Genomic DNA, 69,610 nt, shown 5'->3' on the forward strand with positions numbered 1-69,610 from the left:
CCCTAGGACCATATCAGCCTAAGTAATGAACAATACCCAATTCCCTTCTTATTATTCGTTTTCTATGGATTATGTAATATGTAATAATTTAGCTTGTTAACAGAATCACATTCCACTTTGCTTAAAAACAGATGTTTTTTTCCCAGTTTAAAGGTTTGTATTTTAGTTTTTTATGTGACTCATGTTCTGGATTTTTTTTTAACCTGTAGTGCCAAATTGAACATAATTGGCATTCAGAAATAGGAGATGCTACAGGTAGTAGGGAATGTGTTCTGCTCTCTTAATCTCCCTCTTGTGCTTCTTTTATAAGATCCTAGCTGTAACCGTCAGATTTTTGCCCTAGTCTTTGGGAAACTTTGGAAGATTTTATTTTTTATGCTGCTGAATATCATGTCTCTTAATGGACCCACTCTTGCATTTTCTCTCTCCCCTCCTCATTTTTTGGTCCATGTTGACATATGTCATTACAATATTTTAACAGTTCTTTTCATTTAAGAGAGCTCTCTTTGCTCACAAGTGTGAATCTCCAGACAGCTGTTCCCATGATAACATTACTGGCATCTCATTCTTTTGTGGTGTTCTGTGCCATTGAGATTCTGTGCAGTGCTATCCATGTTCCAAGTTCTGATTTTTAAACATTTTTTTAGAAGGATCTGTCATTCCCTTAAAAAATCTGTTATTTTTTCCCTTTTGGGGAAAAATGAGTAGTTTCCCTTTCTACAAAACCTAAAAATATTTAAAGCCTTATCAGGTCTTAAGTTGTATATTTTTGTTTATTGGTATTATTTTTACAGATGGTTTATTCCAATAGAAATTGACCTTTACAAAACAAGAAGCAAGTGTAGTTTGCTTTGTAGAGAATCTTTCCTTCCTTGCTTCATATTCTAAGAAGAGAATTAGGTTGGTGTAAATCGTAGGGTTCCTTATGAATGTATTAACACATTTATCCCTCCTCCCAAGATCTTTTCATAAGTGGGCTTGATATATTTTTCAGTTTGCCTGAGAAAGAAGGAAAGGCTTTTAAAGGGAGAGGAGGGGTGGGGGGAGGGAAAATATAGCTAAGAGTTCACTGTATACCTATGGGAAATATACAAACTGGAATTATAAAAAAAAAAAAAAGAACAAAACTTTAAACTGGACTAGGTGTTTATTGCAGTAACAGTTACAGTCTGACTTATTCTATGCTGCAGTGATTGAGATTACTAGTATCCAATATCTAACCAGGAGGACGTTCATATATGGTCTGAGCTTTGCTTTTAAATAAAGCAAGTGGCTGGTTTGGGTGTGAGCATTAGTGTAACCCACTATTGTTCAGTAGGGAAAGAAAGGTTTTGGGCAGTTGTTTTTTCCTCCAAACCTCCTGTGACTTTAAGAGTCTCTGTTGAAGGTTTTAATGCTTTTTACAACGTTTTTAGTGGTATACATAATTTTCTCATTGCATCATGCATTTCCTCACAGAAAACATACATGCTGCTCATATAGAGCTTGTCTGCTACATTAAAATTTCCCTTTAATTTTGCTCATGTCCTAAGGTAATTCAAAAGAGGCCTTGCTTTAGTTGAGGCATAGTTTAGGGGTTTAGGGTTTGACTAGAAGCTACCCAAGGCTGTGTCTTGCTACCATCTGATTAAGAAGACATCTTACTATCCCTTATCTCTTTTTAGGATGTCACCTGGTGGCAGTACAATCCCAGTTAACTAAATTACGCCTTATAGCATGTGCACTAGCTTCTTCCCCAAGGGGTCACTTCATTTCTTAACACTGTACATTTCCTTTTCCTTCTGTGTATGCTCTCTCTGATATTAATACATTTAAAAAATCACCAGAGCTACTGGTAATCATGGCAGTAATATACAGTCTTATTGCCTTTTAAGTAGAAAAGGAGAATTATTTTGTTCCTTTGCTAACATCCAGCTATTAAGTCCATTTTCTTTTCTTGCCAAGTCTTGTTTTGTTGACCGAAAATCTTGTCTTCTGTTCTTTTAGCAATGCCCTAATATCTTGCAATGATAGAACTTGATGCTTACACCCTGAAATCTGCCCCCTCTTCTCTGGTTTTTATAAAAACCTCTAATTTATTGTTTGAGTAAAATGTGCACTGCTAATTGTGATAGATTGACCCATTCTTCAGGCAGCCGAGCAAAGGTAGTCCTTAACCTCTCTCCCTGCCAGTTTTCACTCAGAATTCTCCAACTGTCACTCTTGCTATCGTGTGTGCTGCCCAACTTCGCCAGGTGTTCTCTTCTGTATTGAGCCAACCAGTCCAGACATATCTATCTGAACATATGAAGTCCTTATTCAGTCTTGCTTATTGAGGTTCAGTGCTGCCCTGCCAAGGATGACCTGGGACATGGGTTATTTATCTAACAGCCATAAGCAGTGCTTAGGCCACCTTCTTACATCTTACATCTTATTCATTAGGTTATCTGCCTAGACATGGTTTTGCAAAAGTTCCTCAAACCATTGAAACAAAAGACAACTAGAGGTGGCCTCTGTCCTCCATCATGTCCTTTCATTTAAAAAAAAATCTTAACTGGCTGTGAAAACCCCCAACCTTTTTTTTTTTTTTCAACCTAGTCGCTGTTTACAGCTGTATGCTGAAGCCTGAAATATTGTCTGTACTGTGGTGTGTGAGCATTGCCAATTTTATATTTATTGCAATGAAGAAATTGAAATGGTGTGGAAATGAGGAGCATGTCCGAGCTCTTAAATCTGTATGGATGCATGTGGGAGAACTGAGGTGGGGCCACCAGGGAAGAAGGCTTTTTTTTTTTAAAAAAAATTTTTTTAGAGAGAGAAGGAGAGAGAGTTTTTCCTAGCTTCTCCCTGATGTTCCTGCTTAGGAAACACCGCTGCTAGCTGACCGGACCTCCCCAAGGGAAGTTTGTGATTCTGCTTTGGCAAAGTTGCATTGACTGGTAGAAATCACTCTGTTTTAGTGCAGATTTCAATATAAATGTAAACATTTCATCCAACCTGGTGGTGTCTTTTCTGACTTCTTTCCCACAGATTGGCTTCCATAGGCTTCTGCAGCCAAATTCATAAGAAAATGAGCAATCTTAATATATATACTACACTTTTTCTGTCTCGAGCTGGTCAGACAGACCATCTAGACTTTTTTCCTTCACCATATGAGAGGCCTAAAGTAATGGGGAAAATGGAAACCTATTCATATAGATAGGAAAATTGAGGTTAGGAAAACTGCCCAGATTTGTACAAACCAATATTAGTTGTAATTAGAATCCAAGATTCTTAGATCTTAAACAAATGCTTTGGTTTTTCACATTCTTACTCTTTGACAGTCTGGTTAGTGATTTCCTATTTTCTGTTACCAGGATTTATTTCATTTCAAAATTTTTGCAACTTCCCCTTCCCATTATCTGATCTTATCCTTTTTTAAATATCATTGTCATAAACTTTGTCCCCAGCCTTTGTAGGGCCCTGAGAAAACTAACTTGGTAAACCAGATCTAAGTTGTAGAAAATACTGAGTCCCCAGTTTCCTCATCTGTAAAAAGCTATTGTACTAATTACCTTTTATGTTTTCTTCAACTTTGAAATCCCATGTTCTTAAGAGAAGCTGCGACGTGTACATTCTAGAGGGGAAATCCGTCAAGGAAACTCAGAATCAAGAGAATAGTTAGAAAGTTAAAGTATGTACCTTCACTCTCCCTCACAAGTCATTTGGTGGATAGACTTGGAGGTCATCAGAGGTTAGGGTCCTAAAGATACTTTAGATTTATGTAGGAGTCATCTACATAAGTATAATTGAACCCCATGAAAGTGTTCTATAGAGTGAAAAAAGGACCCATGACAGGTGCCAGAGGCACAACTATATGAAGGGGGCATTATATGGATAATGATCCAGTGAAGGAGGTTACCAACAAGTAATCAAACTGGAGAATAATGAATATCACACCAACCCAGAGAAGAGAAAGGATCCAGGAGAGAAGGGGTGATCAACAGGACAAAAAGCTGAGGAGAGGCCAGGAATGATGACTCAGAAAAAGCTTATGAGTTTGGTAGTTTAAGATATCCAGTTGGTAACTGGAGAGATCAGTTTTAGTTTGTGATAAAAAAAATGGATTAGAAAGGGTTGAGGTGGGGAAAGAGGAACTAGAGGCAATTATGGAAAATGCCCTTTCTAGGTGTTTGGCTATGAAATCAAGGAATGCTAAAGGGTTATATGTAACTTCTGGGCTTGGTAGGGTTATGTCAGTGTTTGTTTTTAAGGATAAAGAAGATGTGGGTATGCTTGAAGGTGGTAGAAAAGGGGCCCATAGACTGGGTAGTATTAAACTTTTAGAGAGGGGTGATTGTGGAAGCAGTCTGATGAAGGACTACCCTTGAAAAGAAATAACATTAGACATCCAAAGATGAGAGGTTGTCCTTGTTGAGGAAATGGCTAACCTCTTTATCTGAGATGGGATTAAAGGAAAAAGGGGATTATGTCCAAGGATTTTGAGTAAGTCTAGCTGAAGAGGGAGCTCATGGGAATGGCCCCTATTTTCTCTGTAAAAGTATGAGGCAAGGCCTTTATTGGAGAATGAGGATAAATAAAAAAACATTATTCAAACACTTATGTGCAAGGCACTCTATCTAGTTGGTGCTGTGCATATAACTTTAAAAGTGAAACCTGGGCTCAAGCAGTTTATATGCTAAAGGAAGTAACACATGCTATTGTAGTATGTTGACTGGAAAAGCAAGTTTTGGCCAGTGGAGTCACTAGAATGGCGAGTAAAGTCCTAGGATAGTTGTCAAGCTCTTGACAGAGGAAGGGGAGGGGGCTGCTCAGGAATGTAGTATAGGGTTACCACAGAGTTTCCATTCACCATTCAAAACAGGACCCATGGCAGAATTCCAAAACTTCCTCAGAATAGAGTTAGGGTTAGGGCAGGAATGGTTTCTGGACAAACTTCCCAGGAAACTGAGCAGATGTTAAAGACACGTGCTAGCTGGCTTGGGGCAGGCTTTGGAGAAGCCCAGTCGTGCCTAGGAAAAAAGAGGTTTGGAACAGCTGCTGTGGGGAATATAATAAGAGAATCAATTGGAGAAATAGAAAGGATTGCCTTGCTGTAGGGAGAGTCCAGTAACAAATCTGGCAGTCACTTCCTATAATACAGAAAGTGAGGAGAAGGGGAGGAGGCAGATAAAAGTACTCCAGAGTTAGAGGCGTGATAGATGAGCTGTAGAGTAAGGGGAAAATGGATTTGAAAGTCAAGACAGTATAACACTTAACTGGTTAACTATTGATTCAAGATTGGAAAGGGAGAAGAGGGTTGGATAGCCTTGAGTTCTAAGGGGAGAGAGGAAAAAATGGTAAAGATCAAGACAAGGTTTAATGGTGAGGTGAGGTGTGAGAGATGGAGTGATAGATGAGGGTCAAAATAAAGGAAGTTTCAGAATTCTTGATCATTAAGTGGGAATATTAGGGATGGTGAGATCAAGGGTGTGAACATCCTATTGTGTGGTTAATTGGGAACTGGATGATCTTGGCCTGTTAGCTGCAAGGCTTAGTTTTAATCCTATGGTCAGGTTGGTAGAAATAGAATGGGATGGGTGAACCTCTGAGGTGGTTTGTTCTGCACACCTTGAACACTTAAAATGAAGCTTAGGATGCTGCTGCTTGCAGATAACCAGAGCATGGGAGCTGCCTGGTGTCGATGTGTTTAGCTATAAAAACTACCTCGATTTTAGTCCCTGAGCTGGCATGCTGCAACACTTGGTTAGGAGGATTATCAGCAAAGCTAGCCCCCCAAATCCATTAACCATGAAAGCCCATCAAGCATGATGCTGAAGGAATATTTGTTTACCTAGTGCCTGGGAAGATATCGTCCCCTAAGCTAGACGGATGCTCAGGGAAAGACAACTTTGTGCAGGGATCCTGCAAGAAGAAAGATCTCCCTCGGAGAGTTTAGTGGAAATGTAACATTTAAGATCCTGGATACAATTGTCAGCCACAGAGCTTCTTGTAGCCGGGTGAGAGCCAGATCATTTTCGCTTCCAGGAGAGTATTGTCTACTTCAGCCTTTCTCATGGCTACTATTTTTAGGAGGTCCAATCCCCAACAGCCTACCCCTCCTCAGTCTACACTGTCTTGCAGTAGGCAGAGGCTGTGTGACAGGATGCAGTCCTCCGGTGTTCCCACATCAAGGCCTTCATCTTGGCTGCTGCTGTTTCTTTTTAAAAAACCTTTACTTTCTGTTTTAGCATTGATATTAAGTATCAATTCCTAGGCAGAAGAATGATAAAGGCTATGCAATGGAGATTGTGACTTTCCCAGGGTCATGCAGCTAGAAAATGTTGGAGGCTAAATTTGAACCTAAGACTGCCCTTCTCTAGAAGAGCTCTCAATCCACTGAGCCACGGCGATGCCCCAACTTGTTCCGTTTTGAAACTGACCTCCGGGGAACTCCCCCAAAGCAAGCCTGTCTATTTTCCACCCCTGGCAGATCAGGCTATACTAGTTGTTAAATGCAAGAAACAAAAAACAGCTCCCAAACTAAAAGTTTAAAATATAAGAGATGACAAGACAAAAAAGTAGGAAACAATAATAAGCCAGTTCTGTGCCTACCTTGTAGGAGCTACAGAGTAACTCCATGGAATGGTATTATATAGATATGATCTGGGAAGTTAATAACTAGAACGACTAGAAATGAATAGTCAGTCTTAAGAAAGCTTCCTGGATGAATTTTAAATGGGGGAAGGGTATTCTGCAAGAGAACAAACTATGAAGACGGAGGCAGCCACTCAATAGATTCAATCAGTCTGGCTTGACTAGATGGAAGATATCTGAGCCAAGATGTAACAGGAGACCAGGCATGCTACCTCATTAGAAGGCAGATGACAGCATGCTATGTTCAGCTATAATAGCCAGAACTAAATAAATAGTTCTTCACACCCATAGGATCCATCTTCTACTCTCAAAAACTACCTCTTCTTTTTTCTAACTCCCTTAGCTAGAGACCCAGGGTTTCTGGAAAGGGAAGGATGGCTGGCCCTGTTTTTATCAGTGATACTTAAGAGGCAGAGATTTGTGCCAGTCAATTATTCATCTACTTGTTTCCAGCAACTTAATGACCCACAACTTTTCCTGGAAAGCTCTTGAGCTAGTACAATACATTGGCCCAGAGAAATGAATAGCAGGGTCTGAGCGCCCTATCAGCATTTCACAATCAGAGTGACAAAAGGCCAGTTTTTAGGACTCGAGGCCTTAATAGTCTTTCTGTATGAACCATATGGTACTTGGCACTAATTATTTGGTAAATGTTCATTTTCTTTCTTTTCTTTTTCTGAATCCTGGGTGCTCCCAAGGCTAAAGTAACATGGTGGATACTAGCTTCTCAGCTGCATAGTGAGGAGGCATGGGCGGTGAGGGGATGCCTATATGGGCTTTTAACCAACTACCACAAGGAACCACAGCAGCAAAAAAGAACCCAGAAAAACATAGGCTTGGCCCTTGGGTATTTGAATAATTCCTTAAAGGTTTCTCCTACCTACTTCCAAATAGTGACTTTATCTCTGCTGCCCTATCCTGGAATCCTCCTATTGGTCATAACTCCTTTGGAATAGAGATGGCCATAGGAACACAGGAAACAATTTCAAAAGCCATATAGCAGGTTTATGACTAGCTGAGTTCCAAACTGGTGTTTATAAAAAGTCCCAGTTGGAAGCAGCTGGCTCCAATATGTAAGATTACCTAATTTACAAAAAATTTACAAAGAAGAGGGGAGAGGTAAAGGTGGGTTTTGTATGATTTAGTTAGTCCAGGTCACTAATATGTCATGCATGACCCAGGTAGAAGGAAGAATGTCTGGTGGTTATTCTCCTTGTCTTTAACTGAAGATGGTTCTAATTGGAACTGAATGGATGGTATTGGGCAGGGAGGCAGCTATTTGCCTTATGTGTTAACAACTCGTACTTTTTAGCCTCTTAAGCTTCAATCAATCAACATTTAAGTACCTGCTATGTGCCAAGCACTATGCTAAGCACTGGAGAAGCAAAAAGGGGTAAAAGACACACCCTGCTCTCAAGAAACTTCCAGTCTAATGGCAAGCAAATTTATACAAAGCAAACTATATACAGGATAAATAAATAAAATAATCAAGAGAGGAAGGCACTGGAATGAATATGGATTGGGGAAAGTTTCCTGTAGAAGGCAGCATTTTAGTTGGGAGTTAAAGGAAGCCAGAGAAGACAATAATTGGAAAGGAGGAAGGAAAGTCTTCCAGGCATGGGGATACAGCCAGAGAAAATGTTAAGAACAAAGAGATGGGGTTTATGCAACATCCAGGAAGCCTATGTCATTGCATCCAAGACTACACGTCAGAGAATAAGGTGTGAAAAGAATGGAAAAGTAGGAGGGAGGGGCAGCTAGGTTGCACAGAAGATAGAGCACCAAGCCTGGAATTGTGGGGACTAATTTCAAATCTGACCTCATACTTCCTAGCTATGTAACCCTGGGTAAGCCACTTACCCCCAATTTCCTAGCCCTTGCTGCTCTTCTGTCTTAGAACTGATACAAAGACAGAAGGTATAAGTTTTTTTTAGAAGGGTGGGGTAAGGAGAAGCATTTGGGGAGCTAGGTGGCTCAGGGGATTGAGAGCCAGGCCTATAGACAGAAGGTTCTAGGTTCAAATTTGGCCTCAGACACTTCCTAGCTGTGTGGCCTTGGGCAAGTCACTTAACTCCAATTGCCTAGCCCTTTCCCCTCTTCTGGCTTAGAAGGCTGGTACTCAGTATTGATTCCAAGACAGAAGGCAAGTAATTAAAAAGAAAAGTAGGAGAATGCTATGTTATGAAGGGCTTTGAATGCCAAACAGAATATTTTGGGTTTGCTCCTGGAGACAACAGGAAGCCATTGGAATTTAGGGGAAGGAAGGGAGAAGGTTTATGAGACATGATCAGACCTACGTTTTAGAAAAATCACTTTAGTAGTTGAATGGAGGATGGATTGGAGTGAGGAGAGATTGAAAGCAAGACAAACTACCAGTAGACTACTGCAATAGTCCAAGTGATGAGGACCTGTGCTAGAGTAGCGACAGTGTTAGAGGAGAAAAGAGGTATTTGAGAGATGTTGCAGAAGTGAATGAAATCGATGGGTCTTGGCATCAGCTTGGAAATGGGAGTTGAAAGACAGTGAGGAATCAAGTATGCCTTCTTGGTTGTGAATCTGAGGGACTGGGAGGATGATGTCCTCTACAGTAATAGAGAAGTTAAGAAGTGGGAGGGTTTAGGGGGAAAGATGATGAATTCCATTTTGGACATGCTGAGTTTAAAATATCTCAACATCCAGTTCAAAATGTCTGAAAAGTAGTTGGAGATTGGAAGTCAGCTGAGACATTGGGGGCAGGATAGATAGATTTGAGAGTCATCAACATAGAGATGGCAGTTAAGCTGATGAGATCACCCAGTGCAGGAATGTAGAGGGAGAAGAGAAGAGGACCCAGGACAGAACCCTGAGGGATAGCTATGCTCTGAGGGTGTGATCTGGAAGAAGATCCAGTAAAGGAGACAGAGAAGGAGCAGCCAAATAAGTAAGAAGAAAACCAGGAGAAAGTTGTGTCCTAAAAACCTGGAGAGAAGAGTATCTAGGAGAAGAGCGTGATTAGCAAGTGCCAAAGGCTACAAAGAAGTCAAGGAGAATGAGGACTGAGAAAAGGCAACTGGATCTAGCAATTTAGAGATTCTTATTAATGTTGGAGAGAGCAGTTCCAATGGAATAGGGTCAGAAGCCAGATTATAAGGGAATAAGAAGAAACTGGAAGCACCTAGTGTAGATAATCTTTACACGGAGTTTAATTAGCTATGAAGGACATAAGAGATACGGGACTATAGTCAAAAGGGATGGAAGGTGAGGGTATTTTTCAGGATGGGGGCGACATGGGCACATTTGTAGGCAGGAGGAAATGAGTCAGAAGAGAAAAATTGAAAATAAGTAATAAGAGTTAGGGATGACAGAAGTGATGATAATCTGTTAGGAGAGTCAGTGGAATGGGATCTCATAAACAAATAGAGGGATTAGCCTTATTAAAGAGTAAGACCACTTCATGTGAGGCAGGAGTGAAGGAGGAAAAAGTAGGATAAGAGATGAAGAAGTAGGAACTCACAGTGAATGACCTCATTTTTTTTCCTGTAAAAGATGAAGCAAGAATCTCAGCTGAGAGAGTGAAAGAGGGGGAAGTCATGAGAAGCTTGAGATGGGATGAAAAGATTTGGAAGAACTCCTGGAGATAGTGAACTGATAAAGGATGTATAGTAGTTTGCTTTGTGGTAGTGAATATCTAGTTGAAGTTATGTAACAAATTTGTAATGGAGCTGGTCATAATAGTTGTGTGTTTCTCCACCGTCATTCAACTGCATGTGAATGTGCATGAATCTATTCAGAGTCAACAAATGGAGGGAGTGATCCAAGGTTTAGGCTTGACTGGGCTTAATTGGCAATATGATAAGGAGGCTAGGGATTCAAGAGAGGAAGATGATATAGATTTGAATTGGTTCACCAAGGAGTCAAGATGGGGAGAAGAGGATAACTGGTGCAAAGGGAATGAGGATTAGCAGTCATGGTGCAGATGAAGAGTAGGGTTTCATAAGAGAAGGCAAGGAATAGGTGAAAAGTCAATATATTATGGTTAGATAAGATGAATTTCAGAATTCTTGAACATAGAGGTAGTACATTTGTGAGTGACAGCAATAACAAGGGCTTGACCACCTCCCTGTGTGGCTGAGGACAGGTAGAGTAGTAGCTCATAGGAGGTGAATAGGTTGAGGAACAGAGTATTTAGGGTTTTGAAAAAGATTTAATCTGTATGCTGAAGCCCCCTAATATGAGGGCATGAGTTAGGGAGGAGAGAAAATTGGCAAGCCAGGTATCAAACTCACAGAGGAAGAAAGGGGAGTGACCTGGGGGGGTGGGTAGTGGGGAGTATGCTCTGTGGAATCACAGCTACCACAATTTTGATTGGCTGGTAGATATGAATAGCATGATCCTAAAAGGAAGGGAAGGTACTAGATGTTGGAGGAAGGAAGAGAACTTAGAAGTGGCAAAGGAGAGTAAGGACCATAAGAACTCCCCCACATAGAGGAGAATAAGTTTCAGGGAAGCTGTCCTATCAGAAGAAAACCACATTTCAGCAACAGCCACTAGGTAGAAAGAGTGGGAGAATAAAAGATTGACTATGGGAAATTTGTTGCTTAAGCAAGCAGTAGATAAGAAACCTACAGTCAAAGAAAAAGTATTTCAGAGGAAGAGTGTGGTGGAATTAGGTTGAAACTTTGCAATGAAAGAGATGAGGATGAGAAATAAGGTGATAGGGACTGTGGATTGGAATTTGGATAATGATTTACATAAGTTCAGAGTCACTGGGATGTGAAGGGTATGATCAGGTGTGAGATACTCATTGAATGGAGGATGCCACTCCTCTTTCCTCAAAGGAAAGGCAATAGTAATAAATGGAAGACTTAATGTCAAAGAAAAGGTTGCTCTTCTTTGCACCAGAAGTTCTCCACACTCCCTCTGGGAGATTGAGCTGGCAGCCGGAGAAAATTGCCTTGTGCTGGCACAGATAGAAGTGGTTGCTTTGGGGACAGAACAGAAATGCCCACTCTGGCCCCTAAGTAGCCATTCCCCAGGAGACATGCTTCACCTAACCATCAAAGAAAGAACATTAAGGAAAAACACCCCTGAAAGGCAAGGATCATCGTCCAGAGTTTGTGCCCCTTGACAACTCTTCTCAGGTAGAGAAGCAAAAATGTCTTAATATAAGATCTGCATAACAGGATTGACAAGAAAGAAATCACCCTGGTATAATTTATAGAGGAACTGAAAAAACTTTAAGTGATTTTATTGGCTACTCCCCAAGCATGGACTAAATGTGGGATTTTTACCAGGATTGGGCCAAGCTGCCTCCTCCCTTTTCCTTCCTTTCTCTCTTTTGCCCACCTCAGCTCCTACCTCCCTGGCCAGTCTCAACCCCCTGTCCCTCCAACACAGCATCTAGCCCCTAGTCCCTCTTTTTCACTCTCAGGGCTGAATGCTGCCACAGACAAAGGGATCTTTTCTATCACTTCTAGCAGCATGACCCTAGAAAGCTCTAATTTAGAACAGGGGCCTGTCATTCCCTTCACGGAGCAGGGAGGAAGCTCTTCAGAGTAAGAACAGCAGCTGCCAAAGGAAATTATATGAAAACAACAGAATTCCCTGTCTGAGGAAGCTGTCCTTTGGCCTAAACCATCAGGGTATTCATGACCAAGTTTCTAAGCCCTTAAAATGCCAATTTCAGAAAATATGGCAGAAGTTTGATCCTGTGATTATACATATGTTTGGCTTTTTCTCCTAATTCTGCCAGGAGAGACAATGTAGTATACCAGAACATTCAAGTGCTCAGTCTGGAGACCTAACTTTCCCAAGATCTATCTGTATTGCCTCCAGGAAGTCCCTTTATCTCTCTGGGCATCAGTTTGCTTATATGTAAAATGGAGGGGGAGGGAGTAGTTGGAAATAAGGGCTTGGTTTAGACTTAGAAAACTGGATTCAAATTTCAGCTTTAAGTGTTACCTGTGTGGCCTTGGCATTTTATCTTCTTCAGTTTCCTCATAGGAAAAATGCCTGGGATTGGGTCTAAATGATCCAGTTGGTCCCTTCCTGCTCTAAAATGCTATTCTGGATATTTACTACCAATGAGATTTTGGGCTACATTTCTTTCAGGCTCTGTTTTCTCATTCTGTAAAATGTAAAGAATAATAGCACCTACCTCACAGGGTTGTTGTGAGGGTCAAATAAGTATATGTGCATGTGTATACATAGATAGATATAGATATGTAAGTGTATATGTATGTATGTGTGTATAAAGCACTTTGCAAACCTTAAACTTCTAACATAAGTGCTAATTATTAATATTAACAAATTCTATAATCCTTGTTAACTATAAATTTATATGTTCTATACTATGACAAAAAAAATCCTAAAATCCTATTCCTGTTAAAACCTGAGAAATCAAGGGAAGAGCTGAATTGGGAGTCAAGAAACCCAAGTTTAAATCTGGTGCAAAACATGTAATTTGGGGACAAAATTTGCACTACCAACAGCCCAAATTTGCTATGAAAGTACTCTGAAACACTGTACTGTGTTTATATGTTATTATCAATAATAATTTGTTAGTACTATTCTGGAGACTTGGGATTACCTTTTATTTCTAAGAACTAAGAGACTTGGAACAGTCTCCTTCCACAATTTAGTCATAAATTCAAATCCCAGCTTTTAGGTTCCATGTAGTTGAGACTGTGTAACTGGCTTGAGGGGTGAGGGTAAGATCAGAGAATCAAAAGGGAAATGGAAGTAGGCAGAAATGCCTTACATATTTTCATATTTTTTTCCTTGGTAGAGTGGGAAGAATCATTTGGAGAGGAAAAGGAGCTTACTTGGAAATTCTAAAAGGGGGCCTGATTGCCAAGATAATCCACCACAAAAGGGTTAACTGCCCTCCTTTTACCAGGGTGTTTCAGTGGTTCCTTAGCAAACTTTTTTTTTTTTTTTCAAATGATTAAGGAGCTTCCCCTGAAGAAAAGAAAACCTGAGCAGAGATGTAGAGATAAATTGCACGCTCAGTGGAGGTAGGCCATAGGTATTGTTTATCTTGATATTTTAGCCATCATGGTGGTATGAATTTAACAAATATTTGTCGAATAAAGGCTGTTCCCAATTTACTACCAGTTACTTAGAGAAGAGGGTGAACAGCTGTGTGGTGGCACACTTTGTTACCCCTCTGCCCCCCAATTCTTATTCTGAATCTCCCTTCCCCTTTCCTGCAGCCCGCAAAAAGTGAAAAAAGACAATGTAGCTTTCCATTTCAGGTAGGACATTATTCATTAACAAGATGCTTAATGAATCCCCTTTCAATTTTATGCTTGTTCTACTCCCTACATAAGAGTGAAGATCGATATGGTCAGTAGGCTGGAGAAAGCAGAAACTAAAGTATAGAAACTGGAGAGGGGAAGCATCAGATTTTCACACTCTCTAAAGCTTGTTGGCTGCGGTCCCTTTAAGGCCATGCCAGGGACCTGTCCCTTTAAATCTGTGTCAGTTTCCCCTGACGTCAGCCTGCCGGCCGCACTGGTGTTTACAGCCCGGGCCGAGCTGGTTACTTTCTGGAGTTCAGAATGCTGGCGACTGCCGCGTCCTCCTGGCCTTAAAGGGGCCGCACCCCCACGGAAACCGCCCACCCCTCTTCTACCTTTTCACGCCCCTGTTCCGGACCCCACCCCCTCCTCGAGGTGTCTTCAGGCTTCCTCCAAGCTGCGGTCGCTTCGGTCCTCTTACCTCCCCCTCCCCAGCTCCTCTTTGCCAGCCTGCCCGTCCCTCCGTTCTCTTTTCCAATCTGGCTTGGGGAGGGCTGGGGGTTCAGGGAACCAGACGAAGCCCCTCCCAAAGTGCTAAAGCCAGCCTCGCTGCCCCTTCCCCAGAGTTCTGGACTCCCCCCTTCCCTTCCCCTGCCCCTTCCGTCCCCACTGGGGGGCCCCTGGGAGCGTCTCCGCTTCTTCAGGGAGGGGGCATTTCCTAATCTCAGGCCGGGGTTAAAGTTCTGGTCCCGGTGAGATGCTGGAAGCTGCAGCCAGAAGCTCATTGCCCCTCCGAGGTGCTGCTGCGCTCCCCGCTCCTGCCACCGCCACCGCCACCACCACCTCCGCCCAGCCGGGGCCATGTTCGCCCTGGGCTTGCCCTTCCTGGTACTCTTGGTGGCTCCAGCCGCGGGCAACCTGGGAGTCTTGGGGCCCAAGAACGTGTCCCAGAAGGAGGCCGAGTTTGAACGCATCTACGAGGATGAAGTCAACAGCGAACTGGTCAACATCTACACATTTAACCACACTGTGACCCGAAACTGGGTGAGGAATTGGGGTGCTGTTTGTGTGCGTGCTCGAGTGGGGGTGTATTTAGGGTCGGTGCTGTGGGGGAGGAGGGCTAGGGAGGTCATCACTTCCCGTGCCTAGGTGAGGCTACTCCTGGATCCTTTCCCACCAAAGTCCTCATCCTGTTCCCATCCTTGGTCCCCTGCTATGTATACCCCAATTCTAGTCTGCTAAAGCCAAGGGCCTTAGGGTATTGCTTGCCTAATCCCTTCTCCTTTCCTCTATTTCTCCTCCCCTGTACTGTCTGGCTTCTTTTTTTGTTGTTGTTGTTTTCTTTTCTGAAGCTCTCAAGTAGGAAGTTTCCGAAGTTGCTTCATTCTCCTCTTTTCTCCATTTGTTGTCATCTTCCTTTCCAGGGGGCACCCACCCACATGGAGGGATTAAGCAGGCCTGGCATTGTTTCTCCCAGGCCTTATGCTCATAGTTTTGAGTTCAGACCCTGAACCTGGCCTGGGGAACGTGGGGGTATCCCAGTTAATGTTGTTTTGTTCCAATCCAAGTGGACTTGTCAGTCCCAGAGTTGAAAGGTCACTGATAATTTATGATTAGAAAAGCTACTTCCCTAAGCCTCTCCAGGCTACCATATGCCATGGGCTGCCCAGCTGGTGTCATTATTTTTGAATTTCCCACTCCTTTCTATGTCCCTGATATTCTCCAACTTTCCAAAAAAGGCCAACTGGCCTCGTGTGGAGTAGTTGGGGGCTTCAGAAATAAGCCCTGGGAGAAAGAACCTGCTCAATTAGGGGAGAATAGGAATATAATTTGTAGAGGTTTGACCCTGCCTGGAAACCCTGCTCTGATCGTACTTTTCCTCACTTTCTTACCCCAAGTCCTCAAAACTCTTTGCTGGATTTTAAGGTATTCTTAGAGAGGTCATTATACTGTGCTTAGCACTTTGTGGAGGCATTATAAATCTTATCTGCATGAATGATGCCCTAGAGCGTGGGCCCACTTGGAAACTTTGTGGCCTGGGGACAGAGTTTAGTTGGTAGTTTCTGAAGATTGAGGAAATTCCTCTTTTGCAGTGTAGGCCCTAGTCTTTTCCTCAATGGAGCTCCTTCCCTCATCCTTAGTCTGTCTGGTCTATGAGACAGAGCTGTGGTTCTCAAAGTGTGGTCTTGGGACCTCCAAGAGGTTTGTAGGGTCAAAATTTTTCATAATACTTCCATTATTTAATTTTTAACATGGTAAATATTTATAGTTGTACTCCACATAAATTAAAGCTTTGGGGGGAGGAGTCTTGAATAACTTGTAGGAGTATAAAGTGGGGCAATTAGCTAGCACAGTGGAGTCAGGAGGACCTGGGTTCAAATTTGACATCAGACACTTCCTAGCTGTGTGACCCTGGGCAAGTCACTTAACTCCAATTGCCAGCCTTCTGTCTCAGAATTGAATCTAAGAAAGTGAAGGTTTTTTTTTTTTTTTAAAAGGTATAAAGTGATCCTAAACCTAGAAAGATTGAAAGTCACTGAGATAGAGAAGGGAACCTGTTGCCTTTTGATTTGCTGGTGGGGGAAAACAGGAAAGTTTAGTTTTTGCTCCTGGCTGGGGGTTTTCTCTAGAAGATTGTTCCCTTGAATTCTGTAGTCTCAAAGCTTTTCCCTATTCAAACTAGGTGTTTGATTCCCATTCTAACCAGGCATTCACCCTAGGTCTGGTGGAGTAGCCCTGGGCTCTGCCACCCTGAGAAATATGGGTTCTTGGGGAGAGGGGGTGAAGAAGGAGGTGTTCTTCTTTCTTTTATAGAGTTTATATAGAGACCCCATGAATTTTCATTGTCTTCATCTGTATCTCAGAGAGATAGCCCTATCCATTTTACAAGTGGAAAACAGAATCTTAGAGGGGTAGATTAACTTGTCTAAAGTCACTCAGTGAGTCAGGGGTGGAGTTGGGGTCAGAAATTAGGTATCCTCTGTACTAGTAGTCATCAGGCTAATTGTTAGACAGGAGCTGCCCTTCTGGTACTTTGGCTTATTAAGAAGGAAGCTGTTCAGAGTTCCAAGGTTCTTAATCTGGAGACCTGCCCTTCCTCCTTACTTAGGATGTACACTGATAGTTCCACAGTATTTTAATTTGTCCCCTGGAGTCAGGATGGGCCTTGTTTCATGAAACTTTGCAACCTGTAGTTAGACTTGGCCTCTTAGGACTACTGGATGTTATGTGACATTTATATAGCACTTTTCAGTTTACAAAATGCTTTTGTGTCCATTATCTCATTCAATCCTTACAAACAGGCCTGTGACATAGGTAGTACAGGTATCACTATCCTCATTTTACAGATGAGAAAACCAAGGAACAAAGAAATTAAGTGACTTGTTCAAGTTCACACAGCTAGTAAGTGGCAGAACTCGGATTCACCCCCAGGTCTTCTGACTCCAAATTCAGGGTGCTTTCTACTATACTATAATTGCCTCTGGATCAGTGAAAAGGACAGCCCTGGCAGAAACCATCACCTCTGACTTTCCTGGAGTCAGATGAAGGCAGGGAGGACTGTCCATGGGCTTGACTTGCTTCCCTCCCTCTACCCCCAAACCCTTGCCCTTTCTCCCAGCTTTGGGAAAGAAATAGCCATGTTTGTATGAGATGGGGGTCTTGAACCTACTAGGTAGGCAAGAGCCAAGGGTTGGTCTGACTAAAGGGAACACCTGTGCCCATAGACCGAGGGTGTGCGGGTGTCTGTAAACGTCTTGAACAAGCAGAACAAAGCGCCCGTGCTATTTGTGGTTCGACAGAAGGAGGCTGTAGTGTCCTTCCAGGTGCCACTGATTCTTCGGGGACTGTGAGTATGATTTGGGAACTAATCAGGTGGGAGAAGGGACCCCGCAGCAGGAGGATCTGACATCCCCACAGTATGTTGGAGAGGTCCATATTATTCCTCATTCCCTGCCTCACCTGGGAAAATATACATGTTCTTGCACAGGCCACTACCGGAGTCTCCACATCTCTCACTTAGCAGAATTTTCTACCCCCCAATTCCCTACCTTCCCACCATAGGAAGAGTTCCCTTTGATGGCTAAAGTACCTTCTTGCATTGAACCAGGCACTTGGTCAAATATTAGGTGACCCTGGAGGAAAGAGTGTTTGTGGGCCTTAAGCCTAGAGCTGAGTGAGGTAGATTAAGGGTTAGGAGTAACCAGATTTGGGGGGGGGGATTATCGAGGTCCCTCGTGCCAACCTGTCCCTCCCCCAAACACAGTTGGTCTGGGGCAGACTGACTCTCCAGGGGAACAAGCTTGGTGTTCTCCATGGAGTTGGTTAGAGGAGGAAGGAACAGCTGCTCGCTAACTCCCCGTCTCTTGGGCCACAGCTTTCAACGTAAGTATCGATACCAGGATGTGGCTCGAACTCTCTGCCAGCCACCTACCAAAAGCGAGGCGGAGGTCCAATTCTTCTATGTGGATGTGTCCACTCTGTCACTGCTCAACACCACTTATCGGCTGCGGGTCAGCCGCATGGACAACTTTGTACTCAGGTTTGAGATAGCGGGGTGGGAGTGCTGGGAGAGGAGGCGGGGAGGTCCAGGGGAAACCTTTCCAAGGGCCCCAGGAGTGACAGTGTTGGGGGGGGGACCTCTTCTTTCTGCCCCACAGGACTGGTGAACAATTCAGTTTTAATACCACTGCAGCTCAGCCTCAGGTAAATCCATTCAATTCTTCCCATTTGTGAAACATATATCGTCTGCAAAGCGTTGTTTGGGGGGGGGGGGGGACAGAGACTTTGCCAACAGGTTCCTCCCAAGTCTCCTAGGTTAGAGTGAGTTGGGAAGTACTAGGCACAAAGAGACCAGCTTAGAAAAGGGCCAGAAGTTTGCTGGCAGCTGGGTTCCTGGTAGGGCCCTGCTATCTGGAAGACAGACATGCTGGCCTGCAGGAGAATGGACTCCCCCGGAGCTCTGGGGTCTGGGGGTGGGGGGCGGTAGAAGGGGGTGAGTGACTAGGTTTTTTGGGGGGGTTCTCTTAAACCCTGACCCCTATAGAGCTCATATACTGATTGAGAATTGGGGATAGCTACTGGGGGAGGCCACTTGAGTTTGAGACTGTTTTCCCTCTTCATCCTCTGCTCTGTAGTATTTTAAATATGAGTTCCCAGAGGGAGTAGACTCAGTGATTGTCAAAGTGACTTCCAACAAGGCTTTTCCCTGCTCAGTCATCTCCATCCAAGACATCTTGGTAAGTGGGCCCAGACCATCTACTTTCCTGCCAGTGGGAAATAAGAATGCCAGGGATCAAGGGTAAAAGGTTCGGCTCTTAATTATCTTGACTCCTTATCTTCCCCATCCCTGTTCCTGTCGTAGTGTCCCGTCTATGATCTGGACAACAATGTGGCCTTCATTGGCATGTACCAGACAATGACTAAGAAGGCGGCTATCACTGTGCAGGTAGGCTGGCTCCATTAGATCTTAAAGAGCTTTGACCGCATGGTTTTTTTCCCTTTTTTTTTTTTTTTTTTTTTTTTAACTTTAAACTCTTACCTTCTGTCTTAGTTTCATTTCTAAGACAGAAGTGGGGCAAGTGCTAGACAATTAGAGCTAAGTGACTTGCTCAGTGGGGTCCCAGGACTAGAAAGTGTCTGAGGTCAGATTTGAACCAAAGTCCTGACCTCAGGCCTGGCTCTTTTTCCTCGGAGCCACTTAGCTGCCCCTGCCCAGATGAGTTTTTTAGTCATTCCTACCATTACCATGACTTTGCCTCCTCTCCCCCCTCTTAGCCATCACTTTCACACTCAAACATCCTGGTTGAGTATTGGCCCATGTTTGGTCTCTTTTTGTTTGGTCTGGGTCTCCCCTGGGTTTCTCTTGTGTGGATGCAAAGCCCCTGCTATATCCCCCATCTTCCTCCCCTGCCCCTTCCACTTTCCCCAGCTCTCCTTTTTCCCTTTCATTATGGTGTCAAGTAGTGGATGGCCGGGAGGGGAGTGGGAAGAGCTACAAATGGTAGCCAGTATCTGATGAAGGTCATTTCTCTGCGTGGTGTGGACTGGAACTTCTACAGAAGAAAGATTTTCCCAGCAACAGCTTCTATGTGGTGGTGGTGGTGAAGACCGAGGACCAGGCCTGTGGGGGCTCCCTGCCCTACTATCCCTTTGGAGAAGGTACATTCTGTGCTCTGGACTGGGCCAGGTAGGGAGGAGGAGCCAGGATTGTTTGGGGTTCAATAGGTGCCTGGGAAGCAAAGGAACTTGGATTTTACCTGCAAACCTAGGTTTGTGTAGGGGAAGAGGAGGGTAGAGACGGGTGGGGGTATCAGCCTCTCTCCTGCCTGGTCCCCTTAAGCCTCAGGCCAAGCTCCAGGCTCCCACTACTGCACTGACTTGACTTTTACGTCCAGATGAACCAGTTGATCAAGGGCATCACCAGAAAACTCTGACCGTCGTGGTGTCTCCAGCAATCACATGTGAGTGTCAGTGGATGGGTAGGGCCAGGCTTAACATGGGCTGTTTTTTTTGTTTGTTTTTGTTTTTTCATTAATGGTCTCTGGGACTTTGGCTTGAGTATGGAGACTTTCTGTATGGATATTAAGCTGGGGTGGGTAGAGAATGCTGTCCCCTGTGGCTGCTTAGAACCTCTAAGCTAGGGAATACAGGAGAAAAAGGAACCTGTATTCATGTAAGATGCCTGGCCATAACCTTCCACCTGTAGCTCAGTAGCCTTGTGCTAATCTGTTATATCTCACCTCTACCCTATCCTATATTGTCTCCCCAGCTGAGGCCTACGTTGGAGGCATGCTCTTCTGCCTGGGCATTTTCCTGTCCTTCTACTTGCTGACCGTGCTCCTGGCCTGTTGGGAAAATTGGAGGTGAGCTGGGAGACTGATTAGACCATTCCTTTTGATGGTAGCCCAACAAGCATTTGGATTTGGTCAAGGAGATTTCTCCCTGTTTTGCTGATCCCATTGTGTTCCTTCCCTCCCTAGGAGATACCAACCAAATCCCCCTCCCCAAAATCCCTCTAAGACAAGCTGAGCTGTTGTGATGGATAGGAGAACAGATGGTCAAAGGATCTGTTATCCATAGTCCACAATCCTCCAGCAAAGAGGCAGTAGGAAAGAACTTCAGTTTCTCAAATAGTTCTTTCTCCTAAGACATGTGCCGTCAGCCTAGAAAATCCCAGATTTAGGTGAAAGTAAGGGCCCTGGAACTCAGCACCTGAATGATGAGGATAGAAAAATCGTCAGAGGTATAGGGTAGGAATGATCTTGGGCCTGGACCTCACTGTGTAGCTTCTGTGATCTTTTCCCACAGGCAAAGGAAGAAGACTCTGCTGGTGGCCATGGACCGTCCCTGCTCAGAAAGTGGTACCTCTTAGGGCAGTGTCCTGGGTGGGCTAGGTGGACAGATGGCTTATTCTCTTGGGCTAATGGAGAAGCTATAGTCAGCTGGGAGTTGGCCAAAGGGAACTGGGACTGTTTTCCATGGGTTGAGACCCTAGGGGTGAGGTTCAGGGTAGAAGGTTATGTCTCCTCCAATTCCCATCTCCCCCTTGAAAGCATAGCTGCTCCTTTGTTTATTCTTTTCTGTATCTTGCTGGTCAATCTGTCTTCCAGGCCTTGAGGCCCACAGTTTCATGAGTTCATAACCTTTCTCTTTTTCTTTCTCCTCTTTTCCCAACAATCTCCTCTCCTGCTTGTGACCTTCTCTTCCAGCCTCTCTGCTTGGTAAGCAATAGGTGCTGGGTGGGGTTAGAGCCTTGGGTTTCTGAGAGACCAGGATCAGACAGTGAGGGAGGAGAGTGAATGTTCAGTGAATGAATGATGCACAGGGATGATGAGGTGGGGACTGAGAAGTCTTGGCGCTGTCTATTCTTCTACTGCCGGGATCTTTGACTTTCTCTAGGGTAGGTTAAAAGGGGGCAACCTCTTTTACAATAATAGGCTATTCGGGGGTAGCTGGGTAGCTCAGTGGAGTGAGAGTCAGGCCTAGAGACGGGAGGTCCTAGGTTCAAACCCGGCCTCAGCCACTTCCCAGCTATGTGACCCTGGGCAAGTCACTTGACCCCCATTGCCCACCCTTACCAATCTTCCACCTATGAGACAATACACCGAAGTACAAGGGTTTAAAAAAAAATTAAAAAATAATAATAATAATAGGCTATTCGATGAGGGAAGCAGAGATAGAGAACAGTGGGGCCAGTGGGAGCACAGGTGGTTTTGGCTCGTTGTTTAGCTGTGATTATGTTTCCCTTGACACTTAAAGCCTTAGTCTCTAGACTTGTTCTGCCTGTCCCTGGACCCTTCTGTCTGTGTCATTTCCCTTAGTCTGGACCTCTGACTTCCTAATGTGAAGAACCAAGGGGGCAGCTGGGTAGCTCAGTGTATTGAGAGCCAGGCCTAGAGATGGGAGGTCCTAGGTTCAAAATCTGACCTCAGACACTTCCTGGCTGTGTGACCCTGGGCAAGTCACTTGAACCCCATTGCTTACCCTTACCACTCTTCTGCCTTGGAGCCAATACATGTATTGACTCCAAGACGGAAGGTAAGGGTTTAAAAAAAAAAAAGTGAAGAACCAGCTTTGTTTTCTCTGGGCAGGTCACCCTCGAGTCTTGGCTGATTCCTTCCCTGGCTCCTCCCCTTACGAAGGTTACAGTTATGGCTCCTTTGGTAGGTGCTTTCCTGAAGGCTCTTCTGATCCACCCCAAAACCTGGCTTTCCTTGGGCCATTTTCTTTTAAAATCAAAGATGTTTCTTTTCCTAAATACATGTAATAATACTTTTCATCATAGTTTTCCAAAGTGATCAGATCCAAACCGTGTTCTTCCCTCCCTTTCCTCCCCCCACTCAGAGCTGGTAAGCAATTTGATCTGGGCCATACATGTATTATCATACAACACACACTTCCATATTGGTCATTGTTGTAGGAGCACACTCATACATAACCAAACCCCCAAATGAAACCATAAATACATTGGTGTGAAAGCTATGCTTTGATCATCTTCCATCCAACTCCAACAGTTGTTTCTCTGGAGGTGGATAGTATTCCCCATCATAAGTCCTTCCTTGGCCATTTTAAGTGCTTTCTAGGGTAAGGGTTCTTGACCTGGGTTTGGACGAATTTTTATCTTCTTGATGGGGGACATCTGGGTGGCTCAGTGGATTGAGAGCCAGGCCTAGAGATGGGAGGTCCTGGGTTGAAATCTGGATTGTGTGATCCTGGGCAAATCTCTTAACCCCCATTGCCTAGCCCTTACTGCTCTTTTGCCTTGGAACCAATACAGTATTGATTCTAAGATGGAAAGTAAAGGTTTTAAAAAACATTTTTGATAGCTATATTTCAATATAATTTGTTCCCTTTATAATCCTATTTATTTTATTTTGTGCATTTGAAAGCATTATTTTGAAGAGGATCCGTTGGTTTTATCAGATACCAAAGGGGTCCAAGTCACAGAATAGGTTAAGAACCGCCACACTATGGTGATGATCTTTTATCTTCCCAAAAGAATAGGCAAAAGCTGCAACTACCATTCTAAAAAATCTTCATCATTGCTCTAACCTAGAGACCTCTGGGGAAAGGAAGTATCATTCCCATGCCCAGGCTGCCCTATCCTGGTACTTTCTTGGAGTTTCATCTCCATGGCTAGACCCCATGTCTTCTCCCTTCATTAGCCTCTTGATCTCCACAGAGAATGGCTCAAGTTCTGCTGATGGAGCGGTAGACAGCACTGGCTCTGTGGATGTCTCCTACAGTTATTCAGGTGAGTGTGCCAGGCAGAGGATGGGGGCAGAACTGGTGCCAGGGCTGGTGTTGGCTGGGCCAGAGGTGAAGTGTGTCTGTTCGAGGAGGTACCTTCCTCTTCCCCCTCTCCTCCAATCAGTGGTATTAGGGCAAGGTCTGTAATTCTTCATATCTCCCTCCCTTCACCCTCCTTGGTCTGGTCCCCACCTCTTTCCTGGACCCCCTCCCAGTAACTCTCCCTTTCCTTTGAAGGATACGACCAGTTCAAGCGACGCCTCCCCTCTGGCCAGATGCGGCAGCTGTGCATTGCCATGGGTAGATGTGGGGGAGAGTGCTAGCTTTGCCAATCAGCTCCTCCCTGTGGTGGGCACTGAGGCTGGCTGGAGCCACGGCCTTGCTTGGGATTGCCCAATCTTTGGGGCTGGGAAAATGCCCTGTGCATGTTTCGTGCACATAAGCCATCATGTATTGCTTATGATAACTGACCCTTCATGTCTTTTGAGAGAGGCCAGCATTTTTCCTTGACGGGTGGCAGAATGAGTGGATGGGTGATGGATGACACCCAGGCCTTTACTGTTCTCCCGTTGTCACTTCCCAGGATTGACCCGTCACGGGTTTCTAGGCTAAACTTACCATGTTTAGGCAACGCTGGCTTGCTTCATATCATCCTCATCTTCTGGCCAGCAGAGGGAGTTGGGGCTGGGATAAAGAGGATCCCAAGTAGGCAATGAAGATACCCTCTTGCCAGATGTGGGGCCCTTGTGTGACAGGGCCTCTGTTCTTGTGAGAGGGCCTTGGGGGGATTGTCAGGCAATAAATTATATTTAGAGTAGATGTTTAAAAAAAAAAAAAGGAAGGAACAGTCTCCGTCAGGAACCTTTCTTATCCCTTAACCCAGGGGACCCTAGATCTTTTAACTCCTCAAATACCACAGCTCTGCCCTCTCAAAACACACATAGCTGGTCATGCTTCTAATCTGCATGATGCCTCTGGAAATCATCCCATTGTCTTAAATCTGAGATCAGTTCTGTGTCCCTGGTTTGGCCTGTCTTAGTTCTCTAGGGGGGGAATTGGGGAATTCTGTGGAGATCAGTGCATGGGCCATAATCTCTCTGACCTGGTGTGTCTTCCTTTCTCTCTTCCCCACAAAGGAAATAAGATACAGAGGAAATAAGACACAGGTTTCTCTGGACACTGAATTTATCTCAGCCTCCTGTACTAACCTCCCAAATCTGCCCCTTCCATTGCTTTGTAATTTCTACAATTGCCCCAGGAGGGCAGGGGCCAGACTCCAGGGGATCTGCCATAGGCCTGAGCGCTCTTCCTTTCCTTCCCTTCCCAGACCCAGTGAGCAGCCGGCCTCGGCTGGACTCCCTGAGCTCAGTGGAGGAGGACGACTATGATACCCTGACTGACATTGAATCTGACAAAAACGTCATCCGAACCAAGGTCTGAAGCTGCTCTCCCTGAACATCTCTGGCTCCAGGTCCCACAGATCCTTAAAATCCTCCTTAGGGCTCTCAGAACTCTGTGCAGGGCACAGATGGATATAGAGGCTCCCTCATGCCCCCAGTTTGATGCTGGTGGGGCTTCTTCGGGGAGGGAAGTGTTGGGCAGTTGTTAACCCAGATGCTGATTGCTATTAACTCTTTAATGGTTCCTCACACTTGAGGTTGTATTCTTGGGCAGTGGTCCATCTGTGAAAGTAGGGAAGAGCAGGGCAGTCAGAGATCTTTAAAGGCCCCAGCATTGTCCTTGTCCTTCACCCTCTCCAGAGCCTCCCCAAAGATCATGGGTTCAGCTAGTCTCCAGCTCTTCTCTGTGTCATCTTCTCTTGTTCCTCTGCAGCAATACTTGTATGTAGCAGACCTGGCCCGAAAGGACAAACGGGTTCTGCGGAAGAAGTACCAGATTTACTTCTGGTGAGTAGGATGTGTGCCAGTTTGCTTTTTGGTATGGGGCATGGAGAAGGGGTAGGGACTTATGTTGGGGGTGGGAATGGTTCTCTTTCGGTCTTCCTCATTCATTGTCCATCCATCCCTGCTTACAGGAACATTGCTACCATTGCTGTTTTCTATGCTCTTCCAGTGGTGCAGTTGGTGATCACCTACCAGACGGTAAGAAGGGCAGAGTTTGTTGCCCCTGAAAACCTGAGATCTCTTGACTTCCCTGACTATTTCTCAAAGATGGAAGTTCTATTTAAAACAAAACAAAACAAAAAACTAGTAACTTCTTAAAGCCCTTACTTAGTAACAACTCAAAGGTAGAAGGGCAAGGACTAAGCACATGGGGTTAAGTGACCTGCCTAGGGTCACATAGCTATGAGATCAGATTTGAACCCAGGTTCTCCCAACTTCAGATCTTATGCTCTGTCCATTGTACTACCTAGCTTCCTCCGTCAGACTCCTTTTTACAGATGCTTGCCTGATCTCCTTTTGACACAAGTCCCAGAAGTGGGGAAGAAAGGGGGAAAGAATAAGCATTTATTAAGCACCTACTATGTGCTTAATATGTGCTTAAGTGCCTTACAGATATTACCTTGCTGAAAGGTGTCACTAATAAGTTTAGTGCTTCTGTGAGCATCATCACACCATGCACAAAGAAACAACCCACAAGCTTTCAGCTGCACTCACAGAGAGAAAACATACAATCCCTGGAGTTGTGTTGTTTACAACCAAAGAAACAACAGTTGCTGTATGTCTGGGGTTTGCAGGGTGTTGGTGTACTAGGGGGATGGGGTATCTCTTGACCTTAGTTGAAGTCAGATAGGGAAGGGGCTAGACCACTTCTTCACCTAGACTCTAGCCTATTTAAATTTTCAATTTAGACTTTTTCCTCTTCTCCCCTTTTTCTTGCTCTCTGGGATTGCTGCAGGTGGTGAATGTCACAGGGAATCAGGACATCTGCTACTACAACTTCCTCTGTGCCCATCCCCTGGGCAACCTCAGGTAGGGGGGGATGTTGGAGATGAAGAAGACATCTGGGAGGCCAAGGAAGAGGAATAGTTGGAGGGTGGGATGGGACAGGGAGGCTGAGGCAGCTCCCCTGGGTAACCAATACCTGTTGACCTCTGCCATCAGCGCCTTCAACAATATCCTCAGTAACTTGGGTTACATCCTGCTGGGGCTTCTATTCCTGCTCATCATCTTGCAGCGAGAGATTAACTACAACCGGGCCCTCATGCGAAATGACCTCTATGCCCTGGTGAGACCCGACCCCTCCAGCTCCTCACCCACTGTCCTCTTCTGGACCCCAGCCCTTACCCACTCACTTAGCAGTTTATATTCTTGATGAGGCCTTCCTGGATTAGTCCCTCCGCCCCATTCTCAGCCTTTGTAGCCCCCCTTCTCCCACACTATTCTCTTTATTCAATTCATTTATTAAAACCCTTACCTTCTGTCTTGGAATCAATACTGAGTATTGGTTCTAAGGCAGAAGAGTGGTAAGGGTTAGGCAATGGGGTTCAGTGACTTGCCCAGGGTCACACAGCTAGGAAGTGTCTGAGGCTGGATTCTGAACTCGTCCTTTAAAGCACTCATCTTCTCCATGCAGCCTTCCCTTATCCTCCTCAGCTTTTGACTTCAAACTTTTTAATGCCCTCATGTAATGCTGCTGCTATTTTGTAGCTATGTTTTTGCATTTGATCTCTCTCAGACTGTTAGCTCCTAGAGGGACAGGGACCATTTAACCCACTCATTGCCTAGCATAGTACTCTTTACATATTTTGTTATTGTTCAGTCACATCTGACTCTTCATGATCCCATGAACCGTACCGTCCCTTTGGGTTTTCTTGGCAAAGATACTGGAATGGTTTGCCATTTCCTTTTCCAGTGGATTAAGGTAAACAAAGGTTAAATGACTTACCCGGTCACATAGCTGGTAAATGTCTGAGACCAGATTTGAACTCAGGTCTTCCTGACTCTAGGTCTAGTGCTCTGACTACTGAGCCATCCAACTGTCCCACTCTACATATAGTAGGCTATTGATGAATGGTGTTATTGTTTTTCCTTTCTGTTCTTACTCCAACCCCAGACTTTTCTTTTTGAATTAGGAATGTGGAATCCCAAAGCACTTTGGGCTCTTCTATGCTATGGGTACAGCCTTGATGATGGAGGGACTGCTCAGTGCCTGCTACCATGTTTGCCCCAACTATACAAATTTTCAATTTGGTAAATCATCTTCCTCCTTCCATCCCCAGAGAATCTACTTATATATCTACGTCCCTCTTGGTCCTGTTTATTTTTCTCTTTTTTTCTCCCCATCCCTTAGATAGGAGCCCCCAAGATTTTAGTGTTTTAGGGGAACTAGAGTTTAGATATCCTTTTGCAGAGAGAGGCAAGAGTACAGGCAGCCAGACCTGGTTAGGAACTATTTTATTTTCCCTTCTCATAAAATCGTAGAATTTAGAGCTATAAGAGACCTTAGAGATCACATAGTCAACAAATCCCCTCAATTTAGAGAGAAGAAACTGAGGCCCAACAAGATAGATTGGCTAAAGGTAACACAGATACTAGGTGGTCTTTTCCCAGGTGGAGACAGCCCCTACTCTGAATGGTACCCAAGAGGAGGAAATCCCCAGCGGGAACCCTAGGAGTGTGCCAAGTCTAGCCAAGGAGCCCCATCATAGCCCTACCTACCCCATGACTGCCACGTGGTCCATAGGAGAGAGGGACCAGGGAGACTTTAGCTTAACTTTGATAGGCTTGGACAAGCTCCCAAATGTGGGGGTCTAAAGCTTGTTTATCCCATAGACACATCATTCATGTACATGATTGCGGGGCTCTGCATGCTGAAGCTCTATCAGAAGCGACACCCTGACATCAATGCCAGTGCCTATAGCGCCTATGCCTGCCTCGCCATCGTCATCTTCTTTTCTGTGTTGGGGGTGGTGAGTGTTCCCCCTCCCCACCTAGATGGACCTCCCTGTCCTGTCTCTGAGCCTCACTGTCTTTCTCGCCATCCCTAGAGACCAGATTCCCTCCCCTACTTCTCTCCCCCAGCCTTGGAGGTAAGAATATTCCTAAATTCCTCTCTTGGGGTAGCTCAGACATGATCATTGCCCTCCTAGCAGAGCCTTAGTACCCCTCTGGCAGGTGCCCTGAGGAATGTGGAATGTCGACCCTTCTTTCTGTCCTCTGTTCATATGCCCTTCTCTGTCTCTCCCTCCCTTCTCTGTCTCTCTCTCCCTCTTCTCCTTTTCTCTCTCTCCCTTCTCTTTCTGTCTCTTCCCTCTCTTCTATTTCTTTCTTCCTTCTCTCTGTCTCTTATCTCTCCCTCTCTCTCCTTTCTCTGTTTCTTCCCTCTTTTCTTTTTCATCCTCCTTTCTGCTTCTTGTCTCTCTTCTGACACTGTCTCTCCCTCTCTTTCTTTCTCTCCTTTCTCTTTTTGTCTCCAACCTCTTCTCTCTGTCTCTCCCTCTCTTCTGTTTCTTCCTCCCTTCTCTCTGTCTCATTTCTCTCTCCTGTCACTTTCTCTCCCTCCTCTTTCTGTCTTTCCCTCCCTTCTCTCTCTATCTCTTCATCCCTTCTTTCTGTTATTTTCTCTTACCTTTCTCTATCTCTCTTTGTCTTTCCCTTCCTTCTCTTTCTTCTTCCCTTCTCTCTCTCTGACTCTGTCCTTCCTCTCTTTATCTGTCTGTCTCCCACATACACGTACGCACATATTCTATTCCCCACTTCCTCCCATCTTGCCCTGAATAGGTATTTGGCAAAGGGAACATGGCGTTCTGGATTGTCTTCTCTGTCATCCACATCATTGCTACGCTCCTACTCAGTACCCAGCTCTACTACATGGGCCGCTGGAAGCTGGGTAAGGAATTTGCCTGGGATGAGAATTGGAATGATAGTGAAGAAGTTGTCCGTGGGGATCAGAGAATGTGAGAGACAAGAATGGATGAATAAGGGCATAGAAAACAAAGAGAGGCAGAAGGAGAATCAGTGAGAGGGATACAGAGGTCTCAGGCTATTTCTCTGAATCTTTCTCTGGCTTTGGATGTTTCTGACTGGAAACTGTAAAACGCGTACTTGTTCTTTATTTGTTTTTATAAATATATATCTATATCTATATTTATATTATATTCATAGGAGAGAATTCCTTGTGAGGAGGTTCTATCAATGTAGATCAGCAACTATTTTTTGCAGCATACAGCCTTAGAGAATCACCTGACATGGCTTGTGTGTGCCAGACTGGGTCCTCCTGACTCCTCGTTGGGGCTCTCCATCTACTCATACTAATCTACCTCTCAAAGCAGTGTATAAATGTGAATTGTTATTGCTATTGTCCCTCCTGGCCCTTACCACTCAAAAGATGGATTTATCATTGGCTGGATCTGCTGGGACTCCTAGCTGTGGACCTAGTTTTTTAGGTATGAGGAAGAATACCTCTCTGCAGCATCACACTTCTTGCCTTCAACATAATTTGGTTTCTCCTTGTAGATTCTGGGATCTTCCGCCGGATTCTTCACGTGGTCTATACAGACTGTATCCGGCAATGTAGTGGACCCCTGTATGTGGTATGTGCCCAGACTCCACTTTCCCTTCTACTCCTGAGTCTCTATTATATCTGTGTTGTATATATGCCCCATTCCTGGGGCACAAGGGATTACAGGCACCTGTAATCGTTGGATAGCACTAGTTAGGGCCCTTCCTTTCTTATTTCCCCTCTCCCTAGCCATCTGTGTTATTGTTAGTATATTGTTAATAATATAATATCACACAATAACAATAGCTAAAACATTTATACAAGTATCCCAAGTCTTAGTACTATTTTAAACTCTAGTAAAGTTTATTTAAAAAAAAAGTTTTAAGAGGGCAGCTGGGTGGCTCAATGGATTGAGATACAGACCTAGAGATGGGAGGTCCTGGGTTCAAATCTGGCCCAAGACACTTCCTAGCTTGGGTGACCCTGGGCAAGTCACTGAACCCCTATTGCCTAGCCTTTACTGCTCTTCTGCTTTGGAACCAATATACAATATTAACTCTTAAGATAGAAGGTAAGAGGTTGTTGTTTTTTTTTAAACTCTAAACTCTACTAAAACTTTTGGGTCAATCTGAATAATACTTTCATGTTTGCAAAGCATTTTTACACATTGTCAGGTAGTTACTATTATTATCCCTATTTTATAGAAAAGGAAACTGAAGCTAAGAAATAGGTTAAGTGACTTGCCTAGGGATATAACAGCTAGTCTCAGGCAGGATTCAAACTCAAGTTTTCCTGATATCAAGTCCAGCCCCCCTTTATCTACTAAATTATTCACCCCCCCTATCTTTTTCTCATTGTTCCTGGGGTCTACTTTTCTCTAGGACCGAATGGTGCTACTGGTTATGGGCAACATCATCAACTGGTCACTGTGAGTTCAGATGTGCAGCTGTGAGAGCTGGGAAGCTGGCAACCAGGGAGGGAATAAAAGGCACCTTAGCCCAAAACCCCTTTTCTTCTCTCCCTGTTCCCCTGACTCCTCAGGGGGGATGTGGAAGGCTCCTTGCCCCACCCTGGGTTCTTTGCTCCCTCTGCCCTGGGATTGAGGGGAAGTAGGTAAACGTATGGAGACTAGACATCCTGACATCAGCATGGCTGCCTTCCATTCTGAGGGAATCAGCCAGGAGGGCTGAGCCGTGGCCCTGTGTCAGCCCCACATTCTAAGGAGGAGACAGATATTTGAGTACATGGATGGGGGAGAGGGCTGGCCATGGATCCCTGCCTTCTCAGCCTTCTTTTTCCTTCCTGCAGTGCTGCCTATGGGCTCATCATGCGCCCCAATGACTTTGCTTCCTACCTGCTGGCCATTGGCATTTGCAATCTTCTTCTTTATTTTGCTTTCTATATCATCATGAAGGTAGGCACGGATGGGGAGGGATGAGGGAGAAATTACTCCTCTTTTAACTTATTTTCATCCCCTAATACTTTGACTTAAGAATGGAACAGGATTTGAGGTCCTGGGCTGATCAATTGAGGGAACCAAGCTAAAGGAGAAAAGAAGGGGAGAGGATGGGACCTCTTATATATCAGCTCTCTCTAAAACTGGTTTTTATTCCTAGTTTAATTCCCTAGTTTTCATTCCTTTGTGCCCGTGATTGCTACAGGTTCAGTGGGAAGATAGAACAGAAAACTGAGAAAGGGTCCCTGCCCTACAAAGGCTTCTAGTCTCATAGACTGAGGCTTAACATCCATGAAATAGAAAAGGTTAAGTCAGTTTATGCTAAGTGCCAAGTAAGTGATGCAGACAGTTAGTGGCATGGGAGTTCAGAGGGTATAGGGAGCAGGGCATCCAGTACTATGAGCTTAATTCTCTCTGAAGCCTGCAGGGCCTAGGTGTGGGCAGGCTTGCCTGGAGGAACCCTAATTTCATTGAGTGCCGAGGAATGAGAGGAGGAGGGGGTTTGAGGATCTTAACTAAGCACTGATTATATTCTGGTTAGCTGTGGCCCCTCTATTGGAGAACCCACTGACTAATAAACATATGTGCTACATATTCACTGACTAATAGACATATATTCCATATATTCATTGACTAATGAACACATTCTATATATTCACTAATAGACATATATTCTATATATTCACTAATGTGATATGCAGAAATGGGCAGCCATTTTCTGTAGGTGCAAAATAGCAGTTTGCCACTTTGGAACATAGACCCTGGCAAAGCACCCCAGGGCATGTGCCAAGGTGACAGTTAAGGAAAGGGTATAAATTGGGGTCCACAAGCCCCTGAGAATTCACTTCTTTCTCTCATCACCTAGGGTTAGGGAGGAGGTGGTGGCAAACGAGATTGGATCAGGCAGGAAGGTAGGGACAAACTTCATTGCTAGCCAAATCAATACTTTATTGGCATAGCCAACAACCTTAAAATCAAGCAAGAGTGAACTGCATATCATACTAATAGATATATGTTCTATATATTCACTGACTAATAGATACATATTCTATATATTCATTGACCAATAAACACATTCTACATATTCACTAATAGATGTATATTTTATATATTCTTTGACTAATAAACATATTCTATATATTCACTAATAGATGTATATTATATATTCACTGACTAATAGACATATTCTATGTTTATTGACTAATAAACATATTCACTAATAGATGTATATTCTATATATTCACTAGTAGATGTATATTTTTTATATATTCCCTAATAGACATTTAGTCTATATATTCTTTGACTAATAAACATTCTGCATATTCACTGACTAATAAACATATATTCTCTCTAGATATGTAATAACTAATAAAGGTCTCAGGGAAGATTTGAACTAGGAGTTTCCTGAGTCCAGGACTCTATTAAATGCAGGGGTTAGACAAGCTCATTGGGAGGTGGTAGCCAGTATTGGAAATGGGGCTGTCCTTGTCATGTGGTATGGGTACACAAGGCAGAGGGAGTTGGATGTGTGTTGGGCCCAGAAGCCAGAAGAGGTAAGATGTTGCACTGAGTTGTGAAAGGGGCCAGATTTTGCCACATGTGGAGCAACTCTCCATTAAATGTAAGCTCAGAGGGAGGAATCCAAGAATAGGGACACTGGAAAAGGGGGCTAAGGAGACCAGCTGCTGTTTAGGGCCCTCATAGACTTTGGGGTGCCCAGTGGGCAGCTGCTGCTTAACTCTGGATTTCTTCTCTCCTCAGCTCCGGAGTGGGGAGAGGATCAAACTCATACCTCTTCTCTGTATTATCTGTACCTCTGTGGTCTGGGGTTTTGCTCTTTTCTTCTTCTTCCAGGGACTCAGTACCTGGCAGGTGAGTCAAGGGATGGATATAGGGAAGTAGGCAACATGACTTAGGTTCCAGTGCTCCCTGCTGTATCTGTGACTGACTAGCTTTATAATCTATAATATAATAAACTATAATCTTATACTTCTCAGGCTTTTCTCATTTATATCTATATGGATAGTGTATCTATATCTATGGAGTAGCTTTTTGATTTCAAATCTGTCCTCAGACACTAGCTGTGTGACTTTGGGCAAGTCACTTAAACCTATCTGCCTTAGTTTCCTCACCTGTAAAATGAGCTGGAGAAGAAAATGGTAAGCTACTCCAGTATCTTTGCCAAGAAAACCCCAAATGGGATCACAGAGAGTCAGAAACGAATGAAAAGACTGAACAACAAATATACAAAAAAATACAAACATGTAAACAATAATAAGTAGCATTTTTAGCAATTGAATGTTTACAAAGTGCTTTTCATCTATTATCTCCTTTGATCTTTATTATTCTTATTTTAAAGGTGAGCAAACTGAGGCTGAGTGGCTAAGTGACTTGCTCAGGGTCACACAGCTAATAAGGGTCTGAGAGAAGATTTGAACTGGCGTTTTCCTGAGTTCTGGACTCTATAAAATGAAGGGGTTGGACAAGCTAAGCCTTAGGATCTTTTTCTAGCTTTTTAAGTCGACAGTTCTATAATTCTTAGTTTCACCACGTTTTTATTATGTGCCTAATCTGTTCTAGACCAGCCAACCTCTGGCCTATTTGCTGTTTGTTCCCTGTATACATTCTTCCACCTCACTGTTTCCACTTTCTTCAAGTTTCCTGATTGTCTATTGGTAGTCCCCTCCTCACCCCTATTATTTTGCCTGTATTTTGTGTGTACATATTATCGCACCCTTATTTTCCCCTAATTAGAGTATAAGCCTCTTGGAGGCAGGGATCAAAAAGTTTTTGGCTTTATATTTCTGGCACTTGGCATAATGCTGGTTGTGTAGCAGTCAAAGAGGAAAGGAAATGTTCTTTTTTTTCTTAATTTTTATTTTAATTAATTTTTTCTTTTTCTTTTTTAATCCTTATCTTCTGTCTCAGAGTCAATACTAAGTATTGGGCTAGGCAATTGGAGTTAAAGTGACTTGCCTAGGGTCACACAGCTAGGAATTATCTGATGAGAACTCAACTCCTCCCATCTTCAGGCCTGGCTTTCTTGCCACTTAGCCACTTACTTAGCTCTTCCAGAAATGTTACCAAGCAAAGGAGACTGAGCATTTGTATTCTATCTTATATGATAGTTGGCAGCTAAATGGTGCAGTGAATAGTGCACCGGGGTTGGAATTGGGAAGATTCACCTTCTTGAGTTCAGGTCCAGCCTCAGACACTTGCTACTTGTGACACTGGGCAAGTCACTTAACCCTCTTTGCCTCAGTTTCCTCATCTGTAAAGTGAGTTGGAGAAGAAAACGGGAAACCTATTTCAGTATCTTTTCCAAGAAAACCCCAAATGAGGTTACAGTCTACATGACTGAACAATAAACATGAGTGCTATTTATATGTCTTATCTACCATTCTAGGCTCCCAGAAGGCAAGGGTTGTGGTTAATCTTTTTACCTTAATTGGAATGGAAGAGGGGCATTGAAAAAAGATTCAATATAATGAAAGCATTTATTAAGCTATAGTATACTGACTTCTTGATCCCATCCCCTCCTGTCTATCTGTCCTTTCTGTTCATCTCCCTATCTCTCTCAGATCTTTGACATCTTGTCCACTGGTTCCTCCCCTACTGCCTTCAAGCAGGCCTATGTCTCCCTCATCATAAAAAAATTCTTCACTCGGTCCTACCACCCTCTAAAGCTATTGCCCTGCCCTTCTCCTCCCTTAAGGAGCCAAACTTCTTGAAAAAGCTGTCCACTCCTTCTGCCTCCACTTCCTTTGCTCTCTCATGTCTCAGCCTGGCTTCAGAACTTAATCAGTCAACTGTAACTCTCAAGTTGCCAGCGATATTTTATGTGCTAAATCTGAGAGTTTTTTCTCAGGCCTATTCCTCCTCCACCTCTGTTGCTCTTGAACCACCCTTTCCTTGTGGATACTCTTATTGTCTCTGGATTTTCATGACACTTCTGCCTGCTGATTTTCTTCTTACCACTGATTACAACTTGGGTTCCTTTCCTGGCTCATTATCCACACCATGTCTGCTAACAGTATATAATAGAACCCCCATGGTTCTGCTGGATCTTCTTCTCCCTCTATATGTACGATAGATACTATACTCTTTCTCTCACTCTCTCTCTTACTTTTTTCTCTGTCTCTTTCTCACTCCTCTCTCTCTTCTCTTCTCTCTCTGTCTTATTCCTCCTGTCCCTTTCTCCTTTCTCCTCTCTCTATTCTTCTCTCCCTCCTCTCTCTGTCTTACTTTTTTCTCTCTGTGTCTTTCTCACTCCTCTCTCTCTGTCTTATTCCCTGCATCTCTTTATTCTCTCTCTGTCTCTCTGTCTCTCTCTCTCTGTCTGTCTCTGTCTCAAACCTTCATCTCTCCATTGATATTCAGACTTATATTATCAGTTGCCTATTGGACATTTCACAATACTGGATGTTCTGGAGACGTCTTAAACTCAACATGTCTAAAACTGAACTCATTATCTTTCCCCTTAAATCTTCCCCTTAGTTTAGGCCCTATCCCTTGTCATCTAGATTATTTGAACATCCCCCTTATTGGTCTACCTCCAGGCAAAGGAATTTTTTTTTTCTGGAATCATCATGGATCTTTATTTTGATTGTTATTACAATATTGCCTTTTTTTAATAATTTTTTATTTTTAGAAAAAATTTCCCTGGTTACATAAGTCATGTTTTTACTTTACTCTTCACCCCCCCATCCCCCGACTCACCCCACCACCCCCCAGCTAATTCGCATTTTCACTGGTGTGGTCAGTCAAGACTTATTTACACATCATTGATAGTTACATGGGTGTGGTCTTTTCAGATCTACATCCCCAATCATGTTCTCATCAACCCAAGTGTCCACGCAGTTGTTTTTCTTCTGTGTTTCTACTCCTGCAGTTCTTCCTCTGAATGTGGATAGTGTTCCTTTCCATAAATCCCTCCAAATTGTCTTGGGTCATTGCATTGCTGCTAGTGCAGATGTCCATTACATTCAATTTTGCCATACTATATCAGTCTCTGTGTATAATGTTCTTCTGGCTCTGCTCCTTTCACTCTGCATCAATTCCTGGAGGTCTTTCCAGTTCACATGGAATTCCTCTAGTTTATTATTCCTTTGAGCACAATAGTATTCCATCACCAGCATATACCACAATTTGTTCAGCCATTCCCCAATTGAAGGGCATACCCTTGCTTTCCAGTTTTTTGCCACCACAAAGAGCACAGCTATAAATATTTTTGTGCAAGTCTGTTTATCTATGATCTCTTTGGGGTACAAACCCAGCAATGGTATGGCTGGATCAAAGGGCAGGCATTCTTTTATAGCCCTTTGAGCATAGTTCCAAATTGCCAGCCAGAATGGTTGGATCAGTTCCCAACTCCACCAGCAATGCATTAATGTCCCAATTTTGCCACATCCCCTCCAACATTTATTACTTTTCCCCTGCTATCATTTTAGGCAATCTGCTAGGCGTGAGGTGGCACCTCAGAGTTGTTTTGATTTGCATTTCTCTAATTATTAGAGATTTAGAACACTTTCTCATGTGCTTATTGATACTTTTGATTTCTTTATCTAAAAATTGCCTATTCATGGCTCTTGCCCATTTATCAATTGGGGAATGGCTTGATTTGTTTATACAATTGACTTAGCTCCTTGTATATTTGAGTAATTAGACCTCTGTCAGAATTTTTTGTTATAAAGATTTTTCCCAGTTTGTTGTTTCCCTTCTGATTTTGGTTGCATTGTTTTCCCTTGTACAAAAACTTTTTAATTTAATATAATCAAACTTATTTATTTTATATTTTGTAATTTTCTCTAACTCTTGTTTCGTTTTAAAATCTTTCCTTTCCCAGAGATCTGACAAGTATACTATTCTGTGTTCACCTAATTTACTTATAGTTTCCTTCTTTATATTCAAGTCTTTCACCCATTCTGAATTTATCTTGGTGTAGGGTGTGAGATGTTGATCTAAACCTAATCTCTCCCATATTGTTTTCCAATTTTCCCAACAGTTTTTGTCAAATAGTGGATTCATGTCCCAAAAATTGGGCTCTTTGGATTTATCATACACTGTCTTGCTGACATCACTTACCCCAAGTCTATTCCACTGATCCTCCCTTCTATCTCTTAGCCAGTACTATATTGTTTTGATGACTGCTGCTTTATAGTATAGCTTAATATCTGGTACTGCTAGGCCACCTTCCTTCACGTTTTTTTTTCATTATTTCCCTTGATATTCTTGATCTTTTGTTCTTCCAAATAAACTTTGTTATAGTTTTTTCTAATGTAGTAAAAAATGTTTTTGGTAGTTTGGTAAGTATGGCACTAAATACGTAAATTAATTTGGGTAGAATTTTTTTTTTAAAGTAACCAGTCTAACCATGTGATTGCTGTATTCCACTGTTAGTGGCTTCTTCATATCTCTAGGGTGAAATATAAATTCTTCAGTTTAGCTTCCAAAGCCCTACACAGGACCTGGCCTCAACCTGTCTTTCCAGCTTCAGTGGACATTAACTTCCCCTCTCTCCTAGTCTAGAATCCAGGCAAAATGGCCTCTCTGATCCCCAGGCTTGAGGCTTTCCATCTTCCATCCCTGTTCCTTTGGATTGACTTTCTCTCCATCCTGGAATTCATTCCCTCCTTTTTGTTTTAGACAATCCCTCTCTTCCTTTAAGACAAATCTCAGGCACCATCTTCTTCATGAAGCTCCTCCTGATTCTCCCCCAATGTTAGTGGCTTTCCTCCCAAGCTGTCTTAATATTTAATGATTTTATGTCTGTATCTGTGCATATATTTATCAGTTTTATGCCATATATGTTTTCATATGTACTCATCTCTCCTGTTAGAATGTATATTTACTTTGAAGAGGGATTGTTTCATTTTTTTATAGTCTACATACCTAGCACAGTGTCTGACACATAGTAGGAGTTTGGTAAATGCATATTGACTCATTGATTGATAAGGGGCATCATGGTAGAGTGGAGAGAATACTGGTTGCGGAGTTGGGAAAATCTGGGTTCAAATCTTGCTGTTAGCTGTATGCCCCTGGGCAAGTCACTTATTCTCTTTGGATCTCAGTTTCCTCATCGCTAAGTAAAATGAGGGGGCCAGATTTGATGACCTCTGAGGATCTTTCAGCTCTAGGCAAGATACATCATGGCTTAATGGACAGAGAGTTGGCTTTAAGAATACTTGGGCTTAGGTCCAACCCCTGTCACATATCACAGCCTTGTGATTTAGGGGCAGGTCTCAGTCTCTCAGTGCCGCAGGCAACTCTAAATCTAAGGTGGAGAACAAAGGTAGGTGTCTTACCTTTATTGACCCAGGGAGTTGCCCGTACCAGGGAAATCACAGGCTGAACTTGAAGACAATGTGTTCTGGGCACTAGATATATAGAAAGATCAAAATGACAAAAGCCAAGGGGCAGGCCTTCTCTTGGGAAAAAGCTATGTGGCCCCAGAGAAGTACAAACTATATCCCAAGTAATTTCATTGGGGCGTGGGGGTTGGGGAGAAGAATCTGTGAAACTTGTAGAATAAGAGGCTATAGAAAACAAGGGGGAAGAAGTCTGTGGTGCTGAGGTTTCCAGCCTAAGTGGCCAGAAGAATGTCGCCCAAATCGAGAGAGTCACCTGCCAAGGGAGTTGTGAGTAGATGGCAGCAGTTAACCCTCCCTATTCCCCTTCCCCAGAAAACTCCTGCCGAGTCAAGGGAGCACAATCGTGACTGTATCCTGCTCGATTTCTTTGATGACCATGACATCTGGCACTTCCTCTCCTCCATTGCCATGTTTGGGTCCTTCTTGGTAAGGGCGATATTGGACCCCTCCGAGAGCCTGTCTATGGGGGAAGGCACTATGGGGGACTGGCACAAAGTGGGGTGGGATAAGAGCCTCTGGGAAATCCTGCTCAAGGCATCAAGGGGGGAAGAGTTGAAACAAACAAACAAAAAATCTCTTTGGAGTCTAAAGACAACAGATTTGCATCTTAACACACACCTGGGTCTACTACATAACTTTTGATTTCTTTTACCTTTACTGTCTGTTTTAGAATTGACTTTAAGTATCCGTTCTAAGGCAGAAGAGTGGTAAGGGCTAAGCAATTGGGGTTAAGTGACTTGCCCAGGGTCACTCAGCCAAGTGATATCCAAGGCCTGGGACCCCAGATCTCTCATCTCCAGACTTGGCTCTCTATCCACTGAGCTGCCAAGCTGCCCTTTACTATTTAACTTCTTATAGGGCCCTCCTCTATAAAAGATTCATAATAGCTTGTACAGGGTTACTGAGAGGCTCCAGTGAGGACCAGGTTTGGGGGGGGGGGCTGGAGATGAAGCTCTTTTGTAGGAGCAAGAGCCCCACTTTCTTCCTCTAAGTATAAAGGTTACCCTCCCAGCTCCCCACACCCAGCCTTACAGGTTCTGGGGCATGGTCCAGCTTCCTCTCTTTCTTCAGGTGCTGCTGACCCTGGATGATGACTTAGACACCGTACAACGGGACAAGATCTACGTCTTCTAGTGGACGCTGCATCCCCCTCCCCATGGATCTTCATGCCTTGGCACTTCATGGAGCCTAGCTAGGCCTAGGGCAGGGTTGTTCGGGACCTTCTGCCCAGTGCCTCAGCGTGATGGGACAGTTTTTCTGCCTAGCTCCTTAGGAAGGCATTGGGACATTCATGGGAGGACAGTCGTGTTCTCCCTGTAAGCTGGACTCTGCCCTTTGCCTGGGGGAAAGGAGAGCTGGGCCCCTGGGGGGACCTGTCACCTCCCAACTTTAACTTTGGCCAAACTTGCTGCTTCCTCCTCAGTATTTGGACCCCTCAGAGAGCTTGTCTATGGGGGAAGGGAAGGGATGATGCTCTCTTGTAGGGCTCTTCACCTTCTCCTTTGGCCGTCCTCTGTATGGGACCTCCACATCCTCCTTTTTGCTGCAGTTCTGGATAAGGGCCAGAGTTTGATTATCCGTCCAATTTCAGCTCTTTTAATGTGTGTGTTGAATGAGGGTAAAGGTCCTCTAAGCTGCTCTCCAGAGCTAGGATTGCCCAGTTTGAATGGATGTAGGATACTGAAACCAGAAAGGAATCTGGGCCTTAGAGCAGTTTCCCTCTGGCTTGTTCCCTGGTGGCTGGGTTGGAGTTTTCTGGGGGAAGATTTTTTTTTTAAACGAAGGCCAGAGAGCTTAGACTATGGGCCTTCTTGTAGCCCTGAGCCCTTTGGAATGGAGTAGCTTAAGAAAAGCCCCATACTTCCCCAGGATGAGGTTACCAGAGGATGAGACCCAGGCCACTTCTTCCCTCCTCCCTCCTCCCTTTGCGTTCTATTCCCTGGTGCCCTTGTGCCTGCCAAACACCAGGGGGGATTCCCTCAGTGCCATTCCTTGCCCCCGAGGCAAAGGGGGAGGAGATACGAGGGTGACAAAAAATATAACCCATTCCAGCCTCCTGCAGTGCCTATATCTAAGGCCAGTCAGGGCCCCCAGGCCTGGGCTAAAGGACTTGGCCCTGTTTTCATCCAGGCTTCTGTTGTGGGATTAAAGACTGGCAGACAGACAGACACACACACACACACACACACACACACACACTCTCTCTCTCTCTTTGGAGTTTACAGTGAGTCTGTGTAACTCACACTCCAGCTCTCGGTCAGCCCTTCTGCTGGCCCTTGGCTGCCTCCCACCTGCCCGCCCAGATTGAGGTGCCATTGTGAGAGGAAAGGAATGAGGCTGGGAAAGGGGCTAGGCCTCAGGGTGTAGGAACTTTTTTTTTTTTCCTGGATTCCCAATTTTGTTCTTACAACTTTCCCTGGGGAGTCATGGAGGTTTTTTTTAAACTATTTTATGTCCGTTTCCACATCATGGTGGAATCTCTGTTTTCTATAAATGACTGCATTCAATTAAAGGAATGACCAGATGCTTCCACAGGGCTTCTTCTACTTGCCCTGCCAGGGCTGGTTCTAGTGGAAAGGAGGGTATAAGCTTGGGGAGAGCAGTGGGGAGGGAGGGGAGGCCAACTGGAAAACCACAGACAAGGTGATTTTCTCCATCTGTGGCCCCCACCTATAATGATCATGTTTTCTGAATCACCAAAGTGGTGATTCCTTTTGCAATACCTCCTTAAAAAGATATATTTTGTTCTCTTATGATCATAACTGGCTTGGAAAATCCTGTTTCATAGTCTATACCCAGTTCCTAACTATTATCCCTCCCCTTGTCTTCCACCTTATCAAAAGGTAAGGGTTTAAAAAAAAAAAAGCCAATCTCTCTCCCTTCCCCTCCCCCTCCCCCTCTCCCTCTCCCTCTTCCTCTTCCTCCCCTGGCCCTCTTGCCCTTCTCTCCATCGCGCCCTTATCTTCCGTCTTAGAATCAATACTGTATATTGGTTCCAAGGCAGAAGAGCAATAAGGGCTAGACAATGGGACTTATGTGACTTGCCCAGGGTCACACAGCTAGGAAGTATCTGAGGTCAGATTTGAACCCAGGACCTCCCATCTCTAGGCCTGGCTCTTAATCCACTGAGCTACCTAGCTGCCTCCCCCCCACGCCCCAATACCCCCTTACTTCCCAACTGGCTCCCAGGCTTGTTATAGTGTGGAGTTGATGGTGAAAGAGGGGGATTTTTTATTTTCTCTACTCAACTCAGTTTCCTTCTTAGCCACCAAGCTCTCATTCCCCTGATATAGAATGTCTTCTGGAAGTACCTTAGAGGCCCTGTAGTCCAACTCTTCTGCAACACCTGAGACCTGATAACCAGGGGCCACTTGAGTACCTCTTCCTGCTCAGGCAGCTAGCTCATTCAACTCTGGGAGCCCCCTCATTTTTAGGAAACGTTTTCTTTCATGATCCAGAATCTGCCTATCTAAATTTTAGGAAGTTTTCCTAACGGTATTAGGCAGAATTCAACTGTATGCAACTTCTGCTCATTCATTGCTCCTAGTTCTGCCTGTAGGGCCAGATAGAACAAGTGAATTCTTAACCTAATGTTAAAGGTTTTCTAATTTCTTTGGTGTGTTGACTCTCATCCTTCCAACTAATCCTCATATGGCCTGATCACCAGTCCTCTCATCATTCTGGCTGGCCTCCTTGGGATATCCTCCAATTTGTCTTTCCAAGTGATGTTTTAAAGTCCCTTCCTTGGCAGAGGTTTAAAAACAACAACCAAAAGTACTGGCCTTTTCTTGATTTTCGACTTAGTCATTTGCTTTCCTGGGCCTGCACCAGCTTATGAGAAGAGGCAAAATAGCATTTGGCTCCCTTTGTGATGCTAGTAGGTTATCCTACAGACATGAGGCTTGGGAAGTTCATGCCTTGCACCCTGACTGTGTACCCTTGGTTCAGCAGCAGCTTGGACCCTTTGGTGGCAAGGGAAAAGGAGGGTCTTCTCACCCCCTCACTGTTAGGTGGGGGGACAGGTTGGTATTCCACACTGTCCTAATGAGAACAGTTAAATGGAGATGGGAAGAAGCACCAGAGGATTCCAGCTGGGATCTGGAGTCGGGAAAACTTGAATTCAAATCCACCCTCAGATACTAAATTATGTGACCTCAGCAAGTCACTTAACCTCTTCAGGTTCATAAAAAAAAATGATAATAGCCCCTGAAGGTTTCTTCCAGTTCTAAATCTTGGATCCCATGAACTACCAGTTAGTGGCATGATTCCAGCCCTGGGGGAAGGACCAAACTGGGATAGTGCTCCTTTGGATCACCACCTCAACGAGCCTCAGTTTCCACATATGCAATTAGTCAGCAAGCATAGGACACCTCCCCTGTGCTAAGTGCTGGGATGCCCATGGAAAAGGGTGAAAGGGCCCTGGCCTTCAAGGGGCTTATAAAGAAAAGGGCGTCTAAGATGTGTGACTGAGACAGAAATGACAAAGGGAGGGGGTGCTCTACTTCCTGCCCTCCCTAGATCCTCTCCTTTCCTCTCCCTGTCCTCCTCCAGCATGATGTCTTAGCAACCACATGGTGTCGCTCCTGATGTTCACTACTTCAGCTTGGCAGGCTTGGCTGGCATAGTTTCCTCATATTCTTTGGCATGAACTGGGCATAGGACTCCCAGAAAGAGGAGGTGCTGGGAGGGAGGGGAGGTCATCTTGAAGAGGATCGCCATGCCTAGATAATCTCTTAGCCTCCACTAGGACAGGGAGCCTAAACTCATTTCTCATGGTGCCACGGCCTAGGTCCGGTGCAAGGTTTGTGGAGAAAACTGGACCTTGTTGGTTGTTTCTGGGGTTCCACAGATGAAGCCGACCAGCCTCTTCTAGAAAGTTTCATAGCATGCCCTCTCTCACCTATTTCTCCCCAAAGACCAGGCCCAAGTTGGAGACTTGGAGAAAATAGTGGTGGATCTTTCTATGGAATGAGGTTCCTTGTATGTCTTGGATGGAAGAGTGGGCAGATGTGTATGGGAGAGTTATGGGTGCAACTTCATGACTCCCTCCAAGGACAGGAGTCTCAGGGGAGGACCTCACAACCTCTTCAGCATGGGCAGGGTGTCCCCCTAAATCCCATGCCCCCAGCCATTTCCATATGGAGGGGATATCTCCAAAGGAGAATGGGACAGCCCTGATACCCACCCATCCTAACTCCTAAACTCCACTGCCTAGGACTTTGCCAGCTCTTCTCAGCTAGGGCAGATTCTAATCCCCTTTCCCTAAACAGAAGTAAAAGAGCCCAGGGGCAGGGGATAGTCCTGGCCCAAGTACCAAGAGGAAGTTATCCCACTAACCTCCGATTTCTTGGCTATCTCTCCCTCCCCCCCCCCCTCAATGCCATGGAGACAGCAGGGAAAGCAGAAAGAGTTGGGGGAGGTGGCCCCATCCTCCAGAGAAAGGGGAAGCCTGCAGAGTCTGTCTATAAAAGGCTTTTCCCGGCTCTCTGTCATCACCCCTGGCTCCGCCTCCGCCCAGCTCCATCTCTCAAGCATGCAGGGAATGTCTCAGGCAGCCCCCCGGCAGATTGCTCTGTCTTGGTGTCTTTCCCCAAATATGGAGCCTGTGTGAAGAGTCACCGGGGGTGTGGGGAAGGGGCTGGTTTTCTCCCAGCAGGGAAGAGGGCTGAGGGGCGGGCTGTCTGGGGGTGGGGTGGAGGTTGCAGGGGGGGAGAGGATTGACATCATTGGGCCGCCACCAACCCTTTAAACCCCCCAGCCCAGCCAGCGCCCTGTCCTGTCTGTCGGTGTCCCAGGCACAGAAAACTTGCTTCATTGAGCTCTGAGAAATCCTAGTAAGTGTTTTTATCCTTGGGATGGAGGGAGCTGGGCCTAGCCCAGAAAAGGGCATATGGCAGGGGAGACAGAGTGAAGAGGAAGATGGATGAAGCTTGATCTAGGCAGCAGATGGCTATTGTCAGGGTTTCCTCGAGGTCATTTCCTCCATCCCTCTGCTGTGGGAAAGGACCAAACACCTCTAGATAGGAGAGTCTAGATAGAATGTCTCATAAAAAAAAAAAAAGTCCAGGGAATGAGATACCGCTCTCTTGACAGATATTGGCATAATGGATGGAGTGGGAGACCTCGAAAGCATCTTGTATCCCCCCACCTCTGTGGGAATGTTCCAGTCCTTAGCTCTAAAAGCCCATGGAGCTGGTCCATGGCATATGGGCGGGCTCTCATCAAAGTTCCAGGGGTGAATTAGCTAGTTAAGGTGAACCCCAGGGAACCGGGGCAGAGATGAGGATCCGTTTTGGACCACAATTATGGAGTGGTGGGGACAAGAGTGTGATTGTGACTGATGCTATTTCTGACTGGTGCCATGGCAGTGGAAAGAGCAAGAGGATGAATGGGTGTGTGATTTCCTGAGAATGAGGGAGCAAGTGTCTGGGAGTAGGTGTCTGGGTGAGTCCGTGTGTACAGAAAAGTTTAGGGTATAGGCACTGGGATTAGAATATGGGAGAATGTGTGGATGGTCATATTCCTGGTCATTTTTGGAGGTGAGCAATGTGGCCAGGTGCAGTTCTGGGTAGGAGGGACCTATCTGGAGCATCCGAGACTCTAAGCCAGCTCCACCTTGGATTGTGGTCCGGGGACTCCATCTGCCCCACCGCCCAGAGCAGGAGGGATTTCAGAACTTTACACACCCAGTCTTCTGGAGGTGGGAGGTGGAGGGAACTGAGATGGGTTGGGCGGGACCTGCCTGGAAGGGGCATTGAGTTGCTTGGCTGAATTGGACTGGAACCAGCATCCCAAAGTCCTGCTTTCTCCCTCTAGTGGTAACTATGGAAAAGGTATTGGCAAGGATTCTCACAGAGATTCAGCTGTGTGTGGTCTGGCCACTCCTCATTATCCTCTGGATCCAGAGATGCTTGCCTATATCACTATACTCCAGACATAGCTATCTGCACTACTGTCTGCTGGATACAGATGTGCTCATGTCACTAGGTTAAGACTTTATTTATTGTCCATGAAATACTAGAGTAGACCAGTGACTTCTTCTATGAGGCTCCCGATGGACCAAGGAGAAATACTCTTCCTCTCCCTACTCTCATCTGGGGCGACCTGGTCTCTTCTCAATTTCTTAGACCAATATAAGGGAATATAAACTGAAGAGATTTATCCAGTGAAGAGTGGGGAAGCAAATGGAGACACTCCTGCCCATTGGCTACTAGGTCCTCCCCTGGCCTTTTTCAAATGTTCAGAAATAAAATTAGAAGCAAACCTAGATCAGTCATATAGGCAAACACAGGCTACCTGGATTTCTCCTCTGGAAGAACAGATGTCACAGGAATTTCTTGGGAATCTACATCCACACTCTCCATAGAGAAGGAAGGAAGCAAAGCAGAAATTGGGAAAGGAGACAAGTGTTAGACATTTCCTTCCTCTACCCTTTCCCTTGTTTCCTCTTGTCCCTATTTTTGTTTATAGCTTTACAGGTGTATGCATTGCCAGGCATGACTTACTGAGGTACTAGTCTGCTGGGTCTGTTTCCTAGGCCCCCCTTATTAGACAGCAGACTCCTGAAGGATTGAGGCCATCCTTTCTTTTGTATTTCCTCTCCCTTAAGGACTGGGTATACCTTGCAGGAGGTATGATCTAATCAGTGTGCACTAAAGGCATAAGGAGCATTGTGGAAAGAGCAGGAGAAAGGCTGATTTGGAGCTGAGCTTATGATAGAGGGGGAAATTTTTGGTTTGAATGTGGGAGAAAGGAAAATAAAAGTGTTAAGTGCCAACGTTTTATGAACACTCCTTATTCCAAGTGAATGAATTTTGATAAAGCTACTTAATCCCTGAGGACTTGGGTACTAACCTTCCATCTTAGAACCAGACCTGTATTGGTTCTGAGGAAGAAGAGTAGTAAGAACTAGACAATAGGGCTTAAGTGACTTGCCCAGGGTCATACTTCAGCTAAGAAGTGTCGGAGGTCAGATCTGAACCCAGGAACTGCCTGGTTCTTAATCCTCTGAGCCACTTAGCTGCCCCCAGGGGCTAGACTTCCTACTAAGCACACACTATATACAGGTGCCAGAAGTTAATAAGGGAAGAGGAAGGAGCTAGATCTGGAACATAAATTCTGATTTCTAGCTTTTGACGCTAGCTCCATCTTACCTCTTGATTTCTTGTTCTCTATTTAGGAATTGGGTGGGGAGGTAGGGGCTAGTGCTAGAAAAAGGAATGGTATTGCTACCCTGATTGGTTCTAGTGGGAGGGAAAGAGGTAAGTAGTTCTGTCTGCTTTTCAGATTCACTGATATCAGTGGGGTTCTAGGTACTGGTATTGGTGGAATGTCTTTATAGAAGTAAAGGTGAGTATTCTCCCAGTCTCCATAGAATCATTGCATTTTGGAGCTGGAAGTGCCTTAGTTATCAACTAGACAACTTTTCTATTTTACAGAAGAGAAAACTGGGACCCAGAGAAACAGCCAGGATATGAGTCAAGAGATTTAGGTCTTGTACCAACTATACCACTTTTGAGCTGTGTGATTTTAGGCATGACACTCTTGATATGTTTCATGAGTAAAAAGCAGCTCCTATGATCCCATAATTAAACTTCTAGCTTTCTGATTCTCAATCTAATGCCTTTTATATTTCAACCTTTTGTGTCTTGTTTGGTGATATCTATAAGGCAGCTAGAAACCAGAGTTTGAGGCTGGAGGAAGAGGAAGAAAACCTTGTACGCTGCTACTTTACATTTTCTACTTTTTGTTATTCCCTTTTCCTGCCAAATACAGGGAGAGGCTGAACACCTAAAGGTAGCCTGACTAGCTGAGTCTCACGGCTGAGTTAGCATTCTGCTGGGTTCTGGCCCCCACAAGGGGTGGAAGTATTAGACAGGCAGAAAGATGATGCCTATGTGTGTACATCCAATTATTGTCTCTGTTTTATCCCACCTGCCTTCATTATCATTCATTCTTATCACCAGGCTGAGTCAGGCTTGACTTCACAGGATTACAGTTTTATAGGAGGAAGGAACCTGAGGTCATCAAAATCATTTGACAGATAAGAAAACTGAGGCCTAGAGAAGTGATAGGAATTAAAAAGTTAAGTGGTCAAAATGGATGCAAACCCAAACTCCCAATCTACTACTGACACCCTCTTCAGAGAGATAACTAAGCATGTGGTGATACCTGTTATATCCCCCTGTCATACATGCCCTCTTTCAACCAAAAAAAAACAAAAACAAAAAAATGATTACATATATTCCTTCTACTCTCATCCAGGTTCAGTTTCTTGTCTCTTCCTCCCCACCATACCAACATCCCTGCCTTCCAATGGCCAGGTCTCTGCCTCTCACCCTGAGCCCAGGCCTTTTCCATTTCTGGTGTCATCCTGAGCTCCCCAGGAAAAGTGTGGAAGGCAGTAGTCTGAAGATGGAGGAAATAGGGACAAGGGCCCATGTTATGGGCAGATTATTCCCCTACAGTCCCTAGGAAGGTTCTGGTTTCTAGGCTGCTGTGGCTATAGCACTGTGACCCCTGAGGAGTGGAGGTGAGGATTTGAGAAAGGGGTCTATGAGGCAGGGCAAGATTCCAGTTCAGGATGGTCACTTCCTATCAATTTTGCAAAAGAGGTGCCATAGTCCAGGAAGTTGGCTGCCTTAATTTTACCTAAATTAGCTTCCAGCCTGGGTTGGGGCAGTGCCTGAGCCTCTGTTATCTGTCATGGGGGGATGGTAGAAAGAACTGGGGGGAGGCCTGGAGTCTTTGCTCTTGCCCCGGTCAAACCTGACTTCCTCTTGAGGCCCCCAAGGAACAGGGAAAGGCCTTGAAAAATGAAATCTGCTTCAGTTGGGGAGAGCTAGGGAAATGATGGTCAGTGGTAAGAGGACCAATATGAGAACTGGTAGACAGGGCCAATGCCAGATTATCCAATAAGCAGAATAAACATATGCCTAAAAATCCACAAGGTTAATAGAAATCAAGCTAGTCTTCCTTCCTTGCTCTCCTCCCAGTTAGAAGAAAAAAAAAATCCCTTTTATAGCCTGAGGGCTCTGGGACTGGAATGTGGGAACCAGAGCACCAGATCCTTCTTCAGTCCTAGAGCTGGGACCCACTCACTTGGGGCAAAGCTGGGAGACATATTCCTCAGCAATACTCATAAAACCCTGTGCTAGAAAGGAAGTAGGGAACAGTATAAAATAGAGGAAGGATTGTTGCATTTGGTGTCCAAGGATCTGGGTTTGAATCCTAGCTATCGTACTGTCTCCCTGTGTAACTCACATGGGACAAATCCATTTCCTCCTCATTGGGCCTCAGTTCCCTCATTTATAAAACAAGAGGGTTAGAATAGTCTCTGAGGCCTCTTTTGGCTCAAAATTTATACCCACAATTTCTTGCCCCAGAAGAGACCCTTCTACTGTGAGGTCCTGGGCAAGTCACTTAACCCCCATTGCCTGGCTCTTACCACTTTTCCTACCTTAGAAATTGATTTTAAGAGAAGGTTAGAGATTTTTTTAAAAAGATATTTCTGTTAGTTTTCTGGGAAGCTGAGAGGGCCACTCATCTTGCTTGACCTTACCCATTAGTTGGAAAGGTTGGGAGAGTACCAAGGATATGCTACTGCCTGGGGACTTTACCCAGAACCAGGTGAGTAACTAAGAAAGGAGCAGATATATCCACTCATCCTTCACCTTCCTTTTTGGCCCTAGCTCTCACCCAGTATGGCAAACAAAGGCCCCTCCTATGGCATGAGCCGGGAAGTGCAGTCTAAGATTGAGAAGAAATATGATGATGAGCTAGAGGAACGACTGGTGGAATGGATTATTGTGCAGTGTGGATCCGATGTGGGCCGTCCTGACCGAGGGAGACTGGGCTTCCAAGTGTGGCTGAAGAATGGTGTGGTAAGTGTCACTCCTAATCAGGATGGACTGGGCAGCTTTGTGAACACTAGAATTTGGGGGTGTTGAACCTGGGGCTAGGCATGGGGAGTGCTGAATTTGGGTGCTGAACTGTATCCTATGCTGGGCAGATCCTGAGCAAGCTAGTGAACAGCCTGCACCCTGAGAGTTCCAAGCCAGTGAAGGTACCAGAGAACCCACCCACCATGGTCTTCAAGCAGATGGAACAAGTTGCTCAGTTCCTGAAGGCAGCTGAAGATTATGGGGTCACCAAGACTGACATGTTCCAGACTGTTGACCTCTTTGAAGGTATGGAGAAGAAAGGGATAAATTGTATAGATGGAGAGGTGGAAGGCTGGGGCCTTGGCATGGAAAAAAGAAAGGAAAATAACAAAGTAGATGGCAATGCTGCAATCTTGAAGAAAAAGGAAGCATTTTCCAGTTGTATATATAGCACCAAGGAAGACTGAACAAAATCAAGGAAAGTTGTCTGTAAGACCCAATGGGACAATGTTGACTCACCCTTGCCCCCACTTTGGTTGTTTGTGTTAGGGTCTTGATAAATTACCCCTTTCCTCTTCCTTCCCTCAGGTAAAGACATGGCAGCTGTGCAGAGAACTCTGATGGCACTAGGAAGTCTGGCAGTGACCAAGAATGATGGCCATTACCGTGGAGATCCCAACTGGTTCATGAAGTATGTCATTTCCTCAGCTAGCTCTGTGTACTACAGAGTCCATGGCAGATGGGGATGGGATATATTAACCAGTTGGGGAAGGAGCAGAAGGTGAAGGGACTTAGCAGAGACCAAGGGATTGAATGTGGGACTAAAGCAGAGAAAGGATAGGAACTAGTCTCATCTGCTCCACAGCCACATCAACCACCTCCTTTATTAGTTATGGGCTGCTCTTTGTCTTGGGTAAAGAAAAGACCAAGGAAGAAAGGGATGGAAATGGGAGGGAAGATGGTCATGGAAACTGATGAACAGAAGAATTGCGGGGAGGTGTGAATAGATGGGGAAGACCATAGATCCAAGTTCTTTGACTCTATCCTTCTGTCCCCAGGAAAGCCCAGGAGCACAAGAGGGAGTTCACAGATAGCCAGCTCCAAGAAGGCAAGCACGTCATTGGCCTACAGATGGGCAGCAACAGGGGAGCCTCCCAGGCTGGCATGACAGGCTATGGGCGGCCCCGGCAGATCATCAGTTAGAGGGCTAGGGGACCAGCCCCCTCCCTGCCCCTTTCCCTGAATCCTTGGCCGCAGCAATCCTGGCTTGCCTGCCTTGCCCCACACCCTGTGCAGTTCCAGCCTTGGCCAAGCTTTGAGGCCCCTCTCCCTCTTAAGGGCAGCTCTCTCTCCACCCCAAAGCATCTTTCCCTGGCCAAACTCAAATCCTGTTCCTTATCTCTACGACCAACTTCTACCACTTCCCCCAATCTTGAGGGGAAGGCTGGGTTGGGGACAAGTCACTACTCACCCCTCTCCCCAATTTTGTACATTGGTATTTTGGGAGTTAAAATTTAGGGGAAAATATATTGTCAATCTTTTCTCATACCTGGCTAACAGAGTCTTGATTTGTGGCAAGCTCTTACTTAGGTGGTGCCCTGGGGGAGAAAGGGACTACGATGTGCCTCTCATCTTATCCCTGACAGGGAAAGACACACTGAGATCCCATCCTGCCAACTCTAGGATGAAACAGAGACAAGGGCCTGCTGGAAGGGTTAGAAAGTGTAGAGAGGATGGGGGTGGGCAGGAGGGGTGAGCTTGCTTTTGGTTGAAGGACAGAAAAAGAGGAAATTCAAGGCACAGACATGGATCTGCAATTTAACTAAGGGAATTGGGTGGTTGGGAGGAGATAGAGAGAGGTCCAAGGCTGATTAGGTAGGTTTTTATTTTGGAAAAGCTGTGCAGAAAAAAAATCAATGAAACGTTGCTGTGAAAAGAGAAAAATAAATTTAAACCCTTAAAAAAATACTTCAAACCAACAAACCAGCTTTGAATGGGAGGCAGCTAAGGCTGGGGAGGAACAAAACACCCAAGAGAGCTACCATCATCCCCTATGAATCTTGCCCCTGCTTTCCTGGGCACTTCCCAGAGGACTACAGCAGAATGCAGAGCTGGAGAGACACACACTATATTCATGCCCTAAGCTGTTCTCCCACAACATATTCCACTAATGCCTACTTGCTTCCTTTGCCCGTGGCTTGCCTGGCTCAGTTATAGAGCCCCTGCAATAGCTCTCTTTCATCCCCATCTATGCCTAGAGCTCAGTACTTTATTTCTCTAGTAGGTTAGGGTAGACCAAGTGGCAAGTCTGAATAGTTTCTCTTTGGGATCCTAGGGGAGGGTAAAGAAGGCAGCTCATTCAAGGAAGAAGCTAGTTCCCTGGCTCCAATGACCTAGGCTCAGGTTAAGCCTTCCCTATTGATGCCTAAAGTACAAATTTTAGAAGGGGAGATGGGAAGAGTGGCAGTTTGAATAGCAACTGGGGTTGGGGCACGAGTCTTCCCCTGCTTCTGGCTCTTTATAAAAAAAAGAAAGTGTGAGGGAGGGACATCACATTAGGGAAGGGCCTACCCATTCCCAGCATGCATTTCTGCACCTCCTTCATCCCACATATTTCCCTCAGAACAGTTTTTCTGGTGCCCTCGACTTGTTTCTTTTGACATTCTCCTTTAGTGGTGACCTTTTGCACCCACCTAGGCACAAATAATGACTCTCCCCCTTCCCATATATCCATCTGACTTAAAAGAACCTGCTTGGCCTGTGGCAAGGCTCCTGTATTTTCTGGCTATACATTTATCTTCCAAGACTTTATTCTTCCGAGGGAGATTCCAAGGTGGGATTCGAAGTACGTCCTATGTTCCCACCTGGGCTTGTGACACCACTCTTCTGGGCTTGATACTTGGAGAGGACCTCTTGTCCATGCAGGCGAGGCCCTCAGTCTCAGATTAAGGCCCCTAGCCCTACCTGAGCTGCATGGAGTAGGGGAAGAAGATAGACAGCATCTCTTGCCCACAGTACTCTAGGAGCAAAGAGTAGGTATGACTTGACTCTAGGCCTCCTAGTTCAAGCCTGGGAACCTCTACAGAGGGTGAAGGCAGCTCCTCTGTGCTTCTGCTTCTCACATCTCCCCAGCAGAAAGTGGGGCTTCTGGACTGTGCAAATTCTGTCCTGAGTCTGCCACACCGCAGGATCAGCATGCCTGTTGTTCCTGCTCTCTGTGAAGTAGGTCAGGTTGTGGGTTCCGATGGGAGGATTCTGAGGGTTTCTCAATGTCCTCAATCAAGCCCCAGTTGCCCTGACCTAACAGATCGGGAGCTTGGAGGCCAGAGGTGGGAGGGTGATCCTCAGACTCTGTATCAGCTTCACCTACATCCTTGCCATTGTAGAGAGGCACCGATTCCAGTTCTGTTCCTTCTTCCATGGCTTTTCGGCTCCTTTGGAGCCACCAGCAATGGCCTCTTCCACAGGCCACGTCAAAGGTCACATCACTCTGGCTCAAATACACTTCCAGAAGGTAGTAAATAGTCCAGAAGACAGCAAAGCAACCCAGCAGCATGAGGGTCTGAAGAACCCAAACACCACGGTTAGGGGCAAATTCCCTAATTCTGGTTGTAGGGTGGTAAGGGAGGTAACTTCTGAACTCTAGGGCTGGAGTGATTTGGTGGAACAGGGACTCTAATTGGAGCTGTTTTTAGGACCCCAGAATTTATAATTTTCCCATCCCCTAAATTGCCTTGAATCTAATTGGGAACCAAACCACCCCAAACCATTTTTGCTGATAATTGGAGATCTGGCTAAGCCCTGGTACCTTAAGGGTGTTGGGCGTCATTGTATAGCCCTCTTCTTCAGGGATTTCTAATCCAGGAGGGCAGGGCAGAGAGAAACCATCATGTAGATACTTCCCGCTCATGGCATCCTCCAGTTGCCTGTATGGGAAAGAAGACATGAAAATCCAGTTGAAAATGGAACTTTGAGACCTTTCACCCCTAGCCACTCCAATCATCTCATAGCTGAGGAGAATGATGGTCTACAGCAAGTGAGAGAAGGAACAAACCTCAAGTTTGCCAACTGCTCTAAGCATTAGATCCTTTCTCCCACATGTTAGCTCACACATTTCTGAAGGTTGGGCCCACTTGGCTGGCCTGCTCAGTCTGTCAGTAAGCATTTATTAAATGTTTAATTACATGCCAGGCACTGACTAAGTGCTAGGGATACAAAGAAAGAATGTTCTATGGTTTTCTCTCCTTTTTAGCATCCTCCTCCCTGCTCCAAAAGGCCAAACCTACCTTTGCCTGTCTTTGATGTCAGTCAGACTCCACACGGAGCCATACAGGGTCAATTGCCACTGTTGAAGGACCCCAGCCTGGAGTAAATCATCTCCTAGGGAAAAATTAGGGGGGAGAGGAGCCAATGAGTCATGACTGTTCTGTTGTCTGAAATGGACTCTGTCCTTTCAGAGATCTGGAGACAACAGTACAATTCAAAAGCATCAGAAAACCTAGGTTCATCATGACTCATTATGTGACCTTGAATGAGTTACTTCATAATGTTGAACCTTCATTTCCCAATAAAAATGGGAATAATCAACCCTTCCTCTATCAGCCTGCCGGGATTGGTATAAGCATGAATGAGTATGAAAACCTCTGAAATGTGCTCTCAGCAAGAAACAGATATTGTTTTGGGATATGGCTCCCTTTTTCCTCTGAGGTGTGAGGAACTAGTACAAGTTGTGCCAACAAATGCCTCCTGCACAGGCATCCTGATTAATGCCTTCTATTTGCCCCTTGGCAATCCAAGAGAAATGAGAACAACAACAGGGAGTTTTAAGCCACTGAGAGACTAGTTCCATACAGTGCCAGACATAGCTCTAAAGAGGGAGAAAGAAGGCTTACCCACATCACTGATGACAAGTCTGTATGTGCCCTCAGCACGCTCCCCCCAGCATCGAACAGTGGAGAAGGTCCAATCATTGAAGCCATTGGGATCTCTGAATAAAAGGAGAAGGGAGAGTGGGGAGGGTAGGATAAAGGCCACAGAAACCTCCATCCCAGAAGTATTATGTTCCTAATTGCACGTGACATTATTGGCTGAGGGAGAGGGAAATTTCGAGAGGTTCTAAGAGTGGCATCAGAGTGTTCTGGAGGATGGTATACTCAGGGCTAGCCAGGGCTTTCCTTCTCCTGAAAAGGAGATTTACGAGCTGATGGTTTCCATATGGCATAAATCAGATGTGTCTGTCTCCTGAGACCATTGCCAAATTCTCTCATGTCATGTAGTACACATAACCTCTTCTTGGAGGTTGTTTTTCCCCCCACCAAAAAAAAAACATTATTTCCTGTGTTGTAAAAGAAAGCAAAGGGCAAAGGTGAGGTAAGGAGGCAATAAGCCAGAGCTAAATCTGGGACTATACATACGTGTCCATGATTCGTGGGGCACCAATGAGGGACATTATGCCACTGGGACAGAAGAGCTTCTGCTCTAGGCTGCCTCGACGGGGGTGGGTGATGGAGACAGTTACTGCCACATGCTCCAGGGTTCTCAGCCCTGACATTTCCAGGTCACTCTTGCTGACTGTGGGAAACCAACCAACAAAATCAATAAACACTTAACTCCCAGCTTCCTTCTAATAAAGTCCTCTGGACTTCTTAAAGTCACATAGATACCAATTCTCACCCAACATTCATTCATCTAACACATTTATTGAGCACCCACTGTATACAAAACATCAAATAAAAGACACAGGTTCCCTCCCTGCCATAATGGACACACATGATATAAAATCTAAGCTGAAGGAAAAAATTTATATATATATACAATTATATGTACATAATTTTCCTTCAGTTTAGTCTATGTATATACATATACACATATATAGTTTGAGAAAGTAAATATATAAGTAATGAGTGGGCAGAAAACACAAATAATTCAAATTCAGTTTTTTCAAGTTTAAAAAGAACTTCCAGAATGTGAACGTTGTGATGCAGGTAGTACAAATATGACTAAACCAGTGATAGGCAACCTTTTGAGCTTTGTGTGTCAAAATTCACCAAAAAACCAAGCATAACTCAGGTGGTGTGTCACTTTGAAGAAAAAAAACAACATAATTTTGCGATACTTATAGTTTAAATAACAAAAATGTATAATTGTAATATATAACTGTATTTAATAAACCAAAAATAGGTAAATTAATACAGGTAGAATTGTCATCTATAGTGTACAGAGTGTCTACACTACACTACAGCAAATGTTTCATCCATGGCATGTGGCCCCATACTTCTCTGTATGCGGCTGCAGGTGGCCTCATGTCATTGAAAATGGCTATGGGTGTCAGTGCTGACACATGTGTCATAGGTTTGCCATCACCAAACTAAACCCATTTTACAGAGGAAGTAGCTAATACTTTGAGGGGTGGCAAAACTTACAGCCAATAACTGTTAGAGCTGGGATTCAAACCCAGGTTTCCCATCTTAAAAGTCTGGTGTTTTTTCTAATACATCGCAATATTTGTCTACAAGAATAATAATTGTAGCCAGGTCAGGTTAGTTAGACTTAAACTATTTATGTTTGGAATAAAGCTTCAAAGCTAGGGAAGGTCCATAGCTCATAGGATTTGGGGCTAGAAAATTCCTTAGAGATCATCTAGTCTAGGAGTTCTCATCCTGAGATCCACAAACCACCCAAAGGGGAGTGAACTTGGATGTGAAAAATTATCATCTTTATTTCAGTATAATTAGTTTACTTTATAACCTTAAGTATTTTAATTAAAGCATTTTAAAATATTATTCTGAGGAGCCAGTCAATAGGCTTCTCTTATGAGACTTTAATTAAAAAGGTTAAGAACCCCTGAGCTAGTCCAACTCCATCAATTTTACAGAAAAAATATACAACAAAACAAAAAAAATTCCCAAATAGGACCAAAAAAGTAAAAGTAACTTGTTTAAAGTCACCTAGAGTATATAAGCAAAGCAGCACAAGAAAAATATGAACTTGAGTCACAGAATCTAAGAGTTGGAAGGGACCTCAAGCACCCTCCAGGTTGAACAATTCGCTGAATCTTCTTTAAAATACCCCCAACAAGTGGTCATCTAGTCCTTCCTTTGAAGACTTCCAGCCTGGGGGCACCCAAAGATTCCACTTATGGATAACTACAATTATTAGGAAGTTTTTCTTTTCATCAACTCTAAGTCTTCTATTCTTCTGCCTCCTTCCTTTGCTCCTGGTTCTGCCATCTGAGGTCAAGTAGAAATTGTCCAGTCTGTCTTCCAAATGACAGCTCTTTTGGGAATTTTGAGATCTCTCCTTTAGGCTCAAAATTCCTAGTTCCTTCAGCAGATCTTTTATATGGTGGGACCTTAAAGTCATTCACCATTCTGGTCACCTTCCTCTGTATGCCCTTCAGCTCATCAAAGTTTGCCCTACAGTGTGGCACTTAGAACTGACACAAATATTCTAGATACAGAGTGGGATCTGGCAGAGAGATTGATAGCAGGTATTCAAGAAGAGAATGAAATACATAAAGACAGAGTTGACAAAGGAGTTATGTGGTGGGGCCGGAATAGGTTAACTCTGTTAAAACTACTAGAGCAGAGAGGCTGCTATGGAGGGGAGTGTATATGAGCAGCAGATCCAAAGAACAGCTACTGAGAGATCTTGTATTTTGAGTTTTGATATGATAAATAACAAGGGGCAGCCAGGTGGTTCAGTGGATAAAGCATCACGCCTAGAGTTGGGAAGATCTGGGTTCAAGATTGGCCTCAGACACGGTCTGGTCGTGTGACCCTGGGCAAGTCACTTAGCCCCCAATGTCTAGTTCTTGCTACCCTTCTGTTTTAGAACTGATATGAAGGCAGAAGGATTGAAAAAAAATAAGAAGATATACTGTAACAATGGAGAACCATGGTAGGTTCGTGATCCAAACAGCATTATGGTGTTTGAGAAAGATTACCACAACAGTGGTATATTGAGTGAACTAAGGAAAGAACAGTTGTGGGGAGACCAGATAAAATTACTATATCAAATAAAATGATGGAAAGGATTATAACCAGACTTGGCCTTGGGCCATTGCAGCCTCATTCTTGCCTCATGTTAAACTTCTGCTTCCTCATTATAGCACAGGAGATACCAGAGGTATCATAGAAAGAGCACGGGGCTTGGAGTCAGATAGAATAGACTGTTTTGTATACAGTTTTGTATACAGAAGTCTCAGTTTTGTATACAGAAGACTGTGACTGAGCAGGTCATTTAATCTATTTGATCCTGTTTCTTGATCTGCAAAACAGAGGACAACAATATTTGCACTACTTATCTCCTGGGGTTGTTGTGAAGATTCAAGGGGATAATATGCTTTGTAATCACGAACCCTCTATATGGGAATTATTGGGTGGTGGGGCAAAGAAGAGAGAAGGGTCAAAAATGATTCCAGGAGGGGCAGCTGGGTAGTACAATGGACAGAATATAAGGCTTAGAGTCAGGAGGTCCTGGGTTCAAATCTGGCCTCAGACACTTCCTAGCTATGTGACCCTGGGCAAGTCACTTAATCCCAACTGCCTGGCCCTTACCTTAGAACTGATACTAAGATAGAAGGTAAGATTGAAAAAAATTATTCCAGGAATTTAGGTGTGAACTATGGTAGTGTTCTGGAGAGAAATGGGGAAAGCCTAAAAGGAGAGATGGGAGATGAGGACTGGTTCAGTTTTTGACATTTCAGATACTGCTGGGTCACCCAAGATGGACAAGATAGAAGAAAGTGGAGACAAAAGAAGGGAAAATTCCATAGAGATGGGCTTGGGAGACCTGAAGTCAATAGGGATTAGGACCCAAGTAGAGTGCCTGATGTGCTCTTAAAGGCCAGAGAACCCAGAAAGGGGGCCTGAGTCAGAGTGACACTGCATGTGTGTACACAGGACTTCAGTCTGCATTTGATCTGCCATGAGATGTTTCTCTCCTTAAGCTCCACAACCATCCCACTGAACTAGAAAAGAAGACGAAAGGCAGCAAGTCTGAAAACTGTAGTGAGAGAGTGAGCATGAGCCATTTGAGCTAGGAGTTGAAGCCATGAACATGGATGAGCTCTATTAAGGAAGAAGCACAGTTGGAGAAGGGCAAATGGCTATAAAGGCCATGGAAGGCACCCAGAGTTGAGGAAAGGCAAGAGCAAGCAAAGGAGACAATGAAATCTGTCAGAGAAGTAGCCTCCTGGATAGCCAGGTTCACAGGAGCCAGAGAAGAGAAATTTCAAAGAAGGGTGGCAAATCAAATGTAGCAGGAAGGTTAAGAAAGATGAAGGCTAATAAAGAAAAAAAAAAGTCACTGGATTTAGTCATTAGGTGGAAACTAACAGGGGAGAGAGCACCTGGCCTGGAGTTAGGAAGATCTGAATTAAAATCTGGCCTCAGACTTATGAGCTGCATCACCCTGGGCAAACTGCTTAATCCCTGTTTGCCTCAGTTCCTCATCTGTAAAATGGGGACATTTCAGAGAAAGGAATGACAAACTACTCTAGTATCTTTGCCAAGAAAATCCCATAGACAGGGTATCCATGGAGTCACACAGAGATGGACATGACTGAACGACTGAAAACAATATGAGCAGCTAGAGCAATCCAGAAGAGAGGTTATGGCTAAAGATAAGTTGTAAGGACATCAGGAACAGGTTGTAACAGAAGAGGTGAAGTGAGTGTGGAGAACTCCCCTTCCTCATTCCTTCATACCCTTCAGTTAGCAGAGAAAGCCAGCCCCAGGGTCCTGGTTTTAGTTAATTTTTTTTTTTATCCCAAAACTTTTAAATTTTCTCTCTATCCCCATTCACAAGGCTAAATGTGGCCTTTCCTCCCAGACAATGAGTCATCAAGGCTCCAGGGAAAAGTAGGCTGGCTCCTGAGCTGCCATGAAGGAGACAGAAGCTTCAGGAGTGGCTGGAAGCCAAGCCAAGTCACAAAAATCCTAGGAGCTCCCAGTCAGAGTGACAAAGAACAAGATGAGACTCCTTGACCTTCCTTCTAGTTCTATACAGGATCATAACAATGCCAGGTTCTATTTTTCCTTCTAGGGGTTTGCAAGTGGCTGGCTGGCGGGCTGCTTACTTGGCGAGAACTCCAGGTAATATCTTAGGAAGACCATCCATTTGGGAGGGAAAGGAGCCTAGGGTCTAGACTCCCTGGTCTTTAAACAGAATTCTATGAGGGTCCCCCCACCCATTTTTCTCTTCTAGAGTTGATATTCCCTAATGACAAAAATAAGCAGCTGCCTAGATTTACAAGGATCTGGATAAATTTGTTGGATGGCATGGAGGAATAGCTCTTACTCTCTGGGAATCTAAAACCTGGGAACTAGAAAGGATGTTAAGGCTCATCTATTTCAATCCTTTCATGCTATAGATGAAGACTTGGAATATTTTGCTCCCTTTGGCTCCACAAAGATAGGGAATAATCCTGGAGGGCTAGAAAGGGTTAAAAGACACCCCAGCTCAAAGACATGAGCCCAAAGCCAAGTGGCTCCAACTGGTCAAATTCCCAAGAACGTTCACTTCTCTGGCCCAGGCTTTTGCTTTCTTAACCATTCTAAGTCAGGATTCCTTTTATGAGATAAGAAGGGAACCACACTCTTACTTTTCCACGTGGTGGAAAACAGATATGGCCTGGGGGACAGAGAGGCCCAGATGCTTCCAGACATGGCTTCCAAAATGGGGAATGGCCCATTCTCATTTCTTAGTTCATTTTGCTTTCCCAAGACATTTCTACTCTGTAACTATATCTTTCATCCTTTTCCTTTCTTATAAACTCTGGCTGAGTTCTAAATTTTTTTTGTTCCAGACTTGATTTCATCCTCTTTTGGAACCCCTAATGTAGAAACTCCTGTCAATGATACAATCCTATAACTTCCTATTTTAGAGAGATGCCCTAAGGCAATGAGAAACTAACTGACATTTTGATGGTCCTCCTTACAGTATGTATCATAGGACATGGTACTTAAAATTTTGGTCTACCTGGCTTCAAGGCCAGCCCTTTATGTGATCTGTCATGCTGCCTCTGTTGAGCCATGTTAACAATTCTATACTACTTTAGGGCAGCTAGATGGCTAAGTGGATAGAGTGTCAGGCCTGGAGTCTGGAGGACCTGGGTTTAACTCTTTCCTTACATAATTGCTAGGTATGGGGCCCCGGCCAGACTTAACCCCAACTGACTAGCCCATGTCATCTTCTGCCTTAGAAATGATACTGAGACAGAAGGTAAGGGTTTAAAAAAATAAAAATTAAAAAAAAATTAATTAAAAAATTCAAGAGGGCATCTGGGTGGCTCAGTGGACTGAGAGTCAAGCCCAAAGATGGGAGGTCCTGGATTCAAATCTGACCTCAGACACTTCCTAGCTGTGTGTCCCTGGGCAAGTCACTTAACCCCCATTGCCTAGCCCTTACCACTCTTCTGCCTTGGAACCAATACATAGTATTGATTCCAAGATAAAAGGTAAGGGTTTTAAAAAAATTCTATAGTACCTTAAGGCATGGAAAGTATTTTCCTCATAACATCCCTCTAAGTTAAGGTAAATATTATTGTCTACATTTTAATAACGAGGAAACTGAGGCTCAGAGGTTAACTCTTGCCAATGGTCACATAACTAGCAGTGTGTAGCCATCGGGACAGAAACTAATGTCTCTAAGAATAATGATTCCAAGTTTACCATCCCACAAACTCCAGCAGTTCTTTCCCATAATTCAGTGGAAGAGTTCAATTTAGGAGGTCAGCACACAGATGAACTTGCTAGGCCAAGGATCCTAACCCTAGCCCGAGGTCATCATTCTCTAGAAATCAGTGACAGTTTTATTGTTTAAGGGCTACATCTTCCTATTCCCACTTCAGGCAAATAGGTGGGCATAGTAGATGGAATGCTAGGTCTTGTATACTTGCTAGTTCTGAGCAGCTAATTCTGGGCAAGTCACTTAACAATTGTCTACCTGAGTTTCTTCAACTGTAAAATGGGAATGGTAATAACTCCTATGTCACAAGGTTGTTGTGAGGATCCTATGAAATATTTGTAAAGCACTTCTCACGATAATGCTTGGCACAGAGTAGGCCATTGAATAAATGTTTGTTCCTTTTCTCTCTTCCTTTCTCTTGCTTCTATTCATACTCGAAAACTGCTCTAGCTTCTTATCTTGAGGATTCTTTTACACTTAAGTTCAAATACTGGTTGTACCATTTATTCTCTGTATGACCTTGGATAAATGATTTCACCTCGGTGAGCCTTGGTTTTCCATCTGTAAAATGGAAGGGATTGGCCTGGATGGTCACTAAAGTCCCTTGTAGTTCTAAATATCCTCTGAAGTAAAAAATAGGGGTGGAAGTTGGGATGGGGTAGAGGCCCAGCAAGACCTCTCTAGTTTTCTCTATACCATTCCCCAACGAAAGAGAATTCTGAAGTCTTTCTGAGTCAAAGAAAAAAGCTTTGGCTATCAGGACAATAAATACCAAATGGAAAGCTTTTTCATTAACCTAACCTAAAGAATAGACAACAAATTAAAAAGAGGGAAGCCAAGGCAAAGGACCTTTGGGATTTCAAAGGAACCATCCTTAAACTTTGTCTAGTCTCTTTCTGCTCCAGTCCCACCCCCCCTACCAAACTCTCCAATGGTCTGCTTAACTACTCCCTCCCACTGGTAGCAGCTAAAGAGAAAGGTCTTGTTTAAGCAGCAAAGGGCCAGCCAACTCAGAAACAGCAACATGTCCTAAAATGGTCAAAGAAAACTGCACAGGTTTGGCTGGGTCTCAGCTCTCCCAGTGGTGGAGGGAAAACCGGCTTAACTTCCATATTGCCCGCCCCATATTTCAAGCCCAAGATTAACCCTTTCTCTGCTAGCCACTTACCATTCCATATGACTTCCAAGGAGTGGGGGGACACTGGGATTCTCTTGTTCTCTTTTAACATGGGACTTGTGTATGATGCTAAATAAGGGACAGATGTCCAGATCTATTAAAGGAAGGCAGAAAGAAAAGGATAGATATAGGTTAATACCATTGTGCAGGATGCCCTATAGAAAACAGCTCTCAATCTCTATTTTTTTCCTCCCCTATATCTTTCACAAATTGCTGGGGGGAGGGCGCAGAGCGGCTTCTGTTGACATCCTAGAATACTCCTTATGATTCCAGGTCAATGAATAGGAGATGAAAGATGAGAAACACAACACCTTAAGAGTGAGGAGGCTCCTGATACTGACAGTTTAGGAGATCCAGATTCAGCCTTGGGATTTAAGTTTTTCTCTTTATAAAATGGACAACAGCTGCATTGAGCATCTATGTCTAAATCCATGTAAGGACTAGAAAGTGGTGAGTTTGTCCTCTCTCCAGTACTGAAGAGAGCCATCAAGAACAACCCTGGAAACACTTAACTTTTTATTACCTTAACAATTCTCTTTTTCAACACTATAGAGCACTTAGGATGGAGAAACAACATAACCACAAGCTGGGTACTAGCTCATCTACATATTTCTGTCTTTGAAGATGAGACTGAAAGGAGTCAGAAAAGCACACAAGAAGTAGGAAGCAGGCCCCTTGGCTGGAATAAACAGGCCAAAGGATCCCAATCTCACATTAAATTCTGATGAATGTGGAGACTGACCATAGAGAAAAGGGGCTCTAGGACTTTGTAAAGAAAGGACCTCAGGCAGAAAGCAAGAAAGTATTCTCAGTCAAACTGTCTGTAAGTTTCCTCCTTACTTAATCAAGTTATGTGAATAAACAGTTTGAGTGGCAATCCCTTTATTCCACATCTGTCAAGAAAAGTGTTGGACAGGACAATACTGGTGTCATTCTTATTCTGACCTAGGGTTGTTTCTTTATCAGTCTGTGCCTAATAACTTCATCTTTTAAGCAGCTACAGGGAGTAGGTTATGGTATCAGCAGCTAAAATGATCTTCCTGATGGCGATCTAGCTGGATCTTTTTCTCCTAGAGAAATGTCTAAGGGTTTATGTAGGCCTGCTCTGTTTTCCTCTTTTTGGCTTTTTTGGACTTGGGAGGTCCCCTTAACCCTTCCATTTCCCCCTTCAGGTGGGTGATAAAAGGCCCCTTGCTCACCTTGGCAGCATTGACAAGCCTCCAAGCATTGAGTAAGCCAAAGCCATGCTGGTGACTGTGGCTGAAGCCGGCCTCATTGGTGTCCCAATCTGCACATCGATCTTCATACTGAAAACAATCCAGGACCTAGTGAGAACTTCAACCTTTGAATGGAAGCTGAAGAGTTTAACCCTTTCTGTAATGGTCATTATTATCCAGCCCTCCCACAGGGTCAAGAATGGGCTTCCTTGAAAGAGAGTCCATGATGTCTTCGTGTTAAGGCCAAACTTCTTTGGAGCAAGAATATATGGGTACCACCGGTAAGGAACCTTAGCCAGAGCTCTATTTTTCAGGCCAATCAGAGATAGATACATATTAATTTTTTTTAAAGCTTACCTTCTATCTTATAATGAATACTAAGTTTCATTTGGTTTCCAAGGCAGAAGAGCCATAAGGGCTAGGCAAAGGGTGTTAAGTGACTTGCCCAGGGTCACGTAGCTGGGAAGTATCTGATACCAAATTTGAACCCAGGACCTTCCATCTCTAGGTCTTGCTCTCTAGCTATTGAGTCACCCAGCTGCCCCAGGCTGATATTAATTTTGACTCAGGTAGACTGGGTTTCACATACATATTCCAGGGTCAGAACACAACATTCTAACCAGTGTCATCCACATGCAGCTAAGAAATGAGTATTCAAGTTCAATCACTCATTTAGACATGAGGAACCTGAGGTTAAGAAAGGGGCCATAACTGGTGATAAGTCACATGGTTAGTAAATGATAGGGTCAGAATTTAGGTTCAGGTCATGTGACTCCAAATTTGGTGCTTTTCCTACTCTAGTCTTCCATATGACATAGGCCCCATTGCTTAGACACAGGCTGGGGTTGCTCCTAGCAACCATTGGCCCTGGCAACAAAGGGACATCTGAAAAGTCTCTGGAGCCATTTAGCCGTTGGCTTCCTTGCCTACACACCAGTCCCTTACCTGGGTCGCTGTGAACACAATGATATGCTGGACATCACGCCAAGTGAGGCAGGGCCTCACCTGCAGCATTAAGGCTATCATGCCAGCTGCCAGGGGTGCTGCTGCTGAGGTCCCAGTGTGGCCCTCTGTGCAGCCTGTGCCCTTCTGCAGGTCCCAGTCAGTGGTCACCTAGGAAAGGGTCAAGAGAAGAAAAAGGGGTGAGATGAGGATTGGCTGATTGATGACTGATGACTCCTCAGTCCTCAGGGAAGAAGAGGTAACAGAGATATGATCAGATCTATGGGCCAGACTCACAGCACAACCTTTCCCATTATCAGGAAGTTTTTCTAGAAGAGAAAGGAGTAATCTAGATAGATCATCTAGATTCTTCTAACAATTCAGTGAAAGCAGAGGTGTTTTAACCCCAAAGTTAGATAGTATTTGTAAAAAGCACTTAGAATAGTTCCTGGCACATAGTGGATGCTATATAAATGCTTACTTGTGTCTCCTTCATTTCCCCTTGATCCTCATATTACCCATTAGAATCATAAGCCCAGAAGAACCATGGAAACAGAAAATGAATATTAGAGGTAGCAGCTTTGTGTGTGCATGTATGAAGTAGATGAGGCCTGAAAGAAAGACAACATTTTCCTAATCCTTGCTCCTGAACTCTCCCTTTAACCACTTTAACCACTGCCACCCCTGCCTTCCCCACCAACATGCAAAATAGACAATGTGTCCAGGGAAGCTCCTGGGACTTAGCTGGAGTGAGGTTGACAGTGATAGCACTCTAAAAGAAACTAACTTGGCAGCCCAGCTGTGGAAACCAGTGTGATGTCAATGCAAACAAAGAGAGTTTGTTCTGGGGGAACAGAGTCGACTCCTCCCTGTGGGGCTCAGCCTGAGGCTGGGGTCTTGTCACTCACTCTTGGCTTCTATCCTGGCCCAAGAGAAGTCCTCAAGATAAGACGCTTAAGAACCTCAACGATTTTGTTATCCAATGGATATCTTTGCTAGCCCTTCCCCCTGACTCATCTTTTCCCTACCCAAGGCTAAAGAAACAGAAGAAAAGGATTTTGGGTTAAGAGAAATATTCTAAATGATCTGTCCTGTCCTGATTTCAAACCTATGCTTAGTTCTATCTGACTTTCATTAAAGAGCCTATGTTCTCAGGCCTGGCAGAATCCTACCTTGCTATTTGGAGAAGAGGGACTGTGCTCATGACTTTGGATCCTAAATTTCATGGTGCTTGTGCTAGCTTCTTTTACTTTTCCAGGCTTCACTTTGGGTCAGACACTACAATGTTGGCCTCTGCCAAGAACTACCCTCTTTCCATTGTACTCATGGGTTACCACAGCTGCCAACAGCTGCAAATTGTACCAAAACACTGTGCACTCCCAGAAGAGAAGGAGAAACTCTCCAAGTCAGAGCCCTGACAAGACTGGAAAGCTTCAACCATGCCAAGGAGGAGATTAATTTCTTCCTCTTAAGGAAACAGTCTCCCAGTGACAGTCTGGATCCCTTAACTATGAAGACTGTGAACTTTCCTTTGGCTGCTCCTGCAACTAATTAGTGACTTGAGGCAGTGTAGGTGGTAGGAGAGGGAAAGGTCAAATGGTCAGCTACTGATCAGAAAGTACATGCCTATAACCAGACTGATAGCTCTTCCTTGACACCTTGTGTCCACTAGATGGATATAAGTATTGAATTCAAACTAGTGAGGTTCCCAGGGTCACTCCCATGATAGAAGCTGTTGATGAATGAATCTTCCTTTCATTTCTGGACAAACTGGACAAAGATGATTTGAAGTCAGAAGACTGAGTTTAAATCCCCATGTTGCCACTTGTTATCTACATGACGTGGGAAAATCACAACATATTTGAGCCTCTTTGTGTAAGATGAGGGTTATTGAATAAGATGATCTCCAAGGTCTCATCTTGCTTGAAATACTCTGATCTTGAACATGGAACTATGGGGGACAGGATGCTATGTTCTAGGGGAAGTCACAGCAAAGCCCATAGGAGATGGGTCCTGTACTTAGAAGGGGAGTAACATGCAACATAAATGCCAAAACCTACTTTGGAACTTTCTTAAATGGTGCTGTGTTTGTCTCCTTATCCTAAGGGGAGAGAACAGGGTTGGGTTGGAGTGGGAGGAATGCTCTTGATGCTGTTAATTTAGCCTGCCTTTGGTAGGAGGCTTGCCCTTCTATCCACAGGATCTGGCCTGTTGAACAGAATTTTCTCAGTGGCCTTATTCTACTCAACTCCCCTCCCTCCCTGGGGGAATTGGCTGGCACAGAACCCTGGAACATTGTGTTAATCAGAAGTCATTTTTTGGCATAACAAAAATCAAGTTTTGGAAAATTCATCTGATACAGAAACTAAGGGATGCAGATCCTAGGGGCCTCAGGAACCGCTAAGACAAGAGCCACTGGAGAAATTGGATACTGCTTGGCTCTACTCCAATCCTGGATGGAGAACCTTGGACCGAAGTCTACTTTTTGTCTTTATTATGAGCAAAAAGGGGCAGAAGGGGAGCTCTAAAACTGTAGCCTCAATCTTGAGACCCAACTTAAGTTTGTCATGGCTGAACTAGAACTCAATATGTTATAGGAAATACACTTGGAGCTCTTCAAAAGATCCGTGGGGACTGGACTGCATGGCTCAGGAAGGCTCTGCTCTTTTTCTCTGACCCCTTCCTTGCTTGTTATGGCTCCATTTGGAGGGGCACATGGAAATTTTTCTTGGCCTTAGAATAAGGTCATAAGGTTGTAGATTTAGAAATGTACGTTAGCTCTAACTTGGCTCTAAGTCAAGAATTCTTAACCAAGGAATTTGCTTAAAATTTTTTTGATAACTATTTCAAAGTAATTGGCTTCTTTTGTACTCTTAGATGTTTTGTTTTTATCCTTTAAAAAAAGCCTTACTTTCTGTCCTAATATCAATTCTTGTATTGGTTCTGAGGCAGAAGGAAGGGCTAGGCCCTTGAGCTTAAGTGACTTACCCAGGGTCACATAGCTAAGAAGTACCTGAAGCAAGATCTGAACCCAGGTCCTCCTGACTCCAGTCCTGGTACTCTATCCACTGTGCTATCTATTTTAAAACATTATTCTTGGGTTTCCAGAGGATTCAAAAGATGGTCAATGATTCAAAAAAGGTTAAGAACTTCTGTTAGAAAGGAGGGGAAGATTCATTCAGTCATAGCTCCCACATTAGAAATCACTGCCTAGAGAACTAGTTTACATCTATCACTAGACCCAAAGTACAATGATTAATGGATCTACACCCATGTGGATGGAGGAATGTTTGTAGTAGATGGCCATTGGGATCTTTAACCCTTACTTTCTGTCTTAGTATCGATTCTAAGAGAAAAGAATGGAAAGGGCTAGGCAATTGTTAAGGGGTCACACAACTAGGAAGTGCCTGATGTCACATTTGAACCCAGGTCCTCCTGACTCCAGGCTTAGTCTTCTATTCACTGTGCTACCTTGTTGCTCTATTAATCAACTTTTAAACCACTGACCTCAAAGAGTGGTAAATATGACATATTAATCAGTTCTTCAGAGGACATAAAACTGGGAAAGATGGCTAACACAGACAGTAAACAACTCTGTCTCCTATTAGACAATATATCTGAGATACAAAAATATTTCAACAGGCTAAAATAATAGGCCAAATCCAATAACATAAAATTTTTTAGACCAGTTCTGTGATGTCATTGGTTTAGGCAACTCCCTCAACCACTTCAGAGAGGCACAGTCTTGGAGAGTGGCCTGGCAAACAACAGGTAAACTGAATATCAATAGAAAAGACAAAGAGTTCTACAAAAGATACTGTGAGGCAAGGTTACAGAGTGCATGTGTGCATGCGTGTGTGTGTCTCGGAAGCAGGACTTGAACCCAGATCTTCCTGACTCAGGCTGGTTTTTTAACTACTCTAATAACTGCCTCTTGAGATGACATTTAATAGGCATACATGTAAAATTTTATACTTGCTTAAAAAAAACAACAAATGGCCCAGGTAAAGGCTGGGAGAAGGATGATCAGATAACTGTTCAAATGAAAAAGATGGGGTTTTGGTGGACTAAATGGTATTCCCTATATAGTCAACAGTGTGACATAGCAACCATCCACCATCCATATATGGATTACTGTTCTCGGTTGTAGGCCCCAAATTCAAGATGGGGATCGAAAAACTGAACCATGTCCAAGAAGATGACTGAGACAGTGAGAGAACTAGAAACTATGATGTTGGAATATTGTTCAAAGCAACTAGGGATGTTTAGCTTAGAGAAAGGATTTAAAGAAAGGCATAATAACAATCTTCAAGTATTTGAAGAATAGTCATAGAGATGAGAAATCATGCTTGCTCTACTTGATCCTAGAAGGAAGAACAGGGAACAATAGATGGAAGTGGCAAAGATACAGACTCTTATATGCTCCCCCTTGTAGCATATATTGTAGTGGGACTCCTAGTCTGGCATAAGTTTGACCATGATCTCTGAGGGCCTTTCCAGTCCTAAGGCTCTGTGATTCACTTGAAATCTCATCACTCATGTACCAAGACAAGCATCAAAGAATTCCCAAGCAAAACTGCAGCTCAAGGAAGGTTATTTGTTAGAAAAGAGACAGCTGAGGGTCAGAACAGAAAAGTGTAAAGGGAAAAAGAGGCAGATAGCTAGGCTGAAGTAGATGTAAGGAGGAGTGAAGACAGAGAGCTAGTTACTCACAATACTTCGCAGTAATTTGTCTCCACCACTGAAGGTGACAGCCAGCATGGAGGCACATTCTTCTGCATAGAATGGCATATGACCCTCTTCATCTACAGCACCTGGGCAAAGCAGAAAAAAAACCAGAGAACTAAAATCAAAGACTAACTCTGTACCTGGCATCCTTCTAGG

At 44.3% G+C, this 69,610-nt stretch overlaps 4 protein-coding genes across 8 annotated transcripts in view; 3 read left to right on the forward strand and 1 right to left on the reverse strand.

The window, feature by feature from the left end:
* Positions 1-832, forward strand: part of PAFAH1B2 (platelet activating factor acetylhydrolase 1b catalytic subunit 2) — a 7,769-nt gene extending 6,937 nt beyond the window's left edge. For both annotated transcript variants that reach the window (XM_044666351.1, XM_044666350.1), the window contains exon 5: positions 1-832. This exon is cut by the window's left edge and continues 581 nt beyond it. The gene's annotated coding sequence lies outside the window, so the exon portion shown is untranslated.
* Positions 833-14,696: 13,864 nt separating this feature from the next.
* On the forward strand, positions 14,697-41,348 carry SIDT2 (SID1 transmembrane family member 2). Of its 4 annotated transcripts, XM_044669589.1 has the most exons (28): positions 14,697-14,879; positions 17,561-17,682; positions 18,211-18,375; positions 18,494-18,539; positions 18,971-19,072; positions 19,198-19,281; positions 19,895-19,994; positions 20,231-20,296; positions 20,605-20,698; positions 21,144-21,196; positions 21,545-21,556; positions 22,427-22,498; positions 23,518-23,589; positions 23,823-23,885; positions 24,913-25,019; positions 25,419-25,492; positions 25,621-25,687; positions 26,445-26,518; positions 26,651-26,774; positions 27,622-27,739; positions 28,322-28,458; positions 29,270-29,378; positions 30,005-30,081; positions 30,872-30,918; positions 31,299-31,404; positions 33,208-33,318; positions 39,129-39,242; positions 39,888-41,348. In XM_044669589.1, the coding sequence occupies exons 1-28, from the start codon at positions 14,697-14,699 to the stop codon at positions 39,948-39,950; spliced, it is 2,562 nt and encodes an 853-aa protein (XP_044525524.1). In that variant the 3' UTR covers positions 39,951-41,348. The 4 variants fall into 4 exon arrangements, with proteins under 4 accessions (XP_044525524.1, XP_044525527.1, XP_044525526.1 ...); XM_044669592.1 differs by lacking the exon at positions 23,823-23,885 and having other exon boundaries at positions 23,518-23,593; positions 24,926-25,019; XM_044669591.1 differs by lacking the exons at positions 21,545-21,556; positions 23,823-23,885 and having other exon boundaries at positions 23,518-23,595.
* A 3,209-nt stretch (positions 41,349-44,557) lies between these two features.
* TAGLN (transgelin) lies at positions 44,558-51,245 on the forward strand. Its single transcript, XM_044669594.1, has 5 exons — positions 44,558-44,650; positions 49,508-49,699; positions 49,828-50,005; positions 50,288-50,390; positions 50,758-51,245. Exons 2-5 carry the CDS (start codon positions 49,520-49,522, stop codon positions 50,900-50,902), a joined length of 606 nt encoding a protein of 201 aa, XP_044525529.1. The 5' UTR covers positions 44,558-44,650; positions 49,508-49,519; the 3' UTR covers positions 50,903-51,245.
* Positions 51,246-51,612: 367 nt separating this feature from the next.
* PCSK7 (proprotein convertase subtilisin/kexin type 7) overlaps positions 51,613-69,610 on the reverse strand; it is a 25,043-nt gene continuing 7,045 nt past the window's right edge. The window contains exons 7-15 of the mRNA XM_044669593.1: positions 69,440-69,540; positions 64,730-64,897; positions 63,767-63,874; positions 62,559-62,661; positions 55,114-55,270; positions 54,592-54,686; positions 53,986-54,079; positions 53,508-53,625; positions 51,613-53,261 (exon numbers count right to left, since the gene is read on the reverse strand). Of these exons, the coding sequence (XP_044525528.1) occupies positions 52,890-53,261; positions 53,508-53,625; positions 53,986-54,079; positions 54,592-54,686; positions 55,114-55,270; positions 62,559-62,661; positions 63,767-63,874; positions 64,730-64,897; positions 69,440-69,540 (1,316 nt within the window). The 3' untranslated portion in view covers positions 51,613-52,889. The remainder of the gene's footprint in view (positions 53,262-53,507; positions 53,626-53,985; positions 54,080-54,591; positions 54,687-55,113; positions 55,271-62,558; positions 62,662-63,766; positions 63,875-64,729; positions 64,898-69,439; positions 69,541-69,610) is intronic.

The sequence above is a fragment of the Gracilinanus agilis genome, chromosome 3 (genome assembly GCF_016433145.1).
Source record: "Gracilinanus agilis isolate LMUSP501 chromosome 3, AgileGrace, whole genome shotgun sequence".
NCBI lineage: Eukaryota > Metazoa > Chordata > Mammalia > Didelphimorphia > Didelphidae > Gracilinanus > Gracilinanus agilis.

Coding starts and splice junctions, on each gene's coding strand:
- SIDT2 (XM_044669589.1), top strand. CDS start 14,697: ATGTTCGCCCTGGGCTTGCCCTTCCTGGTACTCTTGGTGGCTCCAGCC. Junction 25,493..25,620: donor AAGTACCAGATTTACTTCTG/GTGAGTAGGATG, acceptor CCCTGCTTACAG/GAACATTGCTACCATTGCTG. Junction 26,519..26,650: donor CATCCCCTGGGCAACCTCAG/GTAGGGGGGGAT, acceptor CTCTGCCATCAG/CGCCTTCAACAATATCCTCA.
- TAGLN (XM_044669594.1), top strand. CDS start 49,520: ATGGCAAACAAAGGCCCCTCCTATGGCATGAGCCGGGAAGTGCAGTCT. Junction 50,006..50,287: donor GACTGTTGACCTCTTTGAAG/GTATGGAGAAGA, acceptor TCCTTCCCTCAG/GTAAAGACATGGCAGCTGTG. Junction 50,391..50,757: donor GATCCCAACTGGTTCATGAA/GTATGTCATTTC, acceptor TTCTGTCCCCAG/GAAAGCCCAGGAGCACAAGA.